Source organism: Nicotiana tabacum, chromosome 13 (genome assembly GCF_000715075.1).
Source record: "Nicotiana tabacum cultivar K326 chromosome 13, ASM71507v2, whole genome shotgun sequence".
Classification (NCBI taxonomy): Eukaryota; Viridiplantae; Streptophyta; class Magnoliopsida; order Solanales; family Solanaceae; genus Nicotiana; species Nicotiana tabacum.
In genome coordinates, this window is record NC_134092.1 from 111,437,005 (window position 1) to 111,509,093 (window position 72,089).

Sequence of the window (72,089 nt, forward strand, 5' to 3'; positions counted from 1 at the left end):
AGTTTGTTGGAGCACTGTTGATAAGTATTGATACGAAGGAGGTAGTAATACAAGACATGATGAGATTGATGAGAGGCAAGGGGAAGTGGAAGTGTAGGAGTGTGCGTCGCACAAAGGACCATTCCAAACGATCAAAGGCTTTTTCGAGGTCTAATTTGATAAGAGCCTGACCTCGTTTACCCTTGAGATTGCGGAAATGATTAAGTAGTTCCGGAACAATAATCGCATTATCAGAGGCACGATGATTTGGTTGGAAGCTAGATTGTGTGGGCCCAATTATTTTGGACAAGAACGGCTTGATGCGATTAACAATTATTTTGGTAATGATTTTATAAATAGTATTACAAAGGCTAATAGGTCGATAGTAACTTAAGCAAGAAGCAGTTTGATTTTTAGGGATGAGACAGAGATAAGTAGTATTAATTTTCGGGGTTATAAATTATTTCTCAAAGACTTGGTGGCAGAATTATAAAATAGATTCTCTAACTTCTGGCCAATAATTTTGGTAGAAATGTGGGTGTAGTCCATCTGGGCCAGGAGATTTGTAAGGTTTGAAAGAATTTATAGCACGTACTATTTCAAGATTATTTAGGGAGCGTGTGAGTACGATACCATCAGAATCAGAGAGAATACCAGTATTATTTGGTGGGTACTTAAGTGTTGTGCTTAAATGCTCAGTGGTAAAGAGATTACGAAAATATAGAAAGATAGAGTCTTTTATGATATTTGTGTCAAATGTCCAATTTCCAACATCATCTTTTAAGGCAGTAATGCGATTACGATGTCTCTTTTGAAGAGTGGATAAGTGAAAGAAACGAGTGTTAGCGTCCCCATCATTTAACCAATTAATAAGAGATTTTAATTTCCAAAAGTTTTCCTCCAGTTTTAATAAGACATTAAAATCACTAATAAGTTGATTTTCCAGGTCTTTGAGGAAATTACTCGTTGGATAGTAAACAGATTGTTGAATGCCTCCAATCCTAGCTAGAAGTACCCTTTTTTTATGGAAAATATTGCCAAAAGTGACACGGTTCCAGTCTTGGACATCCTGTCGGAATTGATGAATTGAAGGAAGTAAATTATGATTATTACAATTCCAAATATTAGAGATAAGAGGCCTGAATGTGGGGTGAGAGTTCCAAATACTTTCAAACCTAAATGGTTTGGTTACTATATTCTTGGAAGGTAATAGATTAAGAAGCAGCGGGCAATGATCAGAATGAGTTCGCGGGAGATGTCTAACAGAAGCATCAGGAAACAAATTTATCCAAGCGTAATTTGCTACTATTCTATCAAGTCGTTCTAGAATAGAGCAGTGTTGGTTCCTATTATTTGTCCAGGTAAACCTACTACCCTTATAACCAAGATCAACAAGATGACAATACTTTAAGTAATTAATAAAGCTGTCTACTCGAGAGTTATTAATAGCCCGACCTCCAAATTTTTCGGATGCACGAGTGACTTCATTAAAATCTCCTCCCACCAACCAAGGACCATGATAGTGATCAAAAATACAATGGAGGTTCTGCCATAAAACTTTCGATGTTGTAAGACTAGCATATATAATAGAGAATAAAAAGCGACGAGTTAATGATTTTACCTCCACCATGCAGTGTACCTCTTGGTTAGTCACTGCAACTTCTTCTACAACCAAAGAACGGCTATACCTCATGCGTTACCTTCAACCGGGACAGCAGCCATGCTTGTGAAGTTGAAGTCATCACGAAGATGCATGTGGTCAGCGAGATGCGTTTCCAGAAGGACCACGAGGAATGGATGATGATAGTCAAGTAGGGATCTAAAACTACGCCGAAACTCAAGGGATCGAGCACCACGGCAATTCCAAGAATCTCGTCAATATTATTCATCAATTAATCACGAATAAGATTGATGGATATATGCGGACCTGTTAGCCCAACAAGGAGCAACTATTATTGTTCAATAGTACAGAACCACCTAAGAAGAGGCCAACCATTTTATTGCTACAAAGTACAAACAACAATTTACGTGTACTTGTTTGCACTGGAATGATAAGTACTAGTTCATCCTTAATCAGAGGTTTCAGATTCGAGTCTTAGATATGGAATCGTCTTTATTTGGAAGCGGTTTATTCACATGTGGGACTTCCTCATGCAAATCTGGAGTCGGACGGGCCCCAATGCGAATACAGAACACCAAATGAGAAACCAGGAAAAACACATAAAAATAAAAGTAGCCTGATGCACACACAAAGCACCATGTATTCACATAGGGTCCGAGGAAGGGTCACAACCCTAGGGGTGTGATGTAAATAACCTACCTTAATGCAAATATTAGTAGTTGCTTCTACGACTCAAACCCGTGACATGTATGCCACACGAAGATAACTTTACCGTCAAGAAAAGAACAACAACAACAACAACCACCCAGTAAAAAATTACAAGTGGGGTTTGAGTAGGGTAGAATGTACCCAGACCTTACCCCTACCCCGGAGGGATAGAGAGGCTGTTTCCGAGAGACCCTCAGCTCAAGAAAACGAAAATATAGAATCTGTGACAACAACAAAAATCAGAAAGATAATATAAGCATCGTAGGAAATAGAAAATGGATAGAAAAGCAATAACAACAACGAGTAATAGCTAGAGCTACCGTACTATGGAAAAAAACGGAAAAATAGTGTGGACACAAACTTACACCACTAATAATCCAAAGACAACACCCTAACAGGCTAGCCCCACCCCCGATACGAAGGAAGAAAAATGCTCGACTCCCTCCTAACCATCAACCCTAATGCTCGATATCCACACCTCTCTATCTAGAGTCATGTCTTTGGAAATCTGAAGTCGCGACATCTCCTACCTGATCACCTCACTCCAATACCTTTTAGGCCGCCCTCTACCTCTTCTCATGCCCGTCAAAGCCAACCGCTCACACCTCCTAACCGGGGCATCTTGGCTTCTCCTCCGCACGTGTCCGAATCATCTAAGTCTCTTTTCCCGCATCTTATCGTCTATGGGAGCCACACTCAACTTCTCCCAAATATCTTCATTCCTAATCTTATCCAACCTAGTGTGCTCACACATCCATCTCAGCATCCTCATCTCTGCTACTTTCGTCTTCTGGATATGGGAATATATCGCGTGGAGCTAATAAGTCCAGCATCCAACTCGAATCCAAATCCAAATCCAGAATCCAGACAAGTTTCCATTTTAGATCCAAAAATTAATCTTGGTTGCTGTTACCAATGATGTGCTTTTATGGAACAGTAAAGAATTTCGAGTTATCTCCGAGGAATTGATTAAAAGAAGACTCAAATATTTAGATTGAAACATCTTACCCAAAAAAAAAAACATCTTACAAATTGAACCATAATTATTTCTCAACAGTAATGTAAAATTTTAAAAATGGAATGACATATAATGTTTCTCAAATTGAAAGAAATTGAAACTTTTCACCAGTTATAACATGGGAATATTATGCCTAAAAACTAGGAATATGTAATACAGAAAAGTAGGAGCTGTCTCATATATTAGAAACCTATTCAGAAAAAAATTCCTTCTAATAGATAAACATTAAACATGTCAGTATTATTACTACAAATTAGTAGAAGAATGAATAAAAAATATGCTAATACGAACTACTGAGAAAGACTATTGCCTTAACAGCTTAACTTTAGTCTTGAAGCTTGACCAGTGCAAAACATAACTGAGTACCTTCTCTAAATGACCACAACTGCATCAGAGTACCAATTTTCAAAGCATTCCTTTTAGTCACAGCATTCCAATATGTAGTCAACACATAACTTGAACTTGTTTTCCCATTACTTTTGTTCATATTCCATTTTCTCAGATTAATATCACATGTTTCAAGAGAAGGCTCAATCAACTTCACTTTTTTCTCAGACACATTATTCCCATTGCGAGTATTCAAATGTGCATCTTCTTCTGGTTTAAGAAACTCATTACTCATTTGCCTTTGTGGGATTGAAAGTCTGCCCTCTCCCGGTTTAATATCAGTCTCAAACAACCTCTTTTCTATTACCAATATTGCTGATTCAACTGAACCTCCTATTTCTGTAATTTTGTTCTTGAATTCTATAGGCAATTCTCTTGGTTGGTTGTTAACTACAACAGGGGCTGCAACTCTTACAATAATGTTCCTTTTCACCTTCTTCTTTTCCCTTTTAGCCTCTTCTTTATCTTCCTCTTCTTGCTTTGCTGGTTTTTCATTGGCCAAATTTTTGTTAATGAAGTATTCTTCATTGCTTAAACCAAGTGGGTCGTTGGCTACTTTTCCTGTTCTTGATTTTCCAATTGCAAAATTAGCACCAATAGTACCCCAATTGATTTTGATCGTTCTGTTTTCCCCATCACCAACTTTTACTACTCTGATTTCTTTTTCTTCTAAATTTTCCACAGCTTTCTTGATCATCAATTCTTCACTGCAAATAAATTGTTCAGTAACTTTTCTTGGCTGTATGTTTTGCAGTGATCGTTTCCCTTTTGGGATGGCGATATCAAGAACATGCTTTTCTTGAGGATCAAGATTATTAACTGGGAAAGATGATAATATGGACTGAATATTGTGAATGATTTTTTCTTCTTTTTTGATGCAATACTCTTTATCTTGTTCAGCAACAACGTTGTATTCTTCTTCATACATGGATTTTAACTGAGCAACTTCAGCAACAGCCACCAAATAATCCACTCGACTCATGTTGGGCTTAAATTCCATGCCCAAAAAATCATCTACCGTCAGCATTGCGTTACCCTTAATTGTTCGTCAAATAAACAAGAAAAGAAGAGCAGATATAAAGAAATATAGTAGTAGTAGTATTCTTGTAACTAAAGACCAAAGAGAATTAGAGAGAGTTAAGGATGGAAAAGCGTTTTGATCAAGAAAGCGAGTTTTATAGAATTAAGAGAATTCTAAACCTGAACTGTTTGGGTTTAGAACGAGAAGGAATTCTAAACCTCTTAGGAACGAGTTTCATAAATCTTCCCCAACCCCACTCCACCCCCTTGAATAAATACTTACACTTTACAAAATATTAACATTGTTTCTGTTTCTATTTTTTTGTTGGTAAATTGTTGTCAATTCGGAATACTACAAAAATTGGAAAACTAAAATGAATTTCTAGTTCAAACACCACCGAATAATTTGCTGGTTTCTTTTATGGACATTTTGTTATAAACATACAACTCAATATTGAAACGAAGAAGCTCTTTACGTAATTAACTTTATTGTCTTCCCTTTTTTTTTTCCTTAAAAAGAATCCTATTTAGACTCTGTTTCAATTCGGGAAAAACCAAGAATTCTGAAAGTATAAGTGAACTACTAGTTTAAACGCTACCGAAAATATGAATTATATATGGTAGTTTCATTTATAGACATTAATATTATGTTTACAACAGCACATATAAATTTTACATAAAGTGGATTTTTTTTTGTTATTTCATGAACTATTTACAATATTTATCAACACTGATTTTTTTGAGTAAATTTCACCGGCTGTCATTCAACTTTGAGTTTGTAACATAAAAGTTACTTTTCTATTTTCTGTCACATAAAAGTTATTCAACTTTGAGTTTGTAACACAAAAGTAATTTTTTTATTTTTTATCACATAAAAGTCATCCAACTTTGACCAAGTTAACTAAAAGGCCAAATACATATACAACCCATTCAACTTGACTCCGTTTTTTATTTTTGCACTATATCTCAACCTTGTTCCATTTTGGCCCTCCGACTTTATTTTCTATATTTCATTTTAACACAAAAGCTGAAACCAGTGCAAAAAAATATAGCGCGTGTATATACACAAATCTGAGGTGTAATAAATATCCAATTAAATGTTGCCACCTGATTTTTTTCATCCTTTATTTCATATAAGCTTGAAATTTGAAGTGAATCCATATCTCAAAGAAAATTATTTGTTCATAATGGAATGGATATTTGTTCTTGTGGATTTCAAGTTGAACTGAAAATATCATGGACACCAAGAAATCTGGGTCGGGTATTTTAGTATTGACCTGTTTGACAAGGATGAGCAACATTTAATTGGATATTTATTACACTTCAGATTTGTGTATACACACGCGCTATATTTTTTTTTGCACTGGTTTCAGCTTTTGTGTTAAAATAAAACATAAGAAATAGAGTTAGAGGGCCAAAATGAAACAAGGTTGAGATAGAGTGACAAAATGAAAAATGGGACCAAGTTGAATTTGGCCTAACTAAAAAGTAAATATCAATTGAATTTTTATATTTTGTACCGGAATATGATATGACACTCCACAATAGTTAGCTTGATAAAAAATTTTAAATGTAATAGATTAATTTTAGAGACATTCCCTGATGTTTCTCTTCGTAACACTAGTCTCCCGTGTGGTTTATGAAATTATATTTATTTCCATATTTTGATTTCTTTGTAACAATCTAAAAGGCTAAAATCATGGGAATAGATCGAGCTCGTAGAGTTTGTGTTTGTCGTTGAATTGTTTGATGCTGACTCTTCTGCTAATTCAAAAAGGTGTTTATAAAATTCACCAAACAAATGAGTATAAATCAATAAGGTCAAAGTAGTCTAATCATATTTTTTACATTAATGAGTTAACAAAATTATTACTAAAGTATAATCAAAATAAGTAAAGTAAACGCAATATCCGCAAACCACAACAGAGATTAGCAAAATTTGGAGGGAGGTTTCTAAAATTATCCCAAATGTAACTAACTTATTTTAGAGTGTCACGGCAAATTTCCAATACAAAATATATAATTCAGATAATATATACTTTTAAGTTAACTTGATCAAAGTTGGATGACTTTTATGTGACAAAAAATAAAAAAGTGACTTTTGTGTTATAAACTCAAAGTTGAATGACTTTTATGTGACAAAAAATAGAGAAGTGACTTTTGTGTTACAAACTCAAAGTTAGATAACGGTTCATGAAATTTACTCAAATTTTTCCATCGGAATAAATACGAAGAGGAAAGAAATTTAATTTTAGTATTGAAATTTAAAAGCAGATGTATCCAAGCATTGGAAAAGTGATCCGAAAAAGGTTTTTCTCAGGCAGAGAACATTTTCTCCACATTGAAATTGTCTATTTTACAAGTTTCTTCAAATGAATACCTTGACTACTAGTATATTTATAGCATTAGCTATTCTATGAAAATGAGAAGTTATCGTTTTAAAAGCGAAATGTAGATTTGCATTATCTCTGAAATTGATAAAACAAAATAAATAAAAGTAAATTGAAAAGAGAAAGATAAATAAATTCTGGGAAATATAAAAAGTAGCCGTAAAATTATTATCTAATAAACATGACATTCTTTTGCTGTTTAACATCATTAATGAAGTGAACTAACGACAGTGGAGGTATCTTTTGAAGTGTGCAATGTGCCCAATCCACACTAGTTGTTTGCATCAAAACAAACAAATTAACTTTAAGTTTAAGAATCACCAATTAAAGTGAGAATAGATCAAGATTCTCATGCTATGAATATACAAAGCTTGCACTGAGACGCTTCAAATAAAGCATAGATCAAGATCATCATGCTATGAAATTGCATATCAAGAACATGGATTTCAAATACTCAAACCCTTGGGATAAATTAAGCTACTAGGAGTTATATTTAAGAACTTGAAATGATAGTAAAACTCCTTCGACATGTTACATAAGGTAGAAAAAATACCTTTCCTCAGTCATAAGTCCCCTATACAATAAATATGCACTTTGGGCATCACCGGTAGCCTATGGCGAGCTTGTTGTTGAATGTAACAAATCAAGCGAACCTTCAAGCTTTATCTCCGGTCTTAGCTGACAGTTGGCAACGGTTTCTTGATACACAACGATGGAAAAATATGATGACAAGCTGATTGGAATGTGGTAGCTAATTGTTGAATCATTAAATTGTATGACAAGTCCCCAGAAGAGGTGGAGCTTCATTAGGCTTCCTTGAGAGGACAATTATGCCTGATGAATAAGTCCGATCAAGAATAAGCTGTGGTTACTTAACTTTAGATGTCGAAACAATTGATAGAGCTCCTCATCTTTGAGAGCAGAAAATCTCAACAAGGTCCACTACGCGCTACGTCTATGACATCCACCTTTCTTCAGGCTTTTTGAATCACTCGTAGTTTAGCACTCCGACTTCGAGGATTTAATGCCTCCTCCTTTTCAGATGGTGTTATGGGTCTCTTTGTAAGGATAGTTCCATTCTGTCCTTGTATCACTTGTTTTATCCATGCTTCTTCTTTAACAGTATCAAGATTAATTTTCCTCAGCTCACATAAGCGCTTCCCTTCTTCATCTTCAATCCCACCTCCATCAACTTCGCTGCAGTTCATAATATTGAGAAATGCCTGTTTTACTATCCTGTCCTCCAAACTATGGAATGAAATTACGGCAAGCCTTCCACCAGAACTGAGAGACTCAAAACAAGCACGGATGGAATCATCCAGTGTCTTGAGCTCATCATTAACAGCTATTCGCAAAGCCTGAAAAACTCTAGTTGCTGTCTTAATCCAACCTTGCCTTCCTGCTTAAGCAAGGAACCAAAGTATAATCACATTTCCCATTTCCATAGACAAGCATGTGCAGAGATTATTAAGTATGAAAAAGTGCCTATCACACCAAACCTCGTTTGTAATAGTTAAGAAATTCATAAAATTTCAGACAAATTTAAATTATTGAATTGAGGCAAGGCCACCTGGAAGAGATAACCACCTTTAGTCCTAGAAGTTGAATTCTGAATAAGGTCTACCAGCTCACTGGTAGAATGTAACCCTCCATGTAGACGAGTCTTAACAATTCTGTTTTGGAGAGAGTACCAATTGCTTTCTTCTCCATAATCTCGCAGAACTCGTCCTAATTCATCAGCTGGCCAAGAATTCAGTATGTCTTCAGCTTTCAGAGTTGCCTGTCACAGTCCTGTGTCAGTTAATCAGGGAAAAATCCATGAACCATTTTTTCCACATCTATGAACTTTCTATAGAAAGTATAGGACAGAGAAATGTCTATTGAAATAGATATCTTGAAGTCAAACAATTAGCGATATCAACAATGAAGACTTAAATAGGATGCAATCACGATAACTGATAATTTATGTAAAATTTTATGTGCATCATTGATGACCAGTGACCACTGAAAAAAAAAAGGTAAGAAAAAGAACGAAAAGAGATGTCAAACAAAATTTTTAACCCTTCAACAGTGTATGATGTGATTCACCAGCTTAATGCATATGTAGATCAAAATTCGTTTACACATTCTTGCATGTATGAGAGTACTTGTGCAAACAAGGATGCCACCAGAAATAGCCTTTGCTCACTATCAGAGTTCAATAAGTTCATCCATGTTTAATCTTATGCACAAGAAAAAGGGGAGGCCTTTTACCTCGGTCAAACTTATAGTTTTTCAATCCTTACCGCAAACTTCTACCGCAACAGAATGATTGAATTCACCCTGATCCTTAATTAATTCAATTCCAGAAAACCAGTAATCTCCCATTAGTTTCCATGCTGACAATTTTACCATTGAGTAATGAGTACTTCAAACTTCCCAGCATTCAGTACATCTACTACTAAAAAGATATCTAAGAAACTTTTTTTATTGAACTGCCTCTTCAAGTTGTCTAAAGACCTAGAACCCACCTCTATGATTATCCCAACAAATTTCCCAAAGAGAAACACACCAAATGATTACTCTACCAATTACAAGCAGATATACTTAACAGTTACAAATTACAAGGAAGGACGACAAATACAACCGTAGACGATGTTTTATGCATCTGTTGTAGAAATTTTCACCCATTAAACCAGAGGAATACAATCTCAAATTCAGCACAGTTTACCAAAGAGCAAACATGAATCTCGAGGAATTTAACTATCCACTAAACCAGATGAATACAATCACCAAAATCAATATAGTTCTCCAAAGAGTAAACATAGAAATTTTAGAAACATGAACGAATACGCAATGCAGCATAAACAAGCATCAGCGCTACAGAAATCAGAATGAGCGTCAAATTCACACAAAATCTGGAAATAAATTACCTTTGGATTCATTCTCATGTCAAGAGGTCCATTCTTCAGCACGCTAAAACCTCTTTCAGCATCATTTACCTGAATAATATATGGAATAAATTCAAGACATTGATAATATAATCAGAAATCAGAATCCTGATAGTCTCCAAATATTACTCCAACAGATGGTGATGGATATAAATTATGTAAAAAACAAAATAAGATTTTGAAATAAAACATGAATAAATTATATTCTATTCTCGTATTGTTTTAACAAATCTTGCAGGGAGAAGAATACATGAAAAAGAAAAAGGAAGATAAAGCTAGAAGTCAAATGGAGAGAAAGATAGTCACTTTTGCCAATAACCCATATTGGTCAAAACATGTTCATCCGTATAGTAGAGAAGACGTCAAGTTGCTAATGTGACATGTGGGAAATGAAAGAAAGAAGCTACTTTGGCCAAAGTAATCTCACCGATACCAAAATAACCTCACTTTGGCCAAAGCAGGAAGTAATAAAGTGCCATCTTTTCCTATAAATAGCAAGCTCACTATGTAAAAAATATATATCCAATCTTTTGCAAGACACAAGAACTAGTCTTGGTCTCTTCCTTGTCTTTTTCTTGTAGTAAAAATTATTTCGTTAATCTTTTAAATATTTCTAGTCTTTTAAAATCCTTTTTAATTATTCATACTCCATAATGGAGTAATTTCTTTCTGTTGGGATAGTTGATGAAACTTGATATATTTTATAATATTATCTCAGTTTTATCACATTCTTGGCTTGAAACTTTCTATGTACATTTCATACTGCGCTGGAATGATAGTTCTTAATTAATCTATTATCATGTATTTAATCTCAAAGTTATTCTTATATTAATTTTATAATTCTCACGGAGCAAAATTAATATATAATAACTAATGAATAAAATAACATAGTGAAAGTAATTTTTAGCAAACTATTATTTTAGGGTCGTAATCTTGCTTGCCTCAGTTTTAATTCTCAAGGAGGAATTGTTGTAGGCAAGATTATTGATTTTTAATCAAAATATTCTCACGAAATTTTTACTACCTTTTAGCACAATTATGTAGGGTAAGGCTGCGTACAATAGACCATTGTGGTCTGGCCCTTCCCCGGACCCCGCGCATTGCGGGAGCTTAGTGCACCGGGCTGCCCTTTTTCCCCACAGTGTGGGATAATACTGGGTATATTGTCGTTGTTGTTGTTAGCACAATTCAAGCAAGAGAAATATTTCATTTTAATCGTCACTAGTTTTGATTCAATTAATTTACATAACCTCACGGAGTGTTATTAATTGGTTATTTCTTAGTGAACAAAATATAATTGTGTTAGCAAGAATCAATTATTCTTTAGAGAAATAAATATAAAAGTTGAGATTTTATTATAATAACATTATCAAGTGAATTCAATGATTCACAACTATTCTTAAATATAAATCTTCCTAAAGTTATTTGTTTTAGTTCAAGCAATTTATAATTTTAAAAATCAGTTTTTCACCAATTTGATTCTCTCAAATATAAGTAAAAAAATTACAAGTCTGTGAGCATAGATTAACCAATCTCTATGGGACGATATCGTAAACTATACTAGAATCGACAAAGCACGAGCAGAAATATCCTAAAGCAAGGGGATGCAGGGATCCTATGTAAGCTGGACATAGAAAAAGCCTTTGATCAACTGAACTGGACCTACCTCATTTCCATTCTCGGGCAAATGGGATTTGGGGAAAGATGGTTAAAATGGATCAAGTTCAATATCTCCACTGTGAAGTACTCCATTCTAATCAACAGGAGCCCAGTCGGTTTTTTCTCTCCACAGAAGGGATTGAGACGGGGAGACCCACTCTCACCATTCTTATTCATATTAGCAATGGAATGACTCAGTAGGATGTTGGATAAAGCTAAGCATCTGCAATGGTTGAAAGGTTTTGATGTTGGGAGAGGAAGCACAGTCAATATTTCTCATCTGCTCTACGCAGATGACACCTTGATTTTCTGTGGGGCAGACAGAAATCAAGTGCTCTATCTAAATCTAACCCTTCTTATATTTGAAGTTGTTTCGGGTCTTCACATTAACATGCTCAAAAGTGTAATCTACCCTGTTAATGAGGTGCATAATTTAGAAGACTTGGCTGGAATTTTAGGCTGCAATAATGGAAGTTTACCAACTACTTACCTGGGACTTCCACTAGGGGCAAAGTTCAAGTCAGAAGCTATATGGAGTGGGGTCATTGAGAAATTTGAAAAGAAACTTGCTTCTTGGCAGCTGCAGTATTTGTCAATGGGTGGAAGACTAACTCTAATCAGTAGTGTGCATCCCAACCTACCAGATGTCACTCTTTCCATTGCCTAGTAAGGTCCTAAAGCAGCTTGACAAGATCAAAAGGAACTTTCTATGGGAAGGGACTAAAGATGGTCATAAGTTTCACCTGGTAAAGTGGTCTAAGGTTATCTTGCCAAAGCACCAAGGTGGACTAGGGGTCAGGGACATAAGCTTTGCACAACAAATGCTTACTAATGAAATGGCTATAGAGATATACACAAGAGGAGCAGAGCCTATGGAAGAAAGTTGTCAGTGCCAAGCATGGAACCCAAAGCCACCGGTGCACCAAGCTATCTAGAGCACCACATGGAGTTGGAGTTTGGAAGAGCATCTGCAAACTCTGGGAGGAGTTCTCACAAAACCACCACTTCGCAGTAGGAGATGGACAGCAAATAAAATTCTGGAAGGACAAATGGCTAGGCAACACACTCCTAAGGAATGACTACCCTGCTATCTTTCAAATGGTTATTGATCCAAACTCAACAGTTCATCAGTGCAGAGAGGGCAACTCATGGAACATAACTTTTAGAAGGAACTTGCAAGACTGGGAATATGAGGATCTGCTCAGAATTCTTTCATCACTCAACAATTTTTCAAGAAACATTCTAGAACCTGACCATTTCAAATGGGGTAGTTCAGATGGAGGAAAGTACTCGGTCAAAGCAGCCTACAAGTTAGCAGGAACTCACAATGTAATAACTAACCAATGGCCTTGGAAGTTAATATGGAAAATCAAGTTGCCACCCAAAGTCATATGTTCCAACTGGACTGCACTTTATGAGGCTTGTCTGACACAAGATAACTTAGCCAAGAGGAATTTTCAGATTGTGAATAGATGCTATATGTGTCAGAGGGAGGCAGAAACTCACAGTCATCTTTTTCTTCAATGCCATGTTGCAACTGATTTATGGAATATGTTTATATCACTCTTTGCGCTTAGATGGGTCATGCCACATAATATCAGGGATGCTTTTAAGTCTTGGAGTTAGAAAGTTGATAGCAACATCAGGAAAGTATGGAAGATGATATCAGCAGCTATTTTTTGGAGCATTTGGAATGAAAGAAACAGCAGGTGTTTCGATGGAGTATCAACTTCTCCTCACAAACTCAAGGCCAGATGGTTCATGTATTTGTATAACTGGGCTTATCTATCCCCTATTGACTCCCCTGATAGTTTTTTGAATTTTGTTAGCTCCCTAGTACTAGTATAAACATTTGTAAGGAGCTAACAATTGCTAGACTCTTTTGTAATTTATGCATCTTCTTGATGCCGTTAATGAAAACAATTACTTCATCAAAAAAAAAAATACCCCTTCACGTGCCAGTTTCATTTTTTTCATTGCCTATGTGAAAATTTAATTTTTATAATAGGTGGTGGTGAGACTTGAAGCCAGGACCTCTACCTGCCTTGATACCATGTTGAAGTGTGTAATCATGTCATCTAAAAGCTTAAGCAGTTAGAAAGAACGGACTTTTTAATTGTCTCTTCAACAAGTTCAAATTAAATGCAAAAAAACTTTAGTGAATTTTTTCTCATTTACAGCCAATTCATACACAAAGAAGAAGAATGACACGTTGAGGCACAGGAAGCAGAAATCTAGGAAACAGAGCTTGCAAACACAACATTTATCAGGCATAAAAAGGTTTAAGTTTTGCAATGGTATGTAATTCGAGAGCAAACCTGCATAGATGACATACCCAAGTCCATCAAGATCCCATCAACACCACAAGCTAACCGGTCGTCTGCAACTTCACTAAGCACGGACTTGACGTCCTTAAAATTTTTCAAAAAGGTATGCACTCTCAAGGCAAAAGCCGTGTCACAAGACTCCTTATGTAGGATACCCTTCAGCTGAGATTGAGCAATTTGATATGCAATGGGATCGACATCAAGCCCAACATATACTTGCATTTCAGAATGAGCCTGAATTATCTGTATATACATGAAATTTAACATAGTAGAATCACTACCTCAAAATAAATCAGGCAAGTAACCAAATTATACCTGCTTGTTACATTGTCCAAATTATATTGTTAACACAAATGCAAAGTACATTTACATTGGAACAACAAAGTCATTGCAAAGTTATGTTCCACAACACGAATGTAACGAGATATAAATAACATGATATCACTTAATTTTATTTATTTACCATACGAGCTAAATATCTAGAAATTAAAAAAATTGAAAATTAGAAATTTTCTCCTTTCAAAAAGGACAAAAAAATATAGAACAAAGTACAAGTGTAGAAGCAGGAAAGTACTAACAGCAGAGGAATGTCCGGCGGCACCGAGGGTACAATCAAGGAAGGAGCGGAGAGTGGCGGAGGCGAAAACATCCAAAACTTCGCCGAGCAAGACAGGGACATGGGGGGCAGAGTTGTCATTTCCATAGTGCTTCAGGAAGGTTTCCTCATCTAGCTCTTTCTCCGACCGAGTCCTCCGCTTCACTTGTGAAAGCTTGTTTTGGTTAATTACGCTACTATTACTGGTCTTTTCCACCTTTTTTACTTTGTTTTTCCGAGGTTTACTGTGAACTGAAGCGGAAGCAGATAAGCTGTTGCCGGCGTGGATACGGCGGAGGTGGTGGAATTTGAGCGGCGGCGGTACCGGTGGGGAAATGGTGGAAGAGTGAAAGAAAATGTTTCGGATTAACCTTGCCATTGGTGCTGCTGTAGTGGAATTCCAACTTGTAAACCACATTTTTTTTTTATTTAAGAGATGGTCAAATTTACTTTTGTACTATTTAAAATTGAACACTTTGGATCTAATTTTATCCTATTGTTAAGAAAAAAATCTTGTTTTAATCTTGACTCCTAACAAAATTTCAACCAAAAATATAATGAATGACAATTTTAAACCATAGTAAAAAATGTATCGGTAAATTTGGACATTTTCTAAAAGATAAATACTAACATCTTGTTCGGTTACCTGTTGTATTGTACTGTATTGTTATTTAAAATATAATTTGTTTTGATTATTAGTATATCGTTAAATCCGTCGTTAGTTAACCACAAAAAATATTACTTTATGGAACGACCGATTCGGTGTGGTCGCGTCATTATCTTATTTTTTTCTCTTATCTTGCCCTTTTTTTATTATTAAATAGTCTTAGTTTATCTTTTACCATACCTTTTTATATAATAATATTACCCCGTACCTTATTTTTTCTTTATAGTATTGCAAGTTTATTCTTCACATTGTTGGTACATGACATAACGACAGAGAAGCACAACCGGAGCTTATAGCAGCTTTTTTTAAAAGACTATAACATACACTGTCCTAATGACAAATTGAACAGTGTATGTGACTATATTCCACTTTTTCTCCAAATGATTGAACAATTGAGAAGTTTGAAAATTACAACAAAAGATATATCCAACTCACTTCCAAATTGTCGTGAATATTTAGAAAATTCATAGCCTTCTAGGGTTTGTTTCTGGAACGCAAAAAGTACTCTTTTAGTAAGCACTTTTTTGGTTGGAGTCAACCATTTGCGCTGCAGTAATCAGAATCTAATAAGACATATATTGAATCTAATATTGTTAACTGTTGAAACGTACTTGTCAAAAAAGTAATGAACTCAAAAGTTTGAAAAACAGCACACACCTCATCTGTTACTCTAAGACTACATTACTGCCACAATTTCTCCGTTATTTTGAGTGTAACTAGTTGTGCCTGCATTAACATAAATTCTACCAATTCGCCAGTTTTAAAATACAGCATCTCTCACTAGAGAGTAGAAGCAGAACAGTAACAAATCAAATATTCAACCAAATGAAAGTGAAAACACTAACTTAGAGCAAAATCACACTTACTCCAAAGACGTAGAAAGTGAAAACACTAACTTACAGCAAAATTACACTTACTCCAAAGACGAAGGCAGTCGATTTAATCCACTAAGTGGACACCAGTGCACTTGAGAATTGACATTGTATTGCTCGATAAAACACATACAAGGGATGTCAGTTAATGTTCACTTTCTCTTCCACCAAAAAAGTGTACATCCATTAAGCATTACTACACTCATCATCAGAACACAGAAAATTCAGGAGACTACAACAAAATTTTAAGATATTAGAGATATAATCTACTACACTGGAATCTAAAGCTTAAAAATATAAAGAAAACAAGGAGGTCTCGCCATTTATCCCATGTTTAATGGCGCTTCTTACCAGGACCCTTTTTCTTCTTGCCCTTGTTCTTTTTACCACCCTTTTTCTTCTTCCCTTTACTAGCAAAAGACTGCTTCGCATCAAATGCTTTAGGTGCTTTTGGTGCAGAAGGTTTTAATAAGTCCTTAACATCAAGCACCCCATTTCTGAAGTGACCTTCAGTTGATTTCAGCACCCTATCCTCAGGTCTGCGCCTTCCCGCTGCTTTTCTTGAACTACTACTACTGTTTCCCCCAAATCGTCCAAGTATCAAATTCTGTGAGACAAATAAGTTAGCAACTTATGTTAAGGGACCTTTGAGTGAGCAACTTGAAAGAAAGCAGAAGTTTTCAACCTCTTCTTGTATTTTCTCCTCCCTTTCCTTCTGTTTCTTCATCATTACTCGTGCAACACTTAATGGTAACCTCTGTTTCTTCTGAGGCTGCCGCAATTACCAGGAATATTATTAACAGATCCAGAAATATTACAGCATTTATAAAAAAAAATTGCAGAGAATATTACTATAGCCAATGTTATTCTTCATAAAGGCTGTGTCTCACCTTCCCACCAAGCGAAACTATTTTCTTGTTCTCCAACTCCTTTTTCTCTTTCCATGTCATATGCGCGGAGCCTGAGAATAGGATAGAAAACCTAGTCAGTGCCAACCTATCCAAGAAAATAATCAAGCAATAAATCTGTTCTCATAAGACAGCATCCCAGTTAACATCAGCTAAAACGCATATACAGCATGCCATACATGAAAACAGCCAAGCTTTGAAAACTCTTTGACAACCAAGTAAATTACAAAAGTGAAAGACACGAAGCTCGATTCTCATCCCTCTTAGACAACCAAGTAAATTACAAAGTAAAGATTACCATATTTTACGAAAGCTCCTCCCATCAGCAGAATGTTGACACCCCGATAGGACTAGTATAAAAGTCAAACAGCCAAGTCTCCAGTTTAGTCATGCTTTGACAACTCTTTGCTAGAAAAACTACTATATTCAACGAAACTAATCAAGCACATCCAGTTCAACTGGAAATCTAAAACTGATGAATCTGTTGCATTTTAATTTTGGTAAAGTACTGCTATGGGCTATAGCTGTCTAAGACAGAGACCTGGATAGTGAAGCTGTCAAAGTCACAAGAAGAACAAATGTGTTGGCACTGGAAAGAATTATGATGGATATAAGTTTTAATGCCTTATGGGATGTGATATAAACCAAGGAAGACTGGAGAAAATGAATGAATACCATATTCAATACTACGGTGCATCGGAACCTTCGCCAACTAAGTTACATGGGCTACCTTCTTTATATAAGATAGTGGATAATATTCTTCCTCCGATATGTGCACCGTGAAAATACGTACAACTTCAGTTGCTTTGTATTTGAAGGATAAAACTTACAGTTGCAATGTATGAGATGTTTATTATGCATTATTTTGATTGTGTGATCAACCTGACAGTGTTATCAAAGGCGCGCTTAAGCCCTAAAGCGAGGCTCAAAACATGTTGAGTGTTTCGCCTCGCTTAGCAGACGCTTTAGTGTTGTCATCAACGCTCTAAGACATACTTTTTCTTGCTAATGAGCGTAATTCTGAAGACAGACCTAAACAATTGATATTTTACTTTATTGTAAAAAAAATTAATTTCTTTATCCATATATTTGTTATTCATGCTTATAATTATTAGTCTTGGATTACATATGCATATTTATTATTTTTTCTCCATTTGCGCCTTTCTTCACTAAAGCCCATGCTTTATTTGCGCTTAAAGTCCGATGGACCTTAGAGCTTTTTTGCGCTTTTCGCCTTTGATAACACTGCAGCCTGATAATTAAACCAATGATTTTTTGCTCTACTCAAATTTCTGGTTCAATGAATGGTTTGGGTTTTAAACATTCGAACAGTTGACCGTATCTATGATGAGATAAAGACCATGGGTTGTAACAATAAAAGCAATACACAGCCAGTGAATCAGTGTTATCAATAGTCACAATCTAGAATCACAGCATTTTTTTCTTCAGTAACAATGATTGTTTATATTGCACTGTCCACTTGTATTACCATGTGTTAAGATGTTGAAGCCTACGGAAAAGGAATAACTATAAGCTTCGATGCAAATAATGTCACCAATGAATTAGAGTAGGAAAGCTACTTAATAGTTAGTTAATTTGTTTATTAAAAGATAATTTTTGCTGTAAATAGAAAGTACTAAGGTAGCTTTTACTTTTCACCACTAAGTTATCTCATTAATGGGAATATTCACATTCTCTTTCTTTCTCTCCTTTTCCTCTCCTCTGAAACTTATCTCTCATGTAGCTCTTTCTTTTTGGGACAAAGTAAGAATCTCAGCAGTATTAATAATTCCTCGAACATGTCACCCTGCCATGGAGTTCAGATGCATGAAATGTGTCTACTTTAGAGTTGTATCAACTGTGACAAGATCCTGATTATGCCAACATAACACTACGGTCAAAGAGAACAAAATAGACTTTTTTTTCTAATGATGGTTCTAAGCTATCACATTAGTCATATAATATACACTCCAGATTACTGAGGAAACCCAAGATTAAATCAAGAAAAATGTCACAAAAGCCGGTAAATAACTGAGAACCATTATCTTCCTATGATAAGAAACTGAGAACCACTATCTTGTCACCCATTGGTCACTTATGATAGCAGCAGCCACTGCCTGCTTCTACCTCACCTTAACAAACATGAGTCTACCCATAATGACCTACCCACCGCCCAACTTCAAGCGCACTGATGAATCCTTACCCAGTCACCCACAGCCAAAAACAAATAAACGATAGCTGGTCAGCCTGATTAACTTGCCAACTTTCACTTTTACTTGTTTAGAAATCTCTTTCACTGTTTCGTGTCATGAAACCCCAGCTTCATTGGATCATCAAACAAAGAGTCCGTTGTAGCCTACACTTGGGCAAAAACAATTGACTCACATGAATCAGAGTTGATTAACTCTTGGCATATTTCTCGTAATGATTGATCCAATGTATTGACTGTTAGCTCTTATAGTTTATACCTCCGTAACTGGGCAGCATCACTGTCCTTTCCTTGTATACGTTTGTCATGCATTTGAGTTTCCCACTTCCAAATGAACATGATGTTTTAACAGATGTGCTTGCTTTGATCGATTAAAGAAAATGTGGCTCGAGCGCTACCTCTATGTCAAGAAAAAGTGGATGGCACTCTATCCATAAACAAAATAGTTACCATCATCTCGGGTAAAGGAATGTAAAAATTGCTTCATATGGCTAGTAACCAGATTAAGAAAAGACATTTATCACTGAGCGTTGGGTTCAGTCCTAAAGGAATTGGGTCCTGAGACGTTTGTATTAAGCTCCTTCACGTCCCTACTTAAGGATACTGTCCTCATAGAGGGAAAAAAGCTAAATTGTACCAGTCTTGACCTCAGCTCATATTCCTCTTACCCTAAATATCCTCCTCAAAATTTGCAGGCATTCACTAGTTAGAGAATTTAATCACAATTCAGAAGGTCTAGACTCTCGCAAACGCTTTCTACCATTCAATTCCTCCACAACCTCATGCCCGGTGCAGGACGCTATCATACCCGCATAAAACTCAGCCAAGTGCACTTAAAGTTTCAATCTTAAACAAGAGAATATATAAAAACCAATTGAATGTTTCAGTTTAACAAATCACAAAAAAAAAAAAAAAAATCAGCCAGTTTACAATTTCAAAGGATCAATAGGATGTTAGAAACATGCTCTACAAAAGGTAAAATACAAATAAATTTAGGTTTTGGTCAATTTGAAGTAAGACCTAATACTTACCCAGATATTCGACCTCCTTCAGTATCGATTTAAAATCCATCTTTGTTTCCTTCATGTCCATATTTGGTCAAATCTTATTTCTCCTTTCTTCCCCTTCAAAAATTATAAGTAAAACAAATCAGACAAATAAATAATGCAAAATTAACTTGTAAACGTGAGATGAAAACTACAATTTCACCAGAGAAAATGGAGAGAAGCAATTTCGCCGTTCAATCGCCGAAGAAGAAAAGGTTGAAACTTGAAACCAGTGTACAAGGGTTTTTGGCTTTGGAATAAAAGGAGAAAATGACAAAACTAGTCCTTATGTTTGAGAGTTGATGCACAAAAGCCCTTTAAATATGTACCTGAGACAGTTATAGTCCTTTATGTTTGCAGATTTATTGTTCAAAATTGAAGGCAGAGTTTAATTTTTGAAACAAAATTGGGTGTGTAAATGATTTGCACCCTTAAGAAAATAACAAAGTAAATATTATTTTGTAATATTTAAAGACAGATATATGATTTACCTTTTGATTAGGATTCTAATCGTCTATTAAAAAAGAAATTAAAAAGCAATATAATGGATTATACATGAGGTATTGAAATCGTGTAAATTTATTTTTGTTTTACCCGTATATTTTCCATATTATTCTAAAGACGTGGAGCAGTATTTTTTTTTACTGGGCTAGCTAAAAGGGAGCATAATTCATCACTTTAGGAACTTACACATATTTTTATTTTATAACTCAAACACATTTAGTTTTTGATTCAATACTTGCGCCCTTTACTTGTTAATCTATGCAAGAGTTAATGTGGCTTGCACTTTGGATATTCAATTTTTATGGATAAAACCTTATCTGGTTAGGCCATTTATAAGCATATACTTATAACTTATGATTGGTGGGAGATATTGCAAATCATATGATGTGATTTAAAATCTGATGCAGATATACACTAAATTTGGAGGATCCGACACACCCAACAACATATTTGAAGAGTCCATGCAACATAGATTATGAGTATTCACATCTTTATGTGTAAAATAATGAGCAGAGATGATACACACGCAACTCACAAGCCAGAACTTCAGATTTAGTCCTTCAAGAATGGTTCCCCACAAGAATATGTTTCACCAAACATTAATCTGTCTTCTGATATACAAAGCCTTCAAAACTTGGATAACCAAAGACAAAACATTGGGTCTCAAGTCCAACAAAGCAGAACATACAACCTTCTTAGATAAAGAGTATACAAATTTAATGCCCCTAAAATAGCTGACAAAATTAGAGATAGATTTAGCATGTACTCACTGACAAATAGACGGAACACCAAAAGGTAAAAAGAAGTATTCCACAAAAAAGAATAAATGGAACAAATTGTAAATCAATATGAATATGTGTCAGCTCCATCTACTTCATATCTACACTGATGACTTCTCACCTATACTCCTCTCTTTTTATTCTACCACCTTGTATACATTAATATCTCTTCCTGCAAAACCCTCCCACAGTACTACACATCAAATGTCTGGCCGCGAAAGGAAATCCCAACAATCGCTTGCTGGATCATTTTAGACTAATCGTCACAATTCAATCCGCAGACTTCTAACACAGGGCCATCTCTTGAGACAAACGGATTGACTCGTACCCACAACAAGGTTAATACTGAAGCAAGCAGAATCGACCATACAACAACTATGGTTGGTGTTCGCTCTTGCTTTCCCATCAATCCTTTAAGGAATGGGTAAAGATGAATAATAACCCACAAGGCAAAGAATAGCCTACCAAATAAGGGTCCCCAAGAATCATAACCGTTATTTATTGCATCTGAGATGCCAACCACTACTCCAACCATGTTCACTATTAGCAAAGTCGTAGGTGGGATTAATAATGATGTCCACTTGAAGATGTAGAGATCGGAAAATGCCCCGTCGTCTCCTGCTTTGGATGTGACAGTGAAACTTGTTTCCACACCAGCCAAAACCTTGAGCAATCCTTGAAAGAGAGCAAAAAAATGCGAGGATGCGCCTCCAATAACCCAAAACTGCTCATTTCTCCACCAATCATCTATACCAACACCACCCCACTGCATCTCAAGGATACCGGTGGCAGCAATAGAGATAAAGAGTGCCATGAATAAGATGCTGGCATAATTACTGATCTGCAGATGTTTGAACATACGATTAGCGGACTACCTCAGTTATTTAGGAAATTGGAAGTCAATATGAAATAAATGATCAGAAAATGGGAGTGGAAGTGCGATCCTCAGTATTCAGAAGTATCATTAGGTGTCTTACTAATGCTATGAAATGCATGTAAACAAGCATTTCTAAATATATGGTTAAGCCGATGAAAGATATATATGCTCTAAATCATTGCTTTTTCAGTAATTCTTTTTTAAAAGATTTATCAGGTCAATAGTGGAACAAGAGAAATGAGTTACCTCAGGAACAATGAATTTTCCAGTGAGAAGGCAGATGGCGGGTAAGAAACAATAGACAATCAAGGGAATGGACGTCAAAGGATATACAACTGAATTTATGTAAGAGAATCTCTCCAGAAATTTCAATCCACCTCCATATCCATACCAGATTGGGCAATGCTTGCTCAGCAAAATTTCAACTGATCCTAGAGCCCACCTAAGAACCTGATGGAGACGGTCCGAAAGATTAATAGGGGCTGAGCCCTTGAAAGCAGCCCGCTGAGGCATACAATAAACGGACCTCCATCCGTGGCAATGCATCTTGAATCCAGTCAAGATATCTTCCGTGACGGAGCCATAAATCCACCCAACCTGGTTAAAAGGTTAAAGATATCATGAGTTAGTGAACCAAATTTACTACATTCTTCCGTAACAAAAAAGTAATGAATGGATATCATGAGAGTTAATGAACCAAATTTACTACATTCTTCCGTAACAAAAAAGCAATGAATGGGTCTTACCTCCTTCCCCCATTCTGTTTTATCTTCGTAACCACAGCTAATAACATGAATGGCTTCCTTCAAAAGTGATGAGGTACTGGCCTCCATTGGAAGACCACCATTTTCTAAAAGCGTTGAGGCAACAAAAACAGGAGACTGCCCGAATTTTTTCTCTAGTTTCACTTGGGAAGCCAGGCGTGAATCCACGTTTGCTACTGTAATGCAGCAACATAAGTTAGTCTTTTCACCTCTACTGATCAGTGCATAAATGACAACTATTATTCATTAAGAGCATAACGGTCTAACCTTCAACTCCTTCTTCAATTGTTTCAAGAGCATATATTTGCTTTGATGTCTCCCTGTGCTTTGGCTTCTTCTCTTTCTTTGTTTTCCCTTTCTTGTTGGTTTTCGATCTGAAGCAGCAACAGCAAAAGCACAATTTGGACCAGCAGTTGCAGGTCTTGCTTGGTTTCTTCTTTTTGGCAGGAGCATCATATCCGTAAAGTGCATGCCTTCTGAAAACACACCCCGTACCAACATATATTGGTCCTTGTATACCATCTAAACCTTTCATGTTAATCTGTAAAGATTTTCAAGAAATCAGTTTCTGCCTAGATGGATTAAGAATTCAAATCTTGTCAATGCAACAAGGGGTATATATACATACATCAAAGAATACGACATTTCTGTTTGAGTATCTGTCGTGACGATCAATCCCATCAAACCTTTGTGGAAACTGCACGTAGCAGATTTTTTTTCCTGAGGTGGGATCCATCATGAAACACATGGCTTCCCTCAATGCCTTGCTATTGTTGATGTAGTGATCACAATCAACATTTAACAGGTAAGGAGCATTTGATATGACTGCTGAAACCCTCATCTACATACCAGAAGGAAAGACAGCATTGACAAAATCAGAACACCCTATTTTTCATGAATAAGAATTTTCTTTTTGTTTCCCTATTTTAGGAAACATAAGGTCAGTTGAATTACCAAAGCATTCATGGCGCCTGCTTTTTTATGGTGATCGAACCCAGGTCTCTTTTCACGGGAAACATAAACCAGGCGAGGTAACTCATTTCCTTCAACATCTCGAACACCATCTTCACCAAGGAATACCTATAGAAGAGTTAATCAGAAAAACAGAGTTATAAAAGAAATATAGCACCTAGTATCTTTGGTATTCCCAATTTAGAGCATTCCACTAAACTTTATGTTGATGAGAGGTCACATCCATTTCTTGTTAATCATGCATATTGTTATGACCTTTGAACATCACAAATGAAAGATCTAGATAGTTTTTCAAGTGTAATCCTGGAAGAAGCGGAAATTGCAGCTCAGAAGCTGTCTATGCCCTGGGCTTCATCTAGAATATCCTAGCTGACTAGTGACTATAGTGTTTGATGGTCCGTGGCAGGGACAGGAATTTTTTTTTTAATTAACACACTGAGTGCCGAATCCGTGCTGTTACTTGGTGGAAATTATGGGAAGATAGAGAAGATATAGTGAATGACCGGGGAAAGATAAATAAGAGGTACATAATAAAATTGCAATTAAATTAGAAGGGCAATGTATGTATAACTTGCCAACAGAATTTTTGAAGAAAGACTATGTTTGAAGGTAGCAGAAGTCTCAGTTAGTTGTACAGTGAATCCATGACAATAAATTGCTCTTACCTGGATCATACCAGGATGATCTCTGACATTGTTCCCGGGCCATGGTGTTCCATCCTGCATTGTCCAACCTTCCTCAGGAACCTTTTGAGCAGTTGCCACTAGACCGTTTATGCGGACTTTAAACTCTTCATATTCTCTCTGCAAGCCATAAATATAACATATTCAGATCAAGCCATATAGAAGGAACAAACTTAAATGCCTGAAACAGGTTTTGATGCATGTCAAAAGAAACAGATAGATTAATATGTCCTACAAACCTTCATGGCTCGGCGTTCTCTTACAAATTCAGGATGAACTTTATTTTTCAGATAGTCCATCTTTAGAGAAAAATACCATTCTGGAGCACGGGGTTCAATATTGTATTTCTTGCAGAAAGGAGTCCATTTTCTGGCAAATTCAGATGTCTCGGAAAGGGCTTCAAAAGTAAGCATAGCAGCACCATCATCTGACACATAGCATGTAACTTTATCCACTGGATAATCCACAGCAAGAATGGATAAAACAGTGTTTGCAGTGATTAATGGTGGTTCTTTCAAGGGATCGACTGTGCTGACAAAAATGTCGACAGGAGCTAACTCTGAAGGCCTTCCTTCTTTTTCATACCTGAAATGATAAAACATGTGAATACACAACAGATTCTCTAAAAACCAATGAACCCATTAAGGCTATCCCAAAAGTCCAGGATAAATTAATCTGCAGATCTCCTCGATTTCAAGTAGACCCCAAAACATTATAACAGCTGAACCCTACCTGAGTGAAAGCCTATCAAGGTATGTTTCTCTCACTATCGGGCACCACTTTGGGAACTGATCAAGAATCCATGAAGCAGCAAACCATATCTCACAAATAACCGATGTTAACCACAAGCCATATGCATCATTAACTGGATGAAGAATTCTATAATGGAAGAAGAGGCCAAGAATTGTGAGACGGAGTATGATTAGAATTCTGTACGGGCTTATCTTGCTTGCAGAAATGGGCAACTTTCTAGATAGTGGCTGCCTTCCTTCATCCATCCTGAGAGAAAGAGCATTTAAGAAAATCTTGCTTAAAATTCACTGAAACATTAGTGAGTTAGAATGACAGTATTTATATATCAGGAAGAACAATCGTACTTTTTATTCTGCGTTCATTATTAAAAAACATGCATAGTTTCCCTTCGCACTTTTACCAATTGAACCACCAAAAAAAGGAAAATTAAAATTATTTACATACATAGGCAAATCAGGATCATCCAGATCATCCCCATGAAAGCCTCCACCACCATTTCCTTGATGCTTGACCACCTGGAGTTTCTCATTCTGCTTTTTCCTCCACTCTTCCATTCGGTCCTTCCAAGAAACACTTCCGTAGCCATATAGCGCAATGTCTTTCTGTGGAACCATTGGCCTTGGATGCACTATGACACCAGAAAAGTGTTGCATCACTCTCATGTAATCAGGTACAACAATCGAGAGAATACACAATAAGAATAGGCTAAAATAACTTACAGGACTTTGATGACTCGGTATGAGGAGTTGGATAAACCCCACTTCCGGAGCCAGTAGATGGAGGAACAATGAGAGCATGCTGATCAGATGAAATCTGAGTATCCTGGAATGTGAAAATGGAAAATATTAGACTTATACATCCTCCAGGTTATTCAAGTGATCGCTTTTCTTCTTTTCATTATTCAAATTAAAGGCTTAAAGGGATAAATATTTACCTCTTCGCCATAGGTTAAAAGAGGTATTTCTATTCCAGGAGTAGATGAATCTTGTCTCGACGACGTGGCATTTTCATATGAACCGGTATGACCACTTCCCCCATAAACAGAGGGAACTCGACCTGAACCTTGGCGACCTAAACTCCCAACACCGTAATCAAACTCGTGTTCTATGTCATCAATGTCGTCTTCTTCTTCATCGCCCTCAACACGCGGACTACCTGAAATCAAACCCATATATATATTGAATAAATGTAATGTTTCCGATGTACTCAGCTGGGGCTTCTTCTGAGGTTCGCATAAAACAGCAAAATGCGCATACCTTTAATTCGCTTGTATCTAGTTTTGCACTGAGGGCAAGCTTGATTACCCTCTCTTCTTTCGTACTCATAGCACGGTCTACAAATAGGGAAAGCACATTCGTTGCAAGCAACAAAGGGCTCTCCATCTACTGTAATTTCAATTTCATCCCCACAAATCTGGCAAACTTGTCCACTTAATTCGCGCACTGACTTTATCTGGACAACAGAAACATCATCCACAACAAAAAATTTACTGCAGTCAGCATCCAATCACCAGTGCAAAGAGAAAAACTTAGGTTGACTTTTATTCACAAAGTAACAAAGATCATTTGATACAGCAGGAAAATAGACTAAAGCTAAGAACAAGAAGCCTCAAACAAAATTAGAAAAAGCCGGGCTGCATTTCAAAATAATCCACAAGTAGAACTTAAAATCACAAGGACGGGTAAAAACATAAGAACATTGAAGAAAAATAAAGAATGAACCGTTGTAATTTCATAGGTTAACAAATTTGCCTAAACCAATTAGTAAACAAAAGCTGACAAAATATAAGACAAAAAAAGCTAAAGCCTTCAATAATATATAATAAAAGAAATAGTCCAAAACCACTCAAATTAAACGTTCAACGAATATCAAGGAAAACTAACAATCACAAAAGTACAGCTGAAATTAACTCCTCCAATCAACGAAAGAAATGAAAACAAAGGGAAAAAGAAGTAGAAGAGCAAAATACATTCCCAGCACAAATCTCCTCCAAGTCAAATGAACCAAAAAATCCAGATGTAGAAACTAAAGAAAGAGCAGAAAATTTACTTACAAAAAAAAAACAGAATTTTTTTTGCCAAAAACCCTAATTAGATGAAATATTAATCCCCACCACAAATAGAACCGACAAAGGGCAAATGAGTATCTGAAAAACTCACAATATAAAAAAAAAATGAAGGATTTTTAGAGAGACTTACCCTTCCTATTTCATCAGCATTGATCAGCACGAACTCATTCCTATTGTGTGAACCAGCAATAAGCCTCCCTCCAGTATTCATCGCCATTTTTCACAATCCAAAATCCCAGAAAATAATAAATCTTGAAATTTATCAGAAACCCCACTTCAAAGATTCAACCTTTCAGTGCCCAAAATCAATAAAGGAGCCACCTTTTACACTAAAAACTAAATCTTGGAAAACTCAGAGTATAGTAACCCCCATCAGAAAATACCCAAAACTAAAAGACCCCCAACATTGATAAATGCACAATATATTAAAAAAGGGCAAACGGAGAAAACCCCAGAAATAAACTACAATAATACAATATTGTTACACAATAAAAAGTACCCAAAAATATAATGGTGTTTGACAAGAAAAAGAAAAATACAAAATAAAAGTAGTTTCTTTCTTTACAACAAGCTAAGACTTGACTGTAATCTGGCTGGAAGTGGTACTATAAAGAAAGAAAGAAAGAAAGAAAGAAGTGGTAACAGTGTATTACAATGACACGAGTTAAGAGAATAGTATTGAAATGTGGACACATAAAAAAAAAGAGCCAAAACCAAAACCAAAACCAACGTTAACCCAGTGAAGGTGGGTGATGTAGAATAGTGTCTTTTCAACCCCCACCCCCCTTAGTTATTGATATAGGTTAAGATCACAAAACACCAACTTGCATATCATGTGTGATTCTTTCTTGTATGTAACAATATAAGCAAAGAACTGAGGTGGGGCCCAGAAATTAGTAATGGTGGCCTCCTCCTCAGTGTTATGTCCCCACAAAGAGTTGGTAGCAATTAAATCTCTATAACCCACAAAAAGGGGGAAAAAAGGAAAAATCAAGAAACCAGCTAAGAGGAAAAGAAAAGTTTGGTACTCTATCTATCCTTTCCTTTCCTTTCCTTATCTTGTTTTCTTACTACACTTGTTTTGGGTGTTTGTATTGTATTATACTAACAACAAATATTAAAGAAGATTAATCTATGGAGTTGTATTGGCTGGTTTCTTGGGAATTCCTTAAAAAAGAGCGTCACAATTTTAGTGTGTTGGGAATATATGTTATATATTTTGTGTGTTACAGAGGGACAATAGAAGGACAATAATTGAGAAAATCTTCAAACAGAAAATATAATGGGAATAAACGCGTAAAAGGGCAAACAGGGAACTAAACCGCGGGAGCAGATCCTACTGACTAGGTTTTATTTCTCACTATGTGGGTGAGAGGAAGAAGTAAAGAGAGAGAATTTGTTTTTTGTTAATATGGAATGTTACAAATGCAGTGAATGTATGTAATGTGTAAGTATAATTTTTTTTTTTTTTTTTTGTACTATAGCATTTGACCATTGACTAGTGTGAGTATAACGAGATAAGAAGTGACTATTCAGGTGGCTTTTTTACTGTTTGTTACTGGTTTGGTTTTATTATTAGGGTTTAGTTAAATTCGTTTAATTTTATGTGGAGGTGTAACAAGTTGTATAATTAAATAGTTTTTGTAATTATATGTTTTTGGATTCTTCTTAAATATTTTGATTTATTAACTATGATGTTCCGCAATTTTCTCCATGTAGGTTAAATATTAAAATTTTATTTTTGAGAAAATTTACAAAATTATACACTGAGTTCACACAAAAAATCTATAGTTTTCACTTCAATGAATACTTAGGGGTCATTTGGTTTGAAGACAAGTTATGTTAGGATTAATTATACTGGAATTAGTTATCCTGGTATTATTTTTTATTGATTGTTACGTATGTTGTATTAATGCTGAGATTGTCAATTTTATTGTTTTATCCAGGGATAACCTATTCTGAGATTCCATCCGCTAGCAAGTATAAGTTATCCCGATACTTTTTTTAATCCAGGTATAATTTATCCCTGAATTAATAACTAAATAAGAGATAAGGCGGTATTAAATTTTTATACCACGATAATTTTACTTATCCATCGTACCAAACGACCCCTTAAGGAGTATCTAGTTCTTACAGTTTTAGAGAATTTTTAAAAATCAAATGGTATTGCTCCTTATGCTTTTGGAGCAAGTTACAAATGGGAAATTGAAATTTGACGTATTATCTAGTGGAATGAATTTACAGCAAAATATTCCCAAAACAAAAAGAAGAAAGAATTACAACAAAATGCTAAAACAAAAGTTTAATTAGGAAAGTTGCTATATAAACACCAATGGCATGATAATTAGTGTCAAAGTTTAACATGGTAATTTCAAAATACTACCAAAATATTAGACCCATATTACTAAAGCACAATCAAGATAAAATTTTGAAAAAGTAATCTGATTATTAGCAACAATATAACTATAGAAATGTTTAGTTCTAAGATAAGATATTAATTCTGAAATACTTAATGTATAATGGATAAGTATAAATACTTTATCTTGAAATATCTACTTTGAGAAAAACATTCTGTATTATGGTTAATTAATACACTCGTATTATAACTTTTGCTTTAACTTCGCACTACATCCTATTTTGCTATTTGTCTTTCTTACCTTACTGAATTTGCTTGGTTCTTCAAATCCCAAAGGTAGCAAGAGTTTTTCAAAGACAATAGTACGGAAATAGGGGATATAATTTTATAATTCATAAAAAGATTACAGTAATCAGATTACTTCTACAATGCATTAAATCACTAGTTATACAACTTATGGATACTGAATTTTACAAAGTCGTATTCTCCTAATTGAATTTCAAAATATTCTTGTGCCTGGTTTTCTTTTGAAAATATCAAAATTCCTTCTTGGTATTTTTTTCCTCTTTGTTTTTTTTCCTTTTTTAATTCTTTTTTTAAGTCCTCGTTATTCATTTTCTATCATCAAGAGAAAAGTCCAAGGACCGTGTTCACGGGTCCAATAGTCTTGTCTTGTATTTCTCTTTTTTCTTTTTTTTACTTTATAGAGTATATTGGATTTATCTAACAGATATTAAAACGTAAAATGCTATACTAGTTCAGTTATTGATTTTTCAGTTCTTCCTTTTGACCCAAAAACAAAAACAAAAAAACAAGCCCATTAATTAAAAGTAATAAATTAAATGACATTAGAAGAAATAAAGCTAATGAGAAATTGGTGGAAAAAATATTTGCCTTGTTCATCTCAGGAATAGAAGAACAGAAATACATAATACTACCAACTACATGTGTACAATTCAACTCAGGGTAGTTAAAAGAGACACTAGCTATTAATTGTATTTATGGAGTGGTGTTACTTAATATATTTTTTTTTTGGCTTTCTATTTGGTGTCAAGTACTTGCATTAAAGCTGATAAATTCGAATTCGTCTCGCGTAAGGCTTATTAAATGAGGAAGCGTTCCTACCATAATTTTTTTCATTCTCAAGGCTTGACTCCAAACCTTTGCTCGGATGAAGAAATCTTATTTATCGCGTTACAAGCCCACGACCTTTGATGATATTTTACTAACAGTAATTTGCATGCTATAGAGGGGAAGTCTCTTTGTTGAATACTTTTAATTTGAACTTGTCAAGATTTTATACGTAGCTATCTGAAGTGGAAATGATGTCTCAACTTAAACTTAATTAAACCATATGGCTAAGTTGACCAAAGTAAATATTTTTAAGAGAGTAGACCAATAGAGTGAAAATTTTATCTTAATTCCATTATTGTTTCTTGTTAAAATATTTCATTCATATTTTATGTTATCTATTAACAATTCCCAAAAATGAAGAAAAGGCAAATAAACAAACAAACAAATGCTGCTTCTACCAGTTTGTTGTCTACCTTAGAGCAATGCCACCGCCAGAAAGCCAAAACTACAAATTACAATCAAAGTGTTATCAATAACTAGACTCATCTGCAAAAACATGCTGTTTAAAAAGAATTTAAAAGTTTGATGGGGGCAGTTATTTGGTAACATTTCACATCATCACTGGAACCAGCTGGCAAATGGTAGTATTTACTATTTAGCTTATAATCCCAGAATTTGTTGATGTTTGTTAGTTTTCTAGTTTTGTCTCCTTCAGTGAGCTCACCTAACCTACACTATAACACCTTTTTTTTTGATAGTTTCGTGCGATGTATTTAGGAAAATAATATATGTATTAGTTTTCGTATTATTAATCATTTATTTGGTAATAATTTCAGTACTATTCTTATATATAGCATATTATGACATTAACAATAATAAAATTGTCCTTTCAAAACCTTTTCTAAATCATTTTCAAATAATGTGGAAGGTATCTTTGTTGTAATAAATAATTTTTTTTTTTTAAAAATGTGCAATGCATGTTATTTTTAATACTCATACCAAACAGTCGATAAGAAATAATCTCAGCATAACTAATCCCAAAGCATAATTAATTTCAGCATTACTAATCTCAGTATTACTAATACATCTTATTCAGTATTATTCTTATACACCGTACCAAATGACGAGTCCAGAACCTAAATGTGGTTATTTTTTGCCATGTAGGACGGAAATAAGTGTAAAAAAAAGAGTGACTGATCTATGTATAACACTCTTTTAAAGAGAGTTATACATTAACGGACGTTTTGGACGTTAAGGTATAACGCTCTTTAAAAAAGCGCTATACATCTATAACGCTGTTATTAAAGGCGTTATATGTATATTACTTTTTTAAAGAGCGTTATACCTGTTTTGTGGGCCTACCAATAAGTCTCATGCATTTAACTGACATAACAATAATTCAAATGGGTATAGCGCCCTTTAAAAGAGTGTTATACCTAAAAAAAACCCCCCCCCCCCAGCTAGGCATTGCCTTATTTAAAGGCGTTAGGATTTTACAAAAAATCATTCAAAAATATTCGTAACTCCTGTTAAAAAATTTCTTCTTGTTAAATTCTCAAGCATTTTTTCATAATGTGTGAAGAGCAAAAAGTAAGGGTTTCATTATATTGGGAGGGTGAGATTGTGGTGGCGAATAACACTATGAGCTATAGTTTATCTCCACAATGTCATGTTAAGTTGCCACTTACAATGGAGTACGATACATTGGTATCGTTGTTATGTAAAAAAAATGAGTATGAGAAAACGTTCGATGAACCTTAAAGTAATCGAAAGATATCCGTATTTCGTCACTCCACAAGGGGTTGCTTGTTATGCTGAGTTTAACATCGATGATGATGAAACTTTGAGGGATTTTTTGAGGACTCCGGATGATTACCGGGAATTTCTTGTGATAAAAATATTAGAAATGTACGTCAAGGTTGAAGACGTTCGCAATAATGAGGTTGAGCATAGTAGAGATAACCCTAAGTCGTCGGGTAGTTATTCTGGAGCAGTTTTTGCCGGACAGGTTCCGGCTGAAAGAGTTTGGCATGATTTAAATTTATTACCACGAGCGAATGAGGAGCGAGAAAATAATTTCTCTCCTGCTTTACATAATCCACAAGATGAGTGGTAAACTTCAATTTTCCTTAGTGTTACAATGTATATTTTTGTTGTATTGAATTTGTATTAATACTCATATATTTCATAGGGGGTACCGGCCAGATATGACTTTTACAAGTTATGAACTCACGCCCAGTTGGAATATGCGTAGTTCTGGTGTGTTGGATCATGGTGGTCCATCCGAGAGTCATCACCAATAGGATAATATCTATCAAGGAATGTCAACACATTACGACTTGTAAGTGAAGTGATACAGTTATATGGAAAGTATTTTTTAATTTGAGTAGCTTATTATTTAGTTATTTGTGCAGTGAAAACGAGCAAGTTGAACCACCTATTCTGACTCAATTGCCCGAATACGACATATTAAATCGGGATCTGGCAGATGCACATAGTGAGGAAGAGAACAATGATTATGGAACAATGATTATGACAACAATGCCGATGATTCCGGAGACGACACACCATTCCCTCGTGAGGATGGTGATGAGGAGGAAGAGAATGAAGGACCTGATTTGACGAGGGAGTATGCTCCACCCCCGTTAGACCAAGAGTATACGAGTCCCAATTGTCGTTTCATTCAAGGAAGATTCCCTACCTTGATCATTTTTTAAGTATGCTAGATGTGGATGCTCTCGCAAGGGATTTTGATGAAATTCGGACAACAATGTGGGATGATTCTAGACCAACAGTGCTGGCAAAGGGCATGCTTTTTCCTGATAAAGCGCGCCTAAGCAGGGCGGCGAAAATATACAGCGTAAAAGAGTATCGTGAGATGACGATATGAGAGTCAAGTACGGATGTATACAAGGTTGTTTGCCGCAGATGGTTTACGGGTTGTCATTGGATGCTGCGTGGAGCAAGAAGAACACAGGTCTATGGAAAGTGGGTAAATATATTCCCATCCACATATGTGAAATGGACACATTCAATGGGAATCACTACAACTTGGATATTGGCTTGATTTCTCTTGTCCTTATACCACACCTTGAAGCGTCCATAAGGTATAAAATCAAAGAGTGCATTATATCAGTCCACTAGGAATATGGCCATACCATTACCAAAAGAAAGGCATTTCTCGGGCGCAAACATGCGTTTGAAATTGTTTATGGTAATTGGGATAAGTCATTTGCAGCTCTACCTAGGTACATGGCCGCACTGCAATACTTTAACCCCGGGACGGTTGTTGAATGGAAGCTTGAGCGGAGTCCGGGAAGACCAGAATATATATTCAATTATGTGTTCTGGGCATTTAAACTAGCAATTGATGGTTTTTCGTATTGCCGGTCGGTAATATCCATATACGGCACTCATGTCTATGGAAAGTATGATATCAAGCTATTGATCGCCGTTGCAGTAGATGCTAATAGACAAATATTTCCTCTAGCTTTTGCTATTTGTGCCAATGAAAGCCAAGAGACGTGGACGCTATTTTTGAACTATTTGAAAGAGCACATTATCAAATAGCGTTCTGGTATTTGTCTAATATCTGATCGTCATGGTAGTATCTTAAGTTCTGTAGAGAATTTGCTTGCATGGCAAGAACCTTATGCCTACTACCGTTACTGTGTGAAGCACCTGACGACCAATTTTCAGAAGGCACATCCCAACAAGGATCTGTATGATTTGATGTGGATAGCAGCAACAGACCACCAAGAGCATAAAATTTGGAGGCACATGGAATCTATCGGGCAGGAAGACGAGAAAGCTTATCGTTGGTTGATGCGACATGAGCTTGACAAGTGGACTCTGCATGCGGATGGTGGAAGAAGATGGGGAATTCTGACTACAAATATATCAGAGTCTTTCAACGGGTTATTGAAGTAGGTAAGAGGATTGCCTGTCACTGCCATGGTGCATATGTCATTCAAACAGATGGCGGAGAGGTTTGTTGAAAGGGTTGCAGCTGCAACGTCATTGATGGAAAGGGGTGTTGAATTTATGCCACTGCCGATGAAGAGATTTAAGAAATATAGGCGGCGAGAGGTGGCTGCAACTGCAGGAACCGCTCCCAGGCCCAAACCTAACATACAAAGTTGACGTAAAATTTAAGATAAATTTTTACTAGATATGTTATAATGAATAGAGTATTCGAATATGTTGTCACCTGTAGCAGCGGCAAAAATCCACATACGTCATGTTGGGTGCCCATGCTCGCCCGGCACATCTGCCTGTACAAGTAGGCGAGAACAGCAACACCCTAGCTGTACTGGGGTAAATCATCTAGCCACTGAAGATGATGAAGAAATCTCAAGCTGACTAGGTTCCTCGAAGTGTTCGGGAACAAGACCCCTCCAAACATAAGGAGCAGTACGCCGTTGGGCAACCCGATCCAACAATATAATCATAGAATAAAATTGGTTGCGGCGTGCAACCCGATCCAATAATATAATCTTTCAATTAAATTCTGTTGCGGCGTGCAACCCGCTCCAACAATATAAACTTAAAATAAATTTGTTACTGTATGCAACCCGCTCCAACAATATAATTTAACAACACTTAAATGTAAAACTACTCCAATAAGTACCACATTTAATAAGAATTTATTAGGCAACAAAGTATACAATAATTATGATTTATTTAGGAGACAAGTAATGACAAGTAGCAATTAATTGTGGAAATCAGGGAGAAATACGCAATTTAATATGCTAAATGTCAAGTAACAATTAAGACACATAAGTCAAATAAGCATGTAGCAGTTATATCATAAATTCAAGACATAATATTGGGCAAGGAATGTGAGAGAAATAATTAATACAATAATTAATTCATGATTTAGAATAATTTATGATTTTCATATAAATATGCAAACAATCAATTTGCCGACGTATAAGCACTCGTCACCTCGCCTATACGTCGTTACACATGAAATTCACGTAAAAATATTTCGAGGGTCCTATTCCCTCAAGTTAAGGTTAACCACGGCACTTACCTTGTTTTGCAATTTCAAGTGATCACTCGACCACAACTTTTCCTTTTGATTTAGTCTCCAAACCAATCAAACCTATCAAATTATTGACCAACAATTCAGTTGGAGCTTTAGAAATTATTCATAATTCGAAAGAGACTTAATTTAAGTCATTTTCGAAAAAGTCAACCAAAAGTCAACGTGGGGCCCACTTTTTGGAACTCGATGAAAAAATACAGAATTCGGATACCCGTTCCGATACGACTTTAACCATACTAAAATTATCGAATTCCGACATCGGATTGTCTATTGTCTTTCAGATCCTAAATTTTCGATTTTGGAAAGTTTTACAACAATTCTAATTTCTTCCATCTAAATCCGAAATAAACGATGAATATAAACATGGATTTATGAAATATAATCACTTCCGGATATAGAACACTTACTCAAGTCGAAGTCGTGAAAAATTCCTTTGAAATCGCCCAAATCTGAGACTCAAAACTCAAAAATGAGTAAAAATGGCTAACACCCGATTTTATATATTTTTTCGAGCATTTTTGCATTTGCGGACAATATTTTCGCATCTGCGAAATGGGCTTGCCAAGCGGGTGTCCGCATCTGCAAAAATTGGGCCGCATTTGCGGCTGCGCAGAAACGCATGAATGAGCCGTAGAAGCGGTACCTTTCGCATTTGCGGTCGCCGAGCCGCAGAAGAAGTTGTCGCATCTGGGACCATTTTCTCGCAAAAGCGAGTAGGCTGCCCAGGCTCCAAATCGCAGAAGCAAAAAGGCTCTCCGCAGAAGCGGGGCCGCACTTGCGCTCCAAAAGCGTAGGTGCGAAACACGAGAACTAGACCTGTAAAATTTTACCAAAATGGTCTAAAACTCGTCCGAAACTTACTCGAATCTCTCGGGACCTCGTCCGAATATTGCAACAAGCCCCGTAACATAATACGGACTTACTCGAGGTCTCAAATCACTTTTAAAAACGTCAAAATTATAATTCACACCTCGATTCAGACGTATGAGTTTCAAACTTTTCACTTTACAAATCCCGTGCCGAAATGTATTAAATGAATCCGAAATGATTTCATATTTGGAGCACAAGTCATAAATGACATAACGGAGCTATTCAAACTCTCGGAAGCTCAATCCTAGTTCGACATCGATAAAGTCAAATTCACGGTCAAACTTTGGAAATCTTTAGCCTTTAGATTTTTACTTTTCAATAAATGGCGATAACTCAAGTTAGGGACCTCCAAATTAAATTTCGGGCATACGCCCAAGTCCCAAATCACGATACAGACATACCGGAACTATCAAAATACTGATCTGGATCCGTTTTCTCAAAACGTTGACCGAAGTCAACTCAAATGAGTTTTAAAGCTTCATTTCACATTTTAATCAATTTTTCACATAAAAACTTTCCGAAAAACTTCATGGACTGTGCACGCAAGTCAATGAATGCTGAAATGGGCTATTCGAGGTCTCAGAACACAGAAATGAATGTTTAAAATTAAAGATGATATATTGGGTCATCACAGGACGTGCAGTTCAAACACTTGAAAGTATAAAGTCAATGGTGTGTTCAATCACTTTTATCTATCCTATATGTCTAGCATGACATGAAAACTTGATATGCATCTAAAGTCTATTTATACGCGTTGTACTCTTTTTTCCTTATAAGGTTTTGTCCCACTGGATTTTCCTTGAAAAGTTTTTCACGAGGCAACCAAAAGGCGTATTGTTAGATATGTGTATTTTTTTTCCTTTACTAGTAATTTTTCCCACTGGGTTTCACTTTAATTAAGGTGTTAATGAGACACATTATCTATTAAATAGACATTCAAGAGGGAGTATTATAAATAGTATTTTATTTATGGTGAATGTCTATGTTTTAGAGAGATTTTAGGGTTTGTTACTTTGTGGCTAAGTCACTTTTTCCCGATAAATAAATTGGTTCTATTCCATTGTAATTCATCCCAAATCAATAAGAACTCTCTCTCTCTCTCTCTCTCTCTCTCTCTCTCTCTCTCTCTCTCTCTCTCTCTCTCTCTCTGCAATATTTTTCTTCTTTTATTGTTTTATAACAAGAATCTTAATCATACGAGAGGAGTGATGGTAGGTTATAATTGTGTGTTTTAGTCGCTTATTGCACTTTAATTTGAGTTTGAGCTTTAATCGATAGTGTTTTACACTAATTGTGCATTTTATGTCTTGTAGGAGTGATTCTGGGCTTTGTAGATGTTATGGAATGAATTCAAGCTATTCCGAAGTTTTGAAGTCTGAGTAAAAGCCCAGGGATATAGTTGGGATCGTGTTCGAGGATCAACGGACAATAGTGCACTTAACGAAAGAAACGAAGAATTGAGCAGGAGGCCACCCAGGTGCGCGATCGCGCACTGGGCACGCAAGTAAGGCAGTACACTGGTCAAGGTGCACGGCCAGTGCGCGAGCACACCTCCAGGTGCGCGGCCGCGCACGTCCAACTCCGAAAACTCCTCCCATGCCTATTTTTGTAATTTCGGAGATGACTCTTTTGGATCTATATGGAGACCAGCTTACCTAAAAATAGGGGGCTCGGAACTTTGGGAGATTTTTGGATCTAAAGAGGCCAAAGAGGCTAAGGAGGAGTTGGAAGAACACAAGCACAAGTATTTCATCATTACTTCCTCACTCAAGATCTGAGTTTTGATTGAATTTATACTTTCCTATACTTTAGTTACATTTGTGAAGAACTTCTCCATATCTATGGAGTAGATCCTTTTGGGTTTTGATGGATTTTATATATTGATGATTGTTTGTGGATTATAACTTTGCTTTTATGTATTTGAATTTTTTTTGAAAAATTTAATTGTTGCATCTATATTCACTTGTTCTTGTAATCGAAAGAGACATAACTTGTGATATCTTTGTATGTTATTGTTAGTTGAGTTCATAGATTCTTCTAAGTAATCGAAAGAGGCTAGTTGAATCATTGATTAATCTAGTTAGGATACTAATCAAAAGAGATTTTTCTAAAGATCGATCCACTACGCATTCTTGCATATCTTCACAGTGCTTTTTTTCGTGAGGTTAAGACTTAACCGGGAGAGGAGTTTTCGTTGAACGTTTGAACTAATATTAGAGTGAATTCGAGAGATTCACTTGAATATTATATGTGAATTATCTAGAGTTAAATCCCAGACAATTATCTTGCACCTATCCTATCAAACCCCCGGTTTCTCCCATTGATATCTTCTTTTGCTCAGTCCTTGCTTCGATTGTCATTAGTCAATTAGCTCTTGATTCTTAATTAATTTTAGTATTAATCATATAAATCTCAACCGTTGATCCTCATGGATAACAATCTAGATACAAACTACGAGAATACTATTTAAATCCAATCTTTGTGGACATGATATTATACTATACTATCTTTGACTAGCGAGCACAATTTAAGTGTATGTTTTGCGCTCGTCAAGGAGGGTATCAAATATCTTGTTGCTTCCCACTCAAGATCACTGGACTACCTTGTGGCTTGCTATTCAAGATGTTAAAATTATTTTAATTATAATAGGAGTATCACAATATGTTTGAGAGTCGGAACCTTGGGTGCTAATTACATGTATTCCCAAGGCCCGAGGAAAAGAATTTAATGCGTTCTTATCATTAAATTAAATATATAAACTATATTCATATATAAATTTATTAGGCACGGTTTGGAATTTTTCGTTTTATTTTAAAAAAAATTAAAAGTCTACTCTAATTATTCAGAACGATTATAGATTTATACAAAAACCTACGATTTTATTTTAAAAAAAATTTATTATCGGTTCAATATAGTACGGTTCAATCAATTTAATCAATTTTTAAAGATCCATTAAAACTCTTAGCCGTAGTCTATGGGAAAGCAAACAAGGACGAAATTCACAAGGTAATCTTTCAAGTTCCAAAAAGTCCCCAAAAGGGAGCACTTCTGAGTTGTAGCTAAGGATAGCATGTGGGTCGGGCCCGGTCCTAAATGGGTTTCGCGGGCCCGGTCCTAGGCGGACCGGTCCTAAGCGGTCCCGAACTTTGCGGGTTTCTTATTGGAACCGGTGCAGGACCGGGACTACGAACTAACGGTCACGGGTTAAGTGGGCCGGTATCGGGCCTAAGTGGGCCCAACAGATGCTTTCTATCTTTAATTTTTTTTTAATAGAAGTTTGAGAAAAAAAATGGTAATAAAAATATCTAAGGCAATTCCTTGTAAAAAAATTGATAATATATATATATATATATATCTTAAGATGTATATATAGTATTCAGTGACAATTTTATAATATAATTTACAAGAAATTGCCTTAGATATTTTTATTACCATTTTTTTTCTAACTTCTATTAAAAAAAAAAAATTTAAAGATAGAAAGCATTTGTTGGGCCCACTTAGGCCCGGGACCGACCCCACTTAACGCGGGACCATTAGTTCGTGGTTCGGTCCCGGACCGGTTCCAATAAGAAACCCGCGAAGTCCGGGACCACTTAGGACCGGGCCCGCAAAGCCCACCGGCCCGGCCCACATGTCATCCTTAGTTGTAGCCAAGAAGCCAATTGAGACCACTTTTTTATTCAACAAAATAATAAAATGAGGATTAAGAAACAAATTGCTTTCTTATGCGTGGTCTCTTTGTTGCTACAGTAATCATTTTTCATTTGTTCCTTATGGTTGCTTGCTCTTGAAAAATATTGGAAAAAATCATACGAATTGCGGAAAGGGCCTTTTATTTTTGAAACAGATAGTAATGTAGTTAACATCTCCAATCATAGATTCAAAAAAATTACTATTATATTGCTTTTCATTATTTCGAGTTATCAACCAATGCTTATTATATGAAATAATCATTTATATAACCTAACTGTATAAAACTTGTTATGCCATTAGTGCATGAAATTTATACTCTATATATTTTTTTCGCTCTATTTGAAGTCGAGTTAGATCTAACTCTTTTATCATTTAGGCTTGATTTAGTACTGTCTACTAAGAAAGCATTTCCAATTACATAGTAGGTCTGTTCACGGTTCACCCATAAAAGGAAAAGGAAGTATATAAAGATTTGTTAGGTCTCAATTAAACCATAATCTTTCTGTAACAAATTAGGTGGAAGACTTTAATTGGGGGCTTTAGAAACAATGATTTGATCCAATAGAAATTTACACTTTTTCCTTTCTCAAATTGCACATCCAAGTGTTAGTTTAGGGAACAATTACTTCAGTTTCAGCCTTTGGTTTCAAGATTTCAGAAAAGCAGAAAGTAGAAATAATGTTTTCCTCCTTTTAATAAAAGCCAGTGAAATATGAGCACGTGTGATTAAATAATCATAAGCTCTTTTGCTTGCTTAGCTCTGTAGTTCTCAAATTTGACCATATCACAAGCTTTCCTTTTTTTAAAACCACTTTTTAAGGATCTATGGGCACTTTCATGCTAAATAAAGTAAGACATTTAAATAACAGGAAAAAGTTTGTAGGTGGAAATGGCAAATTTCTTGTGACTTAACTCTTAAGGTGCCTTGGAAAGTATGGAATTAATCAAAGTAAATATATAACAACAAAGAGAAGGAAAATGATGGAGAAAGTGAAAGAAAGTAAGTTTGTTTCCTTTGTTGTTAGGGAAAGGAATTTAGAGAGGAAAAAGCTTGTTAGCTTTCTCTTTTTGCTAATTTTTTTTATAATAGTATAAAATCTTTTATTTTTCCTTTTTGAACAAAATAGTTTTATTTTCATTTGTTCATGAACCCATATGGAGATAGCTACTTCTTTCATAAAAATAACCCACATTATCAAGATTTGTTACCAATCTTAAGCCCAAAAAAAAAAATTGTTATCAATCATATTCAAATGCACCTTTTAGCTTTTCTATAGGAAAGTGACAGGTTGTTAGCTTTCCTAGAGGAGAAAAAGGATGTTCAAGTTTGGAGTTTCCAATCCAACATACTTCCTTTCTTTTTGTTTTTGGTTTCTTTAAAACTACCTATTCCACTCATAAAACATTCAGAAATATTTTTTAAAAAATTACAAACTATCCAAACACATCTAGTTTGCACAAACTTTTCTTCTATTTTTTTTTTTAAAATGATTTTAGCTGCTTTCGAGTGGTTCCATAATGGGGTTGTTCACTACAAGCTATCAGTGGTCATCGCGATTTTAGATTGAACGTTGACTTATCTTATTTTCGTTCAATCTCTAATACGAGTTTTTGTTGAGAACAGAATAGTATTCGTGTCTAAAAGTGAACAACGCCCTAACTTCTAGAGTTTGCTGCTTTCTGCATGCCCGAGAATGACTTATACTGCTCGCCTTTGTTTGATTCAAAAAATTGTTCAAACATCTCCTGTTTTTTCAGGAAATTCCAACTATTTTGAAAGCCAATTGTACTTCTAATTTTCACCACTTAAAAATACATCATTATATTCCACCATATCTATATCATTATATTAGTTTGTGTGCGGAATCAGATCTACGTTGGGGATGGGCCACTGGAAATCCAAAATCATTAATTTCGACAAACATTCTGCATATATATTTTATATAATATATATATATATATATATATATATATATATATATATATATATATATATATGTATAAACTACGATCACTATATATTTTACTTGACTTTCTCAAACACAAAAGTTGGACTAAAGTTGAGTAAATTGCTCGAGTTCCTTACCTCACTACCGGTCTGCGTTTGAGATCTAGCTGGAACTGCTTAGCTTTTTTATTTCCTTTTTTTTTTTTAAAACTCAACGATAGTTTATACTTTAAGTCAGCTGGTTTATTTATTTCATTTTATCTGTTTTAAATACTACAATTTAGTATTCGTACATAATAATCAATTTAATTAAAAAAAATTCAAACCCCTAATATACTTTAAGTCAACTGCTTTATTTATTTCTTTTTATCTTTCCTGAATTCATTTATAGTTTAATATTAGAATACAATAGTCAACTTAATTAATTATTTGTTTTTAAAATTCATCCCTCAAAATCAATACAGCCTTCCTACAACAATCACTTCGAGAAAGTAACGAGCATCCTGTCAACTCTGATTCGGTGATAGCAACCGAGAGTTTCTAACTCTTTTTCAGTTCTTTCACCGCTAAAAATACCCTTAATCTTAATTTTATTTGAGTAAATCTTAATTACTGGCCCTTTTTTTATTTGAGAAAGCTAGAAATCATGAAGTTTGAACTAAGTTTAAATCAAACGCCTTCCCTTTAGTAGCACCCGTTTGGCAAAAAATCTCTCATCTCTGCTTAGTACTTTTTCTTTCTTTAAAAACTTCTTATTATCTAAAAATAATACGTCGAACTTTATTGCAAGTAAATAGCATATTTAAAGAGGGGAAAAATTTATATAGTCATTCAAGAACTAAATTTAGTAAAAATAGCGCGGGTTAGTCAGTTTTCGGACTGATAATTCAAAAATAGACAGCGTTTGCAAACTCATTGAAAAATAGCCGCTATTTTGCTGCAACACGGACCGGTCCAGCATAATATAGTGGAGATTGGTGCATCTGTGTATGAACTTCCAGCATATTATGCTGGAATTCCAACACGCGGAAAGTTCCAGTATAATATACTAGAGATTGGAGCACTTATGTATGAACTTCCAGCATATTATGTTGGACCGGTATATTATACTGGAACTTTATTATATTATGTTGGAGTTTCGGTATATTATACTGAAACTCTAGTATAATATGCTGGAATTCCAACACGCGGAAAGTTCCAGTATAATATACTAGAGATTGGAGCACCTATGTATGAACTTCTAGCATATTATGTTGGACCGGTATATTATACTGGAACTCTAGTATATTATGTTGGAGTTTCGGTATATTATACTGAAACTCTAGTATAATATGCTGGAGTTCCAGTATATTATGCTGGAGTTCCAGTATAATATACCGGAACTCCATTATATTATGCTGGAATATTTTTCAGATTTTGAACAGTATTTTTGTTCAGATTTATCTTTACATGAAAAGTGGCTAAATTTTGATTACTTTTGAAATTGTGGCTATTTTTTAATTACCACTTGTAAATCTGGATATTTTTTCCCCTATTTAATGAGTTTGTTGGCCCATTTAGCCCTTGTCTTAACCAACATGCCACATGATTTGGCAGGGAATTGAAGAACTCTGAAACTGACAATTATAGAGAAATTGCAAATTGAATTAAATTTGTGTCCCACCCACGTGTTCCTCTGTGGAAGCAAATCCAATTTTATGATATTTAAATTTTTCTTTATTTCCATACTCGAATGCTCCTTTTCAATCATTACCATTACCAAAAAACTGGCCTTTCTCTTCCATTTATTTAAAATAATAGTAATAAGATTATTGTATTTAACAGAAACTTCTTGAACAACCAACACCTTGTGCTAGATTTTACTCATGTATTTAAAATCTATTCCCTTAAAGGGAAAAGAAAAAGGTTGACTGGATCTTTTTTTTCGCACTATCAAAAAAAAAAAGATTATTAATGAGATTGGAGAGGCAGCCTAATTATTCTGAGTTAAATCCAGTAGTCCCTTTTTAAGTGTCCATCCTAAAAGAAATCGAAGAAAGGGAATTAATTTAACTATAATTTTATTTGAATAAATTTTTATAAAAGTTGTAAATTTGCGGTGAAAACTATTTTAAAATATTAAATTATATTTTTATATGAAAAGAATGCAAGTAATCTTTTACGATTGATTAAATTATGTAGACTGTGCATGCATTACACGTATAAGATTACGATTGATTAAATTATGTAGACTGTGCATGCATTACACGTATAATTATACTTCGTCAATGCAAGGTACTTTACGTACAGAAATCACAACATTAAATTACTTTCACCTACTAAAAGACGAAGTATAATAATCAATACATTTGTCTTTACTTGCCTAATTGTGTATTGATAAAAAAACAATTAGTTAAACTTTATGAACAACGGTTGAGCAATGTTAATATAGAGATAACTTGCATTAAATTTTTCCTTACAGTTTTTAGTAGAAAATAAATATGGACATTTGTATTTAGTAACAGACAGAGTATGTTAAATATTCTATGAAGCTAAAATGAGCGATTTCTTTTTTCTTGTCATTTTTGTGGAGAATTTCAGTTTTCGAGTGAAGCTAGAATTATCTTGTAAAAGGAACACAATCTCCGACTAGCAGTAAATCCCTTTTTTTCTTTTTTTTTTTCTTTTTGGGGTTTTTGGTTGTTTATTCAATACCCGATATTGTATTAAAACTCGACTAAAACATGAGGATAATTTACTCCCAAAACCTATACAGCTTACGTACAGGAATTGGTATTTGTCCTTCACTGTTAACACATGTAGGTGTCATTTGGTGAGTACAGAACCTAAATGTGTTCCTTTTTGCCAAGTAAGACGAAAATAAGTGTAAAAAAAGAGTGACTTATCTATGTATAACGCTCTTTAAAAGAGCGCTATACATATAACGCTCTTTAAAAGAGCGCTATACATATAACGCCTTTAAGAACCGCATTTTATATGGAAGTTGATAAGACATATAAGTATAGTGCTCTATATAAAAGCGCTATATGTATAGCGCTTTTATATACCGCGCTATACTTACATAAGTATCGTCCCTCCCCCCCCCCCCCACAGAACTAGAATCCCTCCCTCCATTTTCAAAAATCTTCTCCCCCTCCCCCATTTTGTCAATAAAAAATTCTAGTGGACCCCACCCGTCCCATAAAAAATAAGTTTGTTGGTCCCACATCCTAGCCATCCATTCCTATTGTTGTGGTTTGCTTGTTTTGGACTCAAATATTCAATTCTTCAACTTTTCGAAAAACATAAATCGAGGTATTCCGATTTAGTTTATGTCGAAACTCGTATAAATAATACATATTAGGTGTTTTGAATGTGTTCCATGTTATTTTGTATTTTTTTGCGTTTAAACTGGTATGTTATTTTTATCCGCACTAAGATATTAGTGTTCTAAAAAAATATGTAAAAATTAAGAAATCATCATTATTTGTTAATAAAAATGTTAATAAATTACTTTTACTGTTTTATATGTATTTTCGTGAATGTTTTGTGGTTAAAATGTATTTGTTGATTTTATCTAGTTTAGATTATTTATTTGTTTAAAGACTAGTAATATAGTGCCCTTTTAGCTTAGTAAAATGTAGAGCCTTTTAGCGTAGTATCCCTGCTGTTTAAGTATATCTTATACTGATAGATCAAACACAAACTCTGTCCAATATACAAAAATTAATTATTTAATTTACAAACAAACATATAAAATTATGAAACTAACATGTAAAATAATAAAATTGACACACATAAGAATTCAGGATAGTTTGGTGCTACTGGGCCTCAAATATCGAGCATGTAACCCATATGTGAATACTTTGTCCAATTAAATATTGTATAATTATAAAAATAATTATTTAATTTACAAAACAAACATACAAAATTATGAAACTAACATGTAAAATAATAAAATTGACACATACAAGAATTCAGGATACTTTGGTGCTACTAGGCCTCAAATATCGAGCCCGAAACTCATATGTTAATACTCTGTCCAATTAAATATTGTATAATTATAAAAATTAATTATTTAATTTACAAAACAAACATACAAAATTATGAAACTAACATGTAAAATAATAAAATTGACACATACAAGAATTCAGGATAACTTGGTGCCACTGGCCTCAAATATCGAGCTTGGAACCCATAGATATATACTCTGTCTAATTAAATATTGTATAACTATAAAAATTAATTATTTAATTTACAGAACAAACATACAATTAATATTGTTTAATTTACAGTAGACGACATGGACGTGCCGCCTATGTATCTCAGACCTTTCTGCGATGAGCTATTAGTATTACAGGGCGATCATAGGTCCGCCCACGTATGGAAGGGAGAATTACTAGCCCAGACTCTCCGCGCCAGGAGAGTGGACGGCATGTGGAATTTTATGAAGGACAGAGATCTCCATCCCCGTGTAGTCCAACGCCTGCGGGTTACGGGCTTCTACAGGATTTTGGAGATCTGGCGGCTGCAGCTCGAGGTATTTGGTCACGGCCCTAATAGAGCGGTGGAGACCGGAGACGCACACATTTCACTTGCCCATTGGCGAGGCCACCATCACGCTGCAGGAAAGTGGAGGTTTTATATGGGCTGCCCGTTGATGGACTGCCCATTGCACTGCCTCAGGCCATGAGAGAGATGACGTATGGACAGTATTTGGACATGCTGCAGCAACTCATTGGTTTCAGGGCACAAGATGAGACTGCACACTCAGGGGCCAGTCGCATGAGTTTGACACCTATTCGACAGCATTTGGAGATATTGCACCCAGACATCATTGGCGAGACAGATGATCTGCATATTCACCGGTATATGAGGTTGTTGATTTGCTCGGATTCAGCTATCAGATGAGACTTGAGGTATAGCTGCACAACGTTCGCAACTCTGAAGTCCCCTTCTATTTTATCTTAGCTGTGTGCTTTCTTTCAGATATCTTTATTTTATTCATCCTTGTTTGTATTATTCTAGAAGCTCATGCATTTATGACTCCAATTCTGGGATAGTATTTAAATATCGTTATTATTTAGGTTTGTTCGTTTAAATTCAGATATTATTCCACTTTTTGATTTCTTTACTATTTAATTAAGATGAATTGTTAAAAATGGTTAAGATTATTCTAACATTGGCTTGCCTAACAAGTGAAATGTTAGGCGCCATTACAGTCCCGAAGGTGGGATTTTCGGCTCGTGACAAGTTGGTATCAGAGAACTAGGTTACTTAGGTCTCATGAGTCACAAGCAAGCTTAGTAGAGCCTGAAGGATCGGTACGGAGACGTCTGTACTTATCTTCTAGAGTCTATGAAGTTTAGGAACATATCACTTCTTTCTTATTCTGTCATGCGATTTTATTCTATCATAGATGATCGAACTGTTCTATTCTTATTCTCTCGCAGATGGCGAGAACACGTACTACATCTATCGCCGGACACGAGCCAGAACCCCCTGTGGAAACTATGACCAGGGGTAGAGGCCGAGGCCGAGGTAGAGGCAAAGGTAGAGCTCAATCTAGAGCTCGAGCAGCAACACATATTGTAGAACCTCGGGTGGATTTGGAAGTGGAGGTTCCAGCTCAGACTGTACCTATTGGACCAGTTCAGGTCCCTGAAGTATTCATAGCTACTCCAGTACTTCAGGACGCACTAGTCCGTTTGATAAGCCTAATGGAGGGTGTGGCCCAGAATGATACATTTCCAGTGGCACCAACCATCTCACAAGCTGGGGGAGGATCACAAACTCCCACTACTTCCGCTCCGGAGTAGATAGCTCCCTAGTATCAGGCTCCAACAGTCCCGCCAGTTGGGATAGTTCAGCCAGTTATTGCGGCACATGCCAGTGAAAGGCTCGCCGTGTCTTCTGAGGCCTTACTAAGATTGGACAAGTTTACTAAGCTCTTTCCAGTTCACTTCAGTGGTACACGTTCTGAGGACCCACAGGATTATCTTGACCGTTGCCATGAGGTGTTGCGGAACATGGGAATAGTTGAAAACAACAAAGTCGATTTTGAATTTTTTTTAGTTGACTGGTTCATCCAAGAGGTGGTGGAGAGATTATTTACTTGCTAGACAAGAAACTTCGCCTGCACTTACCTGGGAGAAGTTCTCACAGCTATTTTTGGAGAAGTTTGTTCTTATTACACTGAGAGAGAAATATCACAGGCAGTTTGAGCGTCTCCAGCAGGGTAGTATAACTTTTACCCAGTATGAGACTCGATTTGTGGACTTAGCGCGTCATGCCATCGTCTTGCTTCCTATTGAAAAAGAGAGAGTGTGGAGATTCATTGATGGACTCACTTATACTATCAGGCTTCAGATGGCAAAGGAGACAGTGGGTGATATTTTACTTCTAGATAGCTGTGAATATTCCTAGGCGAATCGAGTTAGTTCGTGCTCAGGAGAGAGTGACAGTGTCAGATAAGAGGCCTTGTCATTTCGGTAATTGCAGAGGTGCCTCATCTAGAGGCATGGGTACTTATGGTAGGGATCATCCTCCCAAGCCATTTTATTCAGTACTACAAACATCTCACAGTGCTTCAGGGAGTCATGGTCCTATTATGCCTTACTCTGGGCATCTGACATTTAGTGCACATCCAGCTCCTATCAGTGCACCACAAATACAGCAGTTATATGGCCCGTTCGGGTCAGCTTCAGCTTCAGCAGCCACGCTTCAGGATGGGTGTTATGAGTGTGGGAACATTGGTCACATCAGGAGGTATTGCCCTAGGTTGTCGAGCAATAGATCTCAGCAGGATTCTCGTGCCATCATACCGACACCGGTTGCTCCACCCCCCGCCCAGCCAGCTAGGGGCAGGGGTCAGACAGCTATAGGTGGAGGTCAGGTTGTTAAAGGTGGATGTCAGCTAGTTACAGGCCATCCCAGAGATGTAGCTCCGAGTGATGGGGCCCAACCCCAATTTCATGATTTTCTAGCTAGGCCTAAGGTCGAGTTATCCGATGCCGTGATCACATGTATTGTTCCAGTTTGCCATAGATTGCCTCAGTTCTATTTGATCCAGGATTTACTTATTCCTATGTGTCCTCCTACTTTGCTTCATATTTGGTTGTTCCTCGTGATTTTCTGAGTGCTTCTATGTGTGTGTATCCACACCGGTGGGAGATTCTAATATCGTAAATCATGTCTATTGTTCATGTGTGGTTGCTATCGGGAGTCTTGTGACTAGCATGGATCTTCTACTTCTCGATATGGTAGATTTTGATGTCATCTTGGGTATGGATTGGTTGTCACCCTATCATGCTATATTGGATTGTCATGCCAAGACAGTGACCTTAGCCATGTCGTGGTTACCTCAAATAAAGTGGAAAGGGACTCGTGGCCATTCTATTAGCAAGGTTATCTCTTATGTGAAAGCTTGGCGTATGGTCGAGAAGGGGTTTCATGCTTATTTGGCTTATATTCGCGATCATAGTGCGAATGTTCCTTTTATGGATTCAGTCCCAGTTGTCTGTGAGTTTCTAGATGTATTTCCTGCAGATTTGCCGGGGATGCCATCCGACAGACATATTGACTTATGTATTGATTTGGCTACGGGCACCCAGCCAATTCTATTCCACCATACTGTATGGCCCCGCCGGAGCTAAAGGAAATGAATGAGCAGTTACAAGACTTGCCTGACCAGGGATTCATTAGACCCAACGTCTCGCCCTGGGTGTACCAGTGTTATTTGTGAAAAAGAAAGATGGTTCGATGCAGATGTGTATAGAGTATCGGCAGTTGAACAAGGCTACTATAAAGAACAAATATCTGTTGCCAAAAATTGATGACTTATTCGATCAGCTTCAAGGTGCCAAGGTGTTTTCGAAGATTTATTTGAGGTCTGGTTACCATCAATTGAAGATTAGGGCATCTGATGTCCCTAAGACAGCTTTTCGGACTCGGTATGGGCATTACAAATTCCTAGTGATGTCATTTAGGCTGACAAAATGCCCCAGCAACATTTATGGATTTGATGAACCGGGTATTCAAGCCCTATTTGGATTCTTTTGTGGTTGTATTCATTGATGATATCTTGATTTACTCCAGCGGTCGAGAGGATCATAAGCAACATCTTCGGATTGTGCTTCAAACTTTGAAAAATAATTAGTTATATGCCAAATTTTCAAAATGTGAATTTTGGTTAGACTCAGTTGCCTTTTGGGGCATGTTATATCAGTAGAAGGTATAAAAGTGGATCCTAAGAAGATTGAGGCAGTTCAGAGTTGGCCTAGACCTACTTTAGCTACAGAGATCCGGAGTTTCCTGGGTTTGGCAAGTTATTATCGCCGATTTGTGGAGGGATTTTCATCCATATCCAGCTTAGAGGAGAGGCCTAATAGTGGTGGTGTGCATACGAGTTGGTTAGTCCAGCTGAGGCAGCTTCACTCACTTGGACTCAGTTCTCGGACATGTTCTTGAGGGAGTATGTTCCCAGAGTCTCAGAGATGCATGGCATGCAGAGTTTGAGCAGTTGCGCCAGGGTTTTGTGAACAACTGGGCATTGTAATGTCCAATATCTTTTGTACCACCGGTGGGATCCATCGAGTTGCTAAAACAAGCGAAGGATGGAGGATCAATACGTCTATAAAAAAATATTTAGTAAAAGGAAATACTAAACAAAGAGCTTACGTGTACGGTTCCAAGCGACCGGAAAGGATGGAGCCGTTGCTGGAATAATGTCGTTGGTGGTAGCTGCAATGAATTATTCCATCCACCCACAGTCGTTGTCATAATCCATGCTAGACAACAGAGCATCGTGGCCACATTTGTAGAGGTTTATCATTCCCCCACGGAAGATTTTGGGAGAATAAAGATTCATCATATGAGCTAAAATTAGCTCATCTCCAGTATCCTGGCATAAACGCCAAAGGCAAGCAACCGTCCTCCACACAAAAGGACTTACTTGTGCCAAACACACTTGGTAGCGGAGGCAAAACTCCGCAATAATGGGGTCAAGCTCTCCTCTCAAAAAGAATGCACCCAAAGTAAATGAATATGTGTAAAAATAGGTAAAAACCTCCTTGGGTAGGGTGACTCTTTCCAATTGATCAGGAGCAATAATATCCAAGTCATGGCAGCGGTAGTCTTCCTTCACAGCATGAATGCTAGAAGGACGTATGGAAGAGGGATACCTACTGACGGCCCATGTACGAGAGTTAGTAGTAGGGAATTTCTCTTCGAAGTCTTTTGTGGTAATAAGACTTCTAGGGATGATGGATCCCACTGTTGGAGGAGCAGAGTCCTCGTCCTTGTTCTTGCTTTTTGAAAAATCCATACGCTTTACGCGATCGTGAAAAAATTGAGTTTATGAAACTTATTTCTTCCTAAATTAGTTTTGATGAGAATAAATTTGATGAATATGCATACAAAAATAATGTTGTAAGCATGCATCTCTGTATATTGATTAACTTACTTATAGTCTGTTTGGCGAAGCTTATCCAAGGTCAAAAGCATTTTTTTCAAAGTTGAAGCGTTTGGCCAAGCTTTTAGAAGAAAATAAAAGTGTTTTTGAATAGAAGCAAATGTGTTTTGGAGAAGTAGAAAAAAATAGTTTCTCCCCAAATGCACTTTTTTGAAACGCACTTTTGAAAAAAATACACTTAGAAACACTTTATAAAAGCTTGGCCAAACACTAATTTATGATTCAAAGTATTTTGTAATTTAATTAGCCAAATAGAAACTGTTTTTCTTGGATGCTTTGACTACGACGCCAATGTTGGTATTACCCATAGGTTCAGGATCTTATACGGTATATTGTGATGCATCTCGCATTAGGCTTGGTGCAGTTTTAATGCAAGATGGCAGAGTGATTGCATATGCGTCGTGGCAGTTGAAGATTCATGAAAAGCATTACCACGTTCATGACTTAGAATTGGCAGCCATTGTTCATGCGTTGAAGATTTGGAGGCATTACCTATACGGTGTCTCGTGCGAGGTATTCACTGATCATCGTAGTCTACAGTATCTGTTCAAACAAAAAGATCTCAATTTGAGGTAGAGAAGATGGTATGAGCTATTGAAAGACTATGATATCACCATTTTTATTACCCCGGAAAGGCTAAAGTGGTGGCCAATTCTTTGTAAAGAAAGGCTGTGAGTATTGTCAGCATTGCGTATATTACGGTTGGTGAGAGACCGTTAGCTGCAGATGTTCGGACTTTGGCCAATCAGTTCGTGAGGTTAGATGTTTCAGAGTCTAGTCAGGTTCTAGCTTGCACAGTCGCTTGGTCTTCCTTGTATGAGCGCATTAGAGAGCGACTATATGATGATTCTCATTTGCTCGTCCTTAAGGACACAGTGCGGCACGGTGGTGCCAAACATGTTGCTGTAGGGGAAGATGGAGTTTTGCGGATGTAGGATCGTATTTGTATACCTAATATGGATGGACTTCATGAATTAATTCTTGAAGAGGCCCACAGTTCCCGGTATTCTATTCATCCGGGTACCGCCAAAGTATATCAAGATTTGCAGCAACATTATTGGTGAAGGGGAATGAAAAAGGATATAATTGCATATGTAGCTCGGTGTCTGAATTGTCAGCAAGTCAAGTACGAGCATCAAAGACCCGGTGGTCTGCTTCTGAAGTTAGAAATTCCTGAGTGGAAGTGGGAGCATATCAATATGAATTTTGTTGTCTGACTCCTAGAGACTTAGAGGAAGTTCGATGCAGTATGGGTCTTTGTGGACAGGATGACCAAGTCAGCACATTTCATTCCAGTAGCAGTTACCTATTCTTCAGAGCGGTTAGATGATATTTACATCCGTGAGATTGTCCGCCTCCACGGTGTGTCCGTGTCTATCATTTCTGATCGGGGTACGCAATTTACCTCGCACTTCTGGAGTATTGTACTGCGTGAGTTAGGCACGCGGGTTGAGTTGAGTACAACATTTCATCCACAGACAGACGGACAGTCAGAGCGCACTATTCAGATACCGGAAGATATGTTTCGCGCTTGTGTTATAGACATTGGAGGTTCTTGGGATCAGTTCTAGACACTTGCGAAGTTTGCCTATAATAACAACTACCAGTCGAACATTCATATGGCTCCGTATGAAACATTATAGGGAGGCAATATCGTTCGCCACTTGGCTAGTTTGATCCGGGAGAGGCTCGGTTGTTGGGTAGCGATCTGGTACAAGATGACTTGGATAAGGTCAAGGTTATTCAGGACCGACTTCGCACAACTAAGTCTAGGCAAAATAGTTATGCCGATTGTAAAGTTTGTGACGTTGCATTCATGGCAGGAGAAAGAGTATTGCTCCGGGTTTCACCTATGAAAGGTGTAATGAGATTCGTAAAGAAGGGCAAGTTGAGCCTAAGTATATCAGACCCTTTGAAATTCTTGAAAGGGTGGGTGAAGTAGCCTACATGCTTGCACTACCACCTAGTTTATCAGCAGTTCATCTGGTGTTCCATGTATCCATACTCCGAAAATACCATGGTGATCCGTCCCATGTATTAGATTTCATCTCAGTCCAATTGGACAAAGAGTTGACTTATAAAGAGGAGTCGGTAGCTATTCTAGCCCGGCAGGTCCGACAGTTGAGGTCTAAGAGTTATTCTTCAGTTCGGGTACAATGGAGAGGTCAGTCGATTGAGACAGCTACCTGGGAGTCCGAGTAAGATATGCGGAGTAGATATCCACACCTTTTCACCAGCTCAGGTAATTTTCTAATTCCATTCGAGGACGAGCGTTTGCTTTAGAGGTGGAGAATGTAATAACCCAATATGTTATTTTTAATTTTAAACATTCATTTCTCTGTCCTTAGACCTCAAATAGCACCTTTCAATATTCCTCGGCTTGCATGCGCAATCCGTGAATTGTTTCGGAAAGTTTTTATGTAAAAAATTGATTAAAATGTGAAATAAAGCTTCAAAACTCATTTGAGTTGACTTCAATCAACGTTCTGAGTAAACGGACCCGAATCAGTATTTTGACAGTTTCGGTAGGTCCGTATCATGATTTGGGACTTGGGCGTATACCCAAAATTTAATTTGGAGGTCCCTAGCGTGAGTTATCGCAATTTATTGAAAATTAAAAATCTAAAGACTAAAGATTTCCAAAGTTTGACAGTGAATTTGACTTTAGCGATATCGGACTCAGATTGAGATTTCGAGAGTTGGAATAGCTCCGTTATGTCATTTATGACTTGTGCGCCAAATTTAAAATCATTTAGGATTCATTTCATATATTTCAGCATGAGTTTTGTAAAGTGAAGAGTTTGAAACTCATAAGTCTGAATCGAGGTGTGAATTATAATTTTGACATTATTTGACGTGATTTGAGACCCCGAGTAAGTCTGTATTGTGTTACGAGACTTGTTGAAATATTCGGCCGAGGTCCCGAGAGGCTCGGGTAAATTTCGGATGAGTTTCAGACCATTTTGTTAAAGGTTTGCAGGTCTGGTTCTGGTGTTTCGCACCTCCGACTTTTGTAGCGCAGGTGCTGTCCCGCTTCTGCGTAGTGCCTTGTCGCTTCTGCGATTTGGATCCTTGGCAACTTACTTACTTCTGCGAGAAAATGGTCGCAGATGCGACAACCGCTTCTACGGCTCGGCGGCCGCAAATGCGAAAGGTACCGCTTCTGCGGCTCTTTCATGCGCTTCTGCACAGCCGCAAATGCGGCCCAATTTCCGCAGTTGCGGACACCCGCTTGCCAAGTCCATTTCTTAGATGCGAGATATTTTTCACAAATGCGAGCTCGCAGATGCAAAAATATTGTCCGCAGATGTGAAAATGCTAGACAGAATACATAAAATCGGGTGTTAGCCATTTTTACTCATTTTTGAGTTTTGAGTCTCGGATTTGGGCTATTTCAAAGGGATTTTTTACGACTTCGGCTTGGGTAAGTGTTCTATATTCGGAAGTGATTATATTTCATAAATCCATGTTTATATTCATTGTTTTTTTCAGATTTAGATGGAAGAAATTGCATTTTTTGTAAAACTTTCCAAACACGAAAATTTAGGATTTGAAAGACAATACGATGTCGGAATTTGATAATTTTAGTATGGTTGAACTCGTACCAGAACGGGTTTTCGGATTACGTAAATTTTTATATAGTTCTGAAAAGTGGGTCCCACATTGACTTTTAGTTGACTTTTCTGAAAATGACTTAAATTAAGTCTCATTCGGATTATGAATAATTTCCAAAGCTCCAACTGAATTGGTGGCCAATAATTTGATAGGTTTTATTAGTTTGGAGACTAATTCGAAAGGAAAAGTTGTGGTCGAGTGATCACTTGAAATTGCAAAACAAGGTAAGTATCGTGGTTAACCTTGAATTGAGGGAATAGAACCCTCGAATTATGTTTTACGTGAATTTCATGTGTAACGACATATAGGCGAGGTGACGAGTTCGTATACGTCGTCAAATTGATTGTTTGCATATTTATTTGAAAATCAGAAATTATTCTAAATCATGAATTAATTATTTTATTAATTATTCCTCTCACATTCCTTGCCCAATATTATGTCTTGAATTTATGCTATAATTGCTACATGCTTATTTGACTTATGTGTCGTAATTATTATTTGACATTTAGCATATAAAATATTAAACTGTCTATTTCTCCCTGATTTCTATAATTAATTGCTACTTGTCATTACTTGTCTCCTAAATAAATCATAATTATTGTATACTTTGTTGCCTAATAAATTTTTATTAAATGTGGTACTTATTGGACTAGTTTTATATTTAAGTGTTGTTAAATTATATTGTTGGAGAGGGTTGCACGCCGCAACAGATTTATTTTAAGTTTATATTGTTACAGAATTTAATTGAAAGATTATATTGTTGGATCGTGTTGCACGCATTAACGGATTTTATCCTAAGTTTATATTATTGGAGTGGATTGCATGCCACAACGGAAATAAATTGAAGGACTATGACTGTTGAATTGACTTCAATTATTGATATGATATTATTATTATTATTATTATTATTATTATTATTATTATTATTATTATTATTATTATTATTATTATTATTATTATTATTATTATTATTATTATTATTATTATTATTATTATTATTATTATTATTATTATTATTATTATTATTATTATTATTATTATTATTATTATTATTATTATTATTATTATTATTATTATTATTATTATTATTATTATTATTATTATTATTATTATTATTATTATTATTATTATTATTATTATTATTATTATTATTATTATTATTATTATTATTATTATTATTATTATTATTATTATTATTATTATTATTATTATTATTATTATTATTATTATTATTATTATTATTATTATTATTATTATTATTATTATTATTATTATTATTATTATTATTATTATTATTATTATTATTATTATTATTATTATTATTATTATTATTATTATTATTATTATTATTATTATTATTATTATTATTATTATTATTATTATTATTATTATTATTATTATTATTATTATTATTATTATTATTATTATTATTATTATTATTATTATTATTATTATTATTATTATTATTATTATTATTATTATTATTATTATTATTATTATTATTATTATTATTATTATTATTATTATTATTATTATTATTATTATTATTATTATTATTATTATTATTATTATTATTATTATTATAAACGACCTGTCTTAGCCTCGTCACTATTTCGTCGAGGTTAGGCTCAATACTTATAGAGTACATGGGGTCGTTGTACTCATACTATACTCTGCAATTCTTGTGCAGATACCATAGTTGGTCCCAATAGCGTACTGTAAATTTTCTCGGATTCAGCTATCATGGGAGACTTGAGGTATAGCTGCACGACGTTCGCAGCTCTGAAGTCTCCTTATTCTTAATCTTAGCTGTGTGCTTTCTTTCAGACAACTTTATTTTATTCAAACCCTTGTTTGTATTATTCTAGAAGCTCGTGCACTTGTGACTCCAGTTCTGGCATGGTATTTAGACATCGTTATTATTTAGGTTTGTTCATTTAAATTCAGATATTATTCCAACTGTTGGTTTATTTACTATTTATTTAAGATTAATTATTAAAAATGGTTAAAATTATTCTAACGTTGGCTTGCCTAGTAAGTGAAATGTTAGGCACCATCACAGTCCCGAAGGTGGGAATTTCGGGTCGTGACAAGTCCAAAACTACATATCTTTCATATGGGGTGTTTCTCTAGACTTAAGGTCCTAATATATACATTTAGCGTTATAATAGATGTAGTCTATGAACATTTTCTACCGGTTCCAACCTTTTTTTTCATAAAGACATAACAAGAGATCTCTTTATTTATATTTTCAGGTACCCAAATCTCTCCTGAGATTTTATGAAGTGTTATGTCATGTGATCTTGTAGATCTTTTGCCTCCTTATTATGATTATTTGATCATCTGCTCATATTCTTTATCAAGAATTTTATTTGAAATCGATTTGTCTATACGCTTTAAGCGTACCATAGACTTTATCCTTCTAGGACTTATTCTAATTGAAACATTTTCAGTGAGAATATAGTTACTTTATTTGGGTCAGCAAATGCGTCAAACATGCTTTGCAATATATTGCAAGTGAATTATCGTTTTATGAACTTCAAGTTCATATTATCTTATTCGAGGATCTAGATGTACAAATGCTAATTCATTCCACGTAACGTTTTCTCAATTGTTTATCCTGTCTCCCCCTCATGTTAGAAAAACTAACTTGCTTCCTCAACTTTGGAAACTCACCTTTGTGTGTTATGATGTTAATCAAAATATACACTATACACCAATAATAATAAGATGTAATTATTTGGTTCTTGACCCTGAACCATTTGTGAGGGACCAATGTAATATACTTTTGTATATAACGTATATATAACTGATATAGATAACTTTGTCATCATAATCAATAGTTCAACTATTAAGTGGAGGCATCAATAAATCATTTTGCTAAACCAATTGTGATGTAAACCAACTTATCAAGATGAACTGTCTTGGATAGAAAATCTGAAAATTATGCTCTAAATTAAATTATTGAGCAAGAAACCTAGTATTTAAGTTGCGGGTTAATAATAAACGCATATGTAACCATCTCATAGATGTATATTTATAAGGTTTACATGTGTAACGACTTGGCCGGTCGTTTTGAGAATTTAAGTCCCGTTCCGCGACATAAATCTTGAGCAGCTTCGTATTATATGTATTGAATTATGTGCATAGTCGAGTTCAGTTACCAGATGATTCGGAGTCAAATCAGAAGAAGGATTTAAGTTTTGGAAGGTTAAGAAGTAAGAGTTGACCGGAATTTGACTTTCATGTAAACGGCTCCGGAATGGGTTTTGGATAATTTCAATAACTTCGTATGACGATTTTGGACTTAGGCGTGCGTCCAGATTTGGAGGTCCATAAGGTGATTTGAAGCATTTCGGCGAAAGTTGAAAAAACTTGAAGTCTGGAAGGTGGATAGGTTTGACCGATAGTTGACTTTGGTGATATTGGGGTCGGAATGTGATTTCGAGAGTTGGAACAACTCTGTTATGTCATTTAGGACTTGCCTGCAAAATTTGACGTCATTCCGGGTTGGTTTGATAGGTGTCGGCATGAGTTTTTGAAGTTAAAAGATTTGGAAGTTCATAAGTTCGATTCATGGCGCGATTTGTAGTTTTGGTGTTGTTTGAGACCCCGAGCGAGTCCGTGTTAGGTTATAGAACTTGTTTGTGTGTTTAGACGGGCCATGGGTCATTTTCTCCTATTTTGAACTATTATTTTCTGTCATCTGATGTTCTTCTTAGCGATCGCGAAGTGCCTTTCACGTTCGCATTGTGTTCTGCTGACCCGCCTCATATTTCCTCTTCGCGTTCGTATTCATGCTCTCGCATTCGCGAAGGTCTGCCTTTTTCCTTCTTTGCGTTCGCGTAGTAGAAACCAAGCCTTGAGCACTAGTGGTCATTACTCTTTGCGTTCGCGTGTTCCCCTACGCGTTCGCCTAGGTTTCCGTTCCCTGTTCTTCGCGTTTGCGTCGCTTCACTCGCGTTCGCGAAGGGTCTTCTAGGCAGCCTCATTTTTCTTTTCGCGAACGTGACCCTTTCTCCGCGTTCGCGATGCACAATCATCTAGGCAGAATATAAGATCTTCAAATCGAGGGATAGTCCATGTTTATCATATCTTGACTTGTAGAGTTCGGTTTTGAGTGATTCTTTGTGGGGTTTTCAAGAAAATCAATTAAGTAAGTGTTCTTCACCTAGAATTTATTATATTCCATGATTTTATCTTTATTTTTATCATTTAATTTATATTTTGAGTTGAGAAAAATGGTGGTTTTTGAAGAAAGTTTTCAAAATGAAAAATCATGATTTGAGGGACGAATTGGTATCGGAATTTGATAATTTTAGTATGGTTGAACTTGTATCGGAATGGGTGTTCGGGTTTTTTGAAATTTGTCGGATTCCGAGGTGCAGGCTCGGGGGTCGACTTTTGGGTCGATTTTTAGATTTTGATAAAGATTGAGACTTTATGATCCGAAATAGTTTCTTATGAGTTTATTTGTGATTTGAAGTGATTTTGGTTAAATTTGAGCCGTCCAGAGGTCATTTCACCCGAGAAGTTTATTTTAGAGTATCGGTTTGTCTTCTTTGAGGTAAGTATCTTGCCTAATTTTGTGTGGGGGAATTACCCCTTAGGATTTGAGTCTCTATGCTAATTGTAGTCCGTGTACGCGAGGTGAAAAATATGTACTTAGACTTATTTGTGGAAAGTTGGCCTTTTTGGGTGCTTAGGTTCTTGTATTTACTGAATATGTAGTTGTTTTGTTACGAATACGTGTCTTAATTATTGGTTTCACCTCTACCTACTTTAATTAGAGTTAATTGCTTCATGATCCACTCTTGTTGCTTATTTGATTCATCTGTGTCTTAATTGAAATTGTTCTCTCTTATATTGTCATGTTATCTTTCCCCTGACTGCTTATCTTTGTTTGAATTTATAATTATCTCTTATGTAATTGTTCATCCTTAATTGAGACTATGATTATCTTTCTGCTACTTATCCTTACTTGAATTTATTGTATCTCTTTCCTAATTGCCCAACCTTAAAAGAAGTTAGATATCCTATATTTTGGTTGACTTGTCTTTATTTGAAATTATTCGACTTGTGTTAGCTCCCTCGTTGTCGAACTGTATATTGTGGACCATTGTTACATAGTATTTCCTTTATTGTTGAGATGTTCTCATTATGACTAGCATTCCTGATTGTGGCTACTCCTTGTGAATTAGTTTCTCCGTTTCTTTAAGTTTTGAAATCTCTGAATTGACTTATTTGTCGTACCCTTGTATTATTGTCATTGTTGCTGTTGAACTTGTTGTTGTGATGCACGAGGTTTCTGCCGTGCGGTTGTTGTTATTGTGATGCACGAGGTTTCTGCCGTGCGAGTGTTATTGGGTTGCACAAGGTTTCTGCCATGCTATTGTTACTATTGATATTTGCATATGTGGCGTGACAAGGCGGGATATATATATGTGGGTTGCGCATGTAGCGAGATAAGGTGAGAACATTATTATGTACGTGTGGCGAGACAAGGCGGGAATTTACTTTACTATTGCACACGTGGCGAGACAAGGTGGGATGTGCCAGGGATTGATTTGTGATAACTTGTGATGGCCTAGGGGCATTCTTGTTGTGGATATTTGTGTAATGGTACACTTATCTGTGTGAGCTTTATCTTTTGGAAAGTTGTGGGAAAATATTCTACGTGCTGTCCATTTCTTTCCCTATACTTACTAGCTGACATGAACTATGTTAGGACACCTGCTCAAGCATACACATAGTTAAGCACTCTTATCGGTTAAGAGGTTTTCTTGATATTATTGAGTATAGACGCACACCCTTGTTTACTTGCCTTCTATGTGAGAATGGTTCTATTTGGCACATAAGTCGTCAGTGCGGTTATAAATTGTAATGATAGCACAGGATGCTAAGTGTTAGGGTTCAGGAATTAAGACTCGTGAGTTGTGGATATTCTGAGGTTCGGTACCTCGTGGAGGTTATTGGCTAAAACCCAGTGTGAAAGCGGTCGTTTTGTTGAGTTGTTATTTGCCTTTCATTTATTTGTGATCACCAAATTTAGACCGTGTTTCCGTACATCTACTATGTCATTATTATGGTATTCCGCTGGTAGTTGTTATTTTTTCTTTCTTACTAAAATTACCGTATTATTTGCCATTTCCCGTAGTCCTTATGTAGATATAATACTTTGTTGTTCCTATACTTATACTTGTTTAAGTTGTTTAGTTCAGTAGGTGTCTTGACTGTACCTCGTCACTACTCCACTAAGGTTAGTCTTGATACTTGCTCGGTACCGCTGTGGTGTACTCATACTGCATTTCTGCACATTTTTGTGCAGATCCAGGTATTTTTCAAAGTCAGTTGATCATTAGCTAGATGTGCGGATTGATGTTGTGGGGACTCAAGGTAAACCTGCTGCTGTGTTCGCAGGCTCCGGAGTCACTTTCTGATTTGTATTCACAATGTTTACTTTATTTTAAACAGTTGTATTTAGAAAATTGTAACAAACTCTGTAGAGCTTATGACTTGTACTACCGGTTTTGGAAGTTATAAATTTTATAGGGATTTCCATTTCAAAAATTGTTAGATATTATTTAATTATTGTTGTTATTCAGTAAATGTTAGGCTTACCTAGTGCCTAAGACTAGGTGCCATCACGATACCCAACAGAGGAAAAATTGGACCGTGACAACATGGCAGGTGAATGGACCCATATTCACCTTTGATTAATTCCAGAATTCAAGGGATTCAATACCAATTTTAGTTGGTATAATAATCGCGAGAACAAGCAACACAAGAGAATTCATGAAGAATATTTTTCAACACTTACCCATGTGAATTCTCATTTATTTTGCACATCATGCTTAAATCAAGATTGCTCAATAGGTCATGCTTGATAAAACTGTCTGTATCAGTAAACTTCAGGTTTACATCATGACATGTGCAATTGTTAATTAAACTCCAGTTTACTATAACATGAATTTTTATAACAATAAACATTCAGTTTACCATGTCATATAATTTCACCATATTTTTATTTGTGTAGTACAAATCAGGCAATAAAGCGGGTAGTTTTCATATATATATATATATATATATATATATATATATATATATATATATATATATATATTACAGTTTTAGTAATATGAAAATATTAAATCTTCTTATTATTTATAGTCTCAATATAACCAACCGCTTTCGCGAATATTTTAGAAACTCAATAAGTGTTTTTGAGACTTAATACGACACAATACCTTATTGATAATCAATTGTATTTCTCCAAAATAATATAATTGGATCTTCCAGAGCTCTCAATTAATTTTGTATGGCCACATACTCATCAACATCCATACAGAAATATCTCTTTCAAGGAGAAAGTTATACCATTATGGTCATGATCAAAATTATTATAGGCAAGACATGTTGCTTACATTACTTTTGCCCTGTAATAATCACATTGCCATAATATTTTGGCATAATCACTATATGTACGTGATCAATGACTATTCATGCCATAATAATAAAATTATTTTCTTATTCATCTCAAACTCCTTCTAGAGGTGAGTGTGGTATATTCATTGCCACTAACACGTTCATATTCTTTCAAGAATGAATGTGAATGGACCATAATTAACTATATGTACATTACATAATCTCATGTCAAATCCATGACGAACATTACTTTCAAAGAGTGAAGGATTATTTTGAGAATCCCTATTGTTCTCATTACCACAATGATGGCGATTATAATTTCTAACGCCACGTCCACATCAATTGATACATTCACGATTATAATTTTGTCTTGTCTCAGATTTATCATATACTGCTACCATATTCTCTTAAGAGAACGAGAATGAAGCAAATTCAATGGGACGGGTTTTCACTTCTCGTGCTCACAATTATACATGAATTTGATCATGGCAAGACATAAAAAGTTTACCACTCCGGGTGATTATAATTTCTTACAAACTCTATTAGAGTTATAATCAAGATTTATTGTCGTTGCTTGTATTTAAAATTAAATTATAAGATTTCAAGAATTTAAAAGAGAAAAATAAAGTAAAATACTTATCTTAAATCCAGAATTTATTTTCGAAGGAAGTTAAGGGAATAATTGACAATCATTATACTCAATATTATGTACAAGTTGAGCACCATGCACGTATCCCAAAGTCTGATGACTAAAGCTGTAAGGCCCCGTTAAAATTTTTCTAATGATTGAAGATTTTAAAGTGCGCCAACTGTATTTGGGAATAAAGTATTGGAGTATTAAAGGATACCTATTGGATAGAACCACATCATTTTGATATGAAAATATATGTTTAAGGTGTATTGGAACATATTAAGGAGTTTTGTGAATGGGAAGAACTTGTGTGGAATAAGTTGGATACATTGAGTGGAAATGATGTCTCAATTTTCATAACATCATACTTCAAATGCATGCTTCTACCAAACTATAGAGATTTAGGAGTTGATATACCTATCTAATTAAATCTATTTGAGTCTAGTTTCCAATGCATCAAACCGTTCGTCATTTGGATATGTATACAGAAAGTTATGGCCATTTTACTAGACCTATGTCATATGCGCGCCCAGATGCGCGGCCACGCACGTAGGAGCCCATTCAATAATCCCAAGGACGGGTAGAGAGAGGGGCTAAGTCATTTCTTCACGACTGGGGCTTTCTCTCTATCATCCATCCGGCCAAGGCTTCTAATACACACCTAAGATGAGTTTTTAAGTGTGTTTTTATGACGATTTCACTTCTCAATCACTAGTTGGAACAAGGTTTTTATTGGATTCTATAGGATTTCTTCAAAATCTCAAGAACACCGCAAAAGTTGTCTTTCAAGATTTGGTCTACAAGAGGTATGTCCACCATCACAAACTAATCTAGGGTGATTATTTATGTATGAAATATGTGTTATAACTTAGGGTATGGTGATTGGAAGCCATAAGTTTCCAATTTAAATACATAACTATTGTAGATATTGAAAGGTGATTATTTGATGGAATATTGTTGGTTGGGTGTGGATGGATGGTCATGTATATGATGTTGGAAGTTAAGAATTATTTAAGAATGATGGTGTGATAAATTATTGGTAAATGGTAGTAGTTGGATGAACTAATTCAATGGTTAAGAGATGTAGAAATTCATGCCTACTATGTGTTTGATAATGTGTCTAAATGGCCTAAATTATGGAATTTATTACTATTATTGGTCCCATTGGATGTTGTTATTGTATATTGAAGTTTCTTAGTGTAGTGAATCGTTGTAGTTTCATTAAGGGATGGATTTGAGGTATGTTGGCTAAAGCACTCTTTTAGAAATGAATTCCATGATCTTCCCGTAAGTTTCAAGTATTGTTGGCTCAAATTCCTAATTCCCATATTGAGAGTTGTTCCTAATAAATTCGATTATCCCGAGTAAGAAAAGTGTCAAGAATTATGTATTCAAAATGTGTTCTGAATGTTCCTATCACATTATGTTATTCTTCGAGAATATGTTCAAGAATGATATGTGTATTAAAATGTTATGGCTTTGAGTAGTGTTTCAAATGAAAGTTATCATGCCAAATTGTGGGAAAAAAACCTTATGTACTTAAGACCCTTAATTGCTCATATGTGTACCTAAAGTCTTGATTGGAAATGCCTTGTTGTTGATAATGTATAAAGATGCTCGAAAGTGAAAGAAGTGAGTTGGTGATGTAAATTGTAGCCACCGTACCAAGAGTGAAAGTTATACTTGTGGCCAATGGTGCCAATGAAATTAAATGATGTGAGAAAGGTTATGAAATGAGCCTTGATTCAACTATTCCGAATTGACTTCGGAAATAGATTTACCTAAAAGCTTATCTACTCAAGTCATGCCCAAATGTGGCTATTTTATCTAATGCTATACTTTGTAAGTATTTCCAATATATTTTGAACTCTTATATATTCAGGAGTTGAAATGGTGTATTGCCCTTTTTGGGGAAAAGTATTTCAAGAATAAATGATGTGTTACTTGTTTATGATTTTAACTTGTGCTTCGATTGCCAATCATTTTACCCCATTTCTTGGAAAGAAATTCATTGTGTTTAAAGCCTTCATTACTAATGAACTTAAAGTTGTGATTTTCGGAATATTCTATTTGTTGATATTTATGATGATGATCCATGAAAGGAAAGAAATGAAAGTGTGGAATATGAAATACGGCTATTGTGCCATGAATGAAGAATCATATGTATGGCCAAGAGAGCCAATGAAATAATGATGTTGTAAGTGGATGAAAATGCCAATGAGGCTATAAATAGTGTGAAAGGTTATGAGGTAAATTCATTAGTATTGTTGTTTCCTTTGTATTTAAATCAAAAATATTTTTGGGAATATCGATAGTCACCGAGGAAGGGTAGATTGAAATAACCTAATCCCGAAACTATACGTGCTGGTGTAGGAGTGGATTGTGATTATTTTCCTTATTTGGGATGAGATTGATGTGATAAAATTATTCCCCTTATTTGGGATGAGATTGGTGTGATAAAATTATTCCCCTTAATTGGGATGAGATGATTGATAGATAGAAAAGGATGATATCAATCCACACGGCATTGTGGTGAGATGGCCTAGACGATCGGGTCGTGAGACACCATGCCGCACATATGGTGGTGATTGTACTGGAAATTGTAATTGAAATTGTGATTATGGTTGATGTCTCTAATGAGATGGCCTAGCTGATCGGGTCATGATCGGACTCCGTGCTAAAAGTACGGTGGTATTGGTATTGAGAGTGATTGTAGTTGATGTCTCTAATGAGATGGCCTAACCGATCGGGTCGTGGTCGAACTCCGTGCTAAATGTACAGTGGTATTGGCGTTGTGAACAGTAGTATATCGATGCTAAAGATCTCACAATGAAAATTGTATAAAAAGTTCATATTTTGAAAATTGTTATGTTTTTAACTGGACATTTAGATATGGTTGATTGTGACTTGCTATTTCTATGGTTTTCCCTTTCTTATATTGGCATTCTATTTTGAAAGTGGACAGTTAGCTTTATATACTAGTACTATTCCATATGTACTAACGTCCCTTTTGCCAGGGGCTTTGCATCTTCAATGGATGCAGGTGGTTCATCAGCGGGCAACTTTGGTCCTCGTTAGCAGTCACTCTCTATTCAGCAGGTTTTGGTGAGCCCTACTCTATTCTGGTCCTCATGTCATTTGAGTTGTACATTGTGGTTTAAGGTATATACGGGGCCTTGTTACCGGCATCTCCATATTACTCTTCTATTGTACTCAGAGGCTCCGTAGACAGGTTATAGGTGGTGGTTGAATTTGGGAGTCAGAACTAGAAATGTTGGTATTTGGCAAACATGCTTTTCATTATATCTATAATCTTGTAAAATTTTGGAATTTATGAATGAAGTTGCTAATGGATATTAAATGTGAGTTGTTAATAAAATCTTTTCAATATTTGATTAATGGAGTATATTTTTTCTTTATTCATTGATGAGTTTGGGTAGAAGGAAATCTAGCGGGCTTGCTCGGCCAGGTTTACTCGGTTGAGCGCTAGTCGCGCTCCCCGAGTTTGGGGCGTGAAAAAAGCAGGTGCCTTTACTCAATTGGTTAGAGTCTCGTGTTGATAACGTGTTATAAAATAATAAATAAAAAAAAGAGTATTGCAGAGAAAAGTAGAAAGAGAGAGAGAATTCTTATTGATTTGTGATGAATTACATTGAATAGAACTCCTCTATTTATAGGGAAAAAGTGACTTAGCCACAAAGTAACAAACTCTAAAATCTCTCTAAAAGATAGACATTCACCATAAAAAATACTATTTATAACAATTATCTATTTAATTTTCTAACAGACTCTAATCTTGAGTACCAACTTGATTAATGTATTTCTGCTCGTATTATTTATATTCACTTGTCTCTGCTCGTATTTATTGTATATTGCTATAGAATAATGGAATGGATCATTCTTCTACGAATCTTTCATATTCCCTCGATTTATCACCTTATAAAGAGTAAAAATATCTAGAGTTTTTTTGCCTTAGTCCTATGCAAGTCCACATGTTATCACGTTCTAATTCGACTACCGACTCTTATATGATATTTAAAAAAATTAAAAATTGAACCGTACTAATACCGTAGAAAAAAATGAGATGATTGAGACGATTTCGAAAAGTTGAATTTTGGCTATACAAAATAGAGTAACCAAAAAATTGGTATAGTACAATTATTTTAAAAATAACCGACCGTACCGAACCATTGACACCCCTAACTACAACTATGTATCCAAATATAAGGAAACATGAATTAATTTTTGTTTAAAAGGGTTTAAAGGATCAATTACTGGCTCTTAGAATTGGAGGAAATATTTGCATACCAAATTGAACTAATATAAGAATTGTTTGGTAAATTTATGCATTGTTAAGCATATTTCCTTTGATAATGACAGTTTAAACATTTAAAATACTTTTATGTATGAAATATTTTTCATCTAAAATACGTTCATAAAGTTATAGATGTAATAATATAAAAATTAATGCCCGAACACATATCATGAATTCATATCATTTGAGAAAGGAGTAATATAATTGCATTCAATTCTTCATATTCTTTGTAGAAAAGAAGGAAGGCATCGACATTTTGATCGATGAAAGAAAGAAAGGGAAAGAGAAGAAAGGGAAAGAGATGGGTTTCATTAGGGACTTCAGATTTATCTATGTAGTGTATAGTTTGGTCTCTTAAAATAATGTGACACGTGAAAGCATCCTGACCCTCAGCTGCTCTTAATCTCAGTCGTCAATATGGCATATTAAGCTCACAAGAATGAGACGCCTGGAAGTTTCTCTACACGTGCCCACATATGTGAATACATATTAGAGAAATAAAATTAGTTATTTTGTTATAGGAGTAGGGAATGAAAACATGACAAGTGTATAGGGAATATTCTTTAATCTTTATTTTACATTATTTCTTTCAGCATGCCTTGAGATTTAATACATTACACAGAGAAAATTTCTTCATCCTTCTTGTTAAAATCCTTCATGGTATCAGAGAACTTATAGCTTGATCCTTCATAAAATTCATCTCAAAGCTTCATAAATTTCAAAGTTAACCATGGCAGTAACAGAAGAAACTCTAGTCTTCTTTACTCCAGTGGTTTCCAGCCCTGGTTCTTCATCTACTACAGTCAATCAGGATTGTAATCACCTTTATTTTCTTCACTCCTCCGATGCACCTGGTATGATTCTCGTGAACACACCATTCGAATGGGAGAGGCTTTCCAGGTTGGAAGAGGTCAATCTTAACTGCACTATCTGCCAAGAATAAACTTGGTTTCATCATTGGAAGCTGTGGAAAATTAAGTTTGGATTCCAATGATCTTCCTCAATGGAGTAGGTGCAATGACATGGTAACCTCATGGTTACTGAATTCTCTGTCTAAAGAAATAGAATACCGTGTCATCTACTCTTAGTCTGCAATGGAATTATGGATCAGTCTTGAGCACAGCTTTGGCCAATCCAATGGGGCCAAACTATACCACCTGCAAAAGAAGATATCTAAGCTAGTTCAAGAAAATGGCAGTGTAGCATGTTATTTCACAACTCTGAAGAGACTGTGGGATGAGTTGGACCCTTTGAGCACACACTTAGGATGCATTTGTGACTGTTTGTGTGATGGAAAGAAGAAGGTAACTAAGGTTTTGGAAGATCAGAGAGTTTAATTTCTTATGGTACTTAATGATGTGTATGGGCAAGCAAGAGGAAACATTCTCATGATGAATCCTCTACCCAGATTAGACCATGCCTACTCTTTGTTACTTCAGGATGAGAGTCAAAGAAAGGTATACATGAGCCCTCAATACCCTTCTAATGGAGCATCCTTTATGGTAGGAGCTCAGACAAAGTTTCAACAGAGGAACAACAATCAGACTCAGAAACCCTGGACTGCCACTAAAAAAGTTTAGGAACAGTCCACAAAAGTTCAAAGGCAAGATGTCTAAATACAACCCTAATGTGACCTGCTCTCATTGTATGAGGATAGGGCATGTGAGAGCAGATTGTTACAGATTAATAGGGTTCCCAAAAGATTTTTTCAGTTCACCAAACAACCAAACAATTATCAGGCAACAGTGAAAGGAAATACAATGGTAACAGGACATGATGAGGGTGCAACAACTATTAACAATGAGGGAAACATGAATAATTAGCCACAAATGTTCAACAAGGGGCAAGTTTCTGAGCTAGTTAACTTGATCAAATAGGTTTAAATTGGAAACTCAGCACATGCAAGTTCAGAAATCAATGCCAATGCATTGGTTGGTATAATTCTTAAGTATACTGGAACTTGTCTTTCAGCTTTTAATACTAAGACTTGGATTATTGACTCAGGAACCTCTTAACACATGTGTTTTGATTCAAGTTCATTTATATATTTGACTCCCCTACCTGTTCCTTTATATATTAGTCTACCTAGCTCTTTCTAGTTATATGTTACACATATAGGTTGTGTTTCCATTCAACTAGATATGATCCTTAAAAGAGTTCTTCATGTGCCTTCTTTCTGATATAACTTATTGTCTGTTCATAAGTTATATAGTCAATTCAAATGCTCCTTAAATCTAACTTCTAATGGCTGTCTAATGCAGATCTCTTTAATGAAGATGGGGCAAGTTTTTGGTGAAGTAAGAGATAGTTTATATCTACTCAGGCCCACTAGTGTAGTTTCTAGCATTCTGCCCTGTCAAGATGTAGTTTCAATTACAAAAGAAAGAAATTCTAATCATTGTTCTAGTTCTATTTCTTTTCAAACACCATTAGTGGCTAATGTTAATTCTAATATAAACCAATGGCATGTCAGATTGGGTCATCTTCCCTTTTCAGTAATGAAAAATCTTAGTTTCATTAATTTTCCTTCAAATTTTGATTATGTGTGTAGCATTTGTCCTCAAGCCAAACAAACTAGACTTCATTTTCCTTTAAGTCATATTAAAACACAGGAAAGTTTTGATTTAATTTACATTGATAAGGCTGTGACATACAATGGTTTTAAGTACTTCCTAACTATTGTAGATGACTACAGTAGAGCTACATGGACTTTTTTGTTAAGTTGCAAGAGTAATGCCTTTACAATTTTAAAATCCTTCTTAAGCATGGTAGAGAGGCAATTTGACATGAAGGTGAAAAGGATAATTTCTGATAATGCATGGTAATTAGGCAAAGGATCATAGGAAACTACTTTCCTTGAATCACAAGGGATATTGCATGAAACATCTTGTGTGGCAATACCCCAACAGAATGTGGTGGTTGAGAGAAAACTTAGGCATCTTTTAGAGGTTGCAAGGGGTCTATTTTTTCAGTTTAATATCCCTATTCAATATTGGGAAGAATGTGTGCTGACAACCACTCATATCATCAACAGAATACCTTCTAGAGTTTTAAAAGGGAAAACACCTTATGAGGTTCTATTTGGGAAATCACCTAACTATGAATCACTTAGATCTTTTGGGTGTCTATGTTATGCATCTACTTTGGCTCATAACATGAGTACGTTTGAGCCAAGAGCTAAGAACTGTATATTCTTGGGCCATGGACAAGGTCACAAGGATTATAAAATTCTTGAAATTAAGACAAGAAATGTGTCTATTTTCAGGGATGTCAAGTTCCATGAGGAACGTTTCCATTCACTTTGACAACCATAACACCTCAGCCTTTGTTTTTCCTTCTACCACATCTTTTGACAGTCCACCATTTGTTCAACCACCTATAAGCAGAATCCCTACACCTAGAGCAGATTCAGCTGACTCCCCTTTCTTTACTACACCTAGCAGGACACATGGGACAGTAAATCAGACCACCAACCATTCTGATCTCTCTTCCCCCTTGCCAAGCTTTGGCCTAACCAACTCACCACATTTATCACCTAGTACACCATCAACCTGTAACCCTAGCACACCCAATCCACCTATCTCATCTCTTCTTCCTATTTTTCCCATTCCTCCACCTCTAATCAGAAAATCTGAAAGAATTAGTCAAAAACCAAACAACAACATATTTCTCACTGACCTCAACTCCTCGTGTTTTACTCAGTCATCGAAACCTACTGCTTTCTCCTTTGGAGCACTAATGAATAATCAAAATGTTCTAAAGAGTGTGTCCAATATTTCAGAACCAACAACCTATCATGAAGCTTATAAGGAAGCAGGTTGGAGAAGGGTAATGAAGGCAGAAATTGCAGCTCTATAGCTGAATCATACTTGGGATATGGTATTTTTGCCACCATGCAAGAAGGCTCTACCATGCAAGTGGGTTT

General features: G+C 35.7%; 4 protein-coding genes across 4 annotated transcripts; all 4 read right to left on the reverse strand.

The window, feature by feature from the left end:
- Positions 1-3,641: 3,641 nt before the first annotated feature.
- Positions 3,642-4,935, reverse strand: LOC107760378 (uncharacterized). The gene has a single exon (XM_016578417.2). The coding sequence runs from the start codon at positions 4,738-4,740 to the stop codon at positions 3,652-3,654; it is 1,089 nt and encodes a 362-aa protein (XP_016433903.1). The 5' UTR covers positions 4,741-4,935; the 3' UTR covers positions 3,642-3,651.
- Positions 4,936-7,525: 2,590 nt separating this feature from the next.
- Positions 7,526-15,163, reverse strand: LOC107760379 (uncharacterized). Its single transcript, XM_016578418.2, has 5 exons — positions 14,618-15,163; positions 14,031-14,282; positions 10,036-10,104; positions 8,711-8,903; positions 7,526-8,522 (listed from the first exon to the last, which is right to left on the reverse strand). Exons 1-5 carry the CDS (start codon positions 15,050-15,052, stop codon positions 8,098-8,100), a joined length of 1,374 nt encoding a protein of 457 aa, XP_016433904.1. The 5' UTR covers positions 15,053-15,163; the 3' UTR covers positions 7,526-8,097.
- Positions 15,164-16,268: 1,105 nt separating this feature from the next.
- Positions 16,269-20,633, reverse strand: LOC107760380 (uncharacterized). The gene is made up of 5 exons (XM_016578419.2): positions 20,500-20,633; positions 20,322-20,414; positions 17,064-17,134; positions 16,859-16,945; positions 16,269-16,780 (listed from the first exon to the last, which is right to left on the reverse strand). The coding sequence occupies exons 2-5, from the start codon at positions 20,380-20,382 to the stop codon at positions 16,508-16,510; spliced, it is 492 nt and encodes a 163-aa protein (XP_016433905.1). The 5' UTR covers positions 20,383-20,414; positions 20,500-20,633; the 3' UTR covers positions 16,269-16,507.
- Positions 20,634-21,377: 744 nt separating this feature from the next.
- LOC107760381 (cellulose synthase A catalytic subunit 2 [UDP-forming]) lies at positions 21,378-29,148 on the reverse strand. The gene is made up of 14 exons (XM_016578420.2): positions 27,867-29,148; positions 26,925-27,120; positions 26,603-26,823; positions 26,388-26,490; positions 26,113-26,296; positions 25,648-25,914; positions 25,155-25,500; positions 24,898-25,035; positions 24,215-24,340; positions 23,889-24,101; positions 23,528-23,801; positions 23,243-23,436; positions 22,743-23,093; positions 21,378-22,460 (listed from the first exon to the last, which is right to left on the reverse strand). The coding sequence occupies exons 1-14, from the start codon at positions 27,951-27,953 to the stop codon at positions 21,876-21,878; spliced, it is 3,285 nt and encodes a 1,094-aa protein (XP_016433906.1). The 5' UTR covers positions 27,954-29,148; the 3' UTR covers positions 21,378-21,875.
- Positions 29,149-72,089: the final 42,941 nt, after the last annotated feature.

Excerpts from the sequence above, each read along its gene's own strand:
- LOC107760378 (XM_016578417.2), bottom strand. The coding sequence starts at position 4,740 with ATGCTGACGGTAGATGATTTTTTGGGCATGGAATTTAAGCCCAACATG.
- LOC107760379 (XM_016578418.2), bottom strand. The coding sequence starts at position 15,052 with ATGTGGTTTACAAGTTGGAATTCCACTACAGCAGCACCAATGGCAAGG. Across the intron at positions 14,283-14,617 it reads CCGCCGGACATTCCTCTGCT|ATAATTCAGGCTCATTCTGA; the intron begins GTTAGTACTTTC and ends ATGTATATACAG. Across the intron at positions 8,904-10,035 it reads ACATGAGAATGAATCCAAAG|GCAACTCTGAAAGCTGAAGA; the intron begins GTAATTTATTTC and ends GGACTGTGACAG.
- LOC107760380 (XM_016578419.2), bottom strand. The coding sequence starts at position 20,382 with ATGGACATGAAGGAAACAAAGATGGATTTTAAATCGATACTGAAGGAG. Across the intron at positions 17,135-20,321 it reads GAAGGAGGTCGAATATCTGG|GCTCCGCGCATATGACATGG; the intron begins GTAAGTATTAGG and ends TCCTATTCTCAG. Across the intron at positions 16,946-17,063 it reads TAGTTTCGCTTGGTGGGAAG|CCTCAGAAGAAACAGAGGTT; the intron begins GTGAGACACAGC and ends TAATTGCGGCAG.
- LOC107760381 (XM_016578420.2), bottom strand. The coding sequence starts at position 27,953 with ATGGCGATGAATACTGGAGGGAGGCTTATTGCTGGTTCACACAATAGG. Across the intron at positions 23,437-23,527 it reads AATTGAAGAAGGAGTTGAAG|TAGCAAACGTGGATTCACGC; the intron begins GTTAGACCGTTA and ends GCTGCATTACAG. Across the intron at positions 23,094-23,242 it reads AAACAGAATGGGGGAAGGAG|GTTGGGTGGATTTATGGCTC; the intron begins GTAAGACCCATT and ends CCTTTTAACCAG.